We start from the raw sequence: 72089 nt of genomic DNA, 5'->3' as shown, positions 1-72089 counted from the left end.
ATAAATGAGGGAAAGTTTGTCCGGGCAGTGGTGCTATACCCTACTCTTATATCGAATTCCAGCTGCCAAGGGATCTTTTACTGAACCTCGCTTTTTCGTCTCATCCGATTGACTAGACTCGATCATCATTACTAAAGTAGGTCCGATAAAAACGTCTCGATTATCCATTTTTTTTTTTTATTTAATCATCAATGAGCGTTCAGCAGCAGATCGGTTTCAAATCCAATAAATATCACAGGCTAGCGATGACATCGAGAGTTGATTATGGTCTGGATAAGTTAATTAATGTCTAATTAATAATTAAGATAACATTTCAGGCCTAAAGACCTGCAATAGGCAGATTTAGCTGGGGATCACGTGGCTAAGTGGGTCAGACGCTGGCTCGCTATCCTGGAGGTCGGGTGTTCGATCCCTGCATTGGCCAAGAAAGTTCATCCAGATTTTCCAGCATGGTTTCCCCTTGATGCAGGACAATGGTCTAGTCGTTCGGATGGGACGAAAAAACGGAGGTCCTGTGTACACATTGACGTGCACTAAAAGATCCCTTGGCAGTTGGAATTTGATATAAGAGTAAGCCGTAGTGACGCTGCCCGGGCAAAATTTCCCTCATAGCGCACTGTATGACGCATGCCTGTCTTCATTAGCCCAGTTTAGGAGTAGGACGTTAAACCCCATTTCATTTCATTGCAGATTTAGCTCATGCATAATGTATGTTTAACTTTACTTTGTATCTGGTTATTTCAGGAACATCAAATTGGGCAAGATATGACCAATAATACACCAAAGAAAAGGATGAATGAGTGCAACCTTATTATTTCAGGACCATCAAATTAAGCAAGTTATGTCCAATAATACACCAATAAATACAGGATGAATGAGTGCAACTGTAGTGATATGGAAACCCACGCCAGAATGGGAATGCAACTGTAGTGATGTGGAAACCCACGCTAGAATGGGAGTAACTTTTAAAAGGTGGACAATTTTCTAAAAATAAAAAAATAAAATCTAAAATTTAATTCTTTCAAAAGGACAAATCCAGCTGATTTCAACTAATAACAGATACAGACCATGTATATTCCTTCGCCCATAGTCAACATTTTTTAAGTTCCAATTTTGATTAGTATATTACTTTAATAAATAATATAAAAATTATATTAGCCTGGTATCTAAATCCACATAAAAATACCAATGTGACGTTATCCTTTGATGTTGGCGTGGTACAATCTTCATATAGTGCTGAAATTAAATAAAATGGGGGTTGAATATCCTGTTGTGCTCCCACTGGGCTAATGAAGACGGGCATGCTATGAGGGAAATTTTGCCCGGGCAGCAGCGCTATGGCCTACTCTTAAATTGAATTCCGACTGTCAAGTAATGTGTAACGTGAATTCCGACTGTCAAGTAATGTTTAACGGGCAGGCCAATGTGTACACTGGACTTCCGGTTTTTCGTCCGAACGACTAGACAGCTGTCCTTGTCAGGCCCTCCGTCCTGCACCACTGACAAGGGGGAACCACGCCGGAAAATCTGGATGAACTTTCTCGGCCAATGCAGGGATCGAACATGCGACCTCCAGGCTAGTGAGCCAGCGAATTGCCCACCGTGGCCCCCTCATATAATGCTAATCGGCTATTATTTATACAAGGTGGCAATTTCATAGAAATGCAGTACGTGTTGGATACTCAATGTCCATTCGTGTGTGGATATAAGGACTCGGGCAAGACTTTGCGTTGTATATAGATACAAAAATCAGGCTGACGTAGTCGTGTAGTACTAATATGTTAATGTCTCTCTCGATCACATCTTAAACACCCAAAATGATTATACTATACTTTTCTTTCTTTGGGGGGGGGGGGGGGATGTCCGAATAGTTAGCAATTGCGCGCTGCGCTTATCATACGGTCCGTCATTGAGTCAACTGGCGGGGTTTCGATTCCCCGGTTGTACGTGACAAGGAGTAGGGTCGCCTGTCCAACCTCGTAGGTTTTCTCCTTGTCCTCCGGTTTCCTCCCACTACTAAAGACCCCTACGCGCAAGCGAATAATTGAAATAAAATGGAACCATGTGTTAGTCCCGAAATGACCTAGTTTGTGTCGTGTGGACGTTAGGTGTCTTTAGCAGTGGGAGGAAGCCGGAGGACCCGGAGAAAACCCACGAGGTTGGACAGGCTACCCTACTCCTTGTCCACGTACAACCGAGGAATCGAAACCCCGCCAGTTGACTGTTACCTGTTGTGTAAATTATCCATTACATCCTATTTTACTTGTCCAGAGGGTTCGAAAATATTTTTAAATCGAAGTTTCATTTGAAAAGGTTTACGTTAGACGTTTCAAACCATTATGTTGAATTTTTCAAAATTTTTAAATAAGGTGTGTTAAGATGAAATTTGTATCATCAATTAATTGAAATATTCTAAAATAGTACAATTTGCTGACCAGAATAAAGATTGGGACATATTATTCTGTTACAACAAGAGTGGTATTGAGCCTTTAAACACGTGGTTTTAGGATTGTATATTTAATAGCTGACACTTTACAACAAATTTATAACAAAGTCTTTTTTAATTATAAAGAATTTGTAATGATGACATTCGCGACTTACGATTATTATTATTATTTTCATACAACAATTAAGAAACACAGATAAGCGAATATTTCAAGAATTAAATGGAGAGAAGATATGTCTTTAAATAACATTTAAAATTTACGCCTTCTCGTATTATCAGAACATAGCATTTCTTCGGTCCGTTATGAATTATCCGGTAGATCTAATTTTTTTACAGCAGAAAATACGCTGGCAATATAAAGGCATTCTGATCATCAAGTCTCATTATCCCTAGTTTTTGGCATTCACCGTTTTGGGAGAATCACAGATACTGATTCAACTCTACTCGGGAAATATATTGCAACAGTTACACAGGTAAATATGACGTTTTATCAAGTCGAAAAGTTAATAGTAAGTGCAGGAGGACCACACTACACGCAAAACAAAAATCTACAAGATAAACGTGCGGACAAGACAGAAAATAGACATTGCACCAAATAAACAAATATCAAATCAAGTGAATAGATTTGGGGGCCAGCTGTTATCGTCCAGAGTCCATAGGTCCCATAGATGAATTTTCATATTAAAGAGGTGGTAATGTTTTAGAAAATGATGAACGACTCGAGAATTTCGATCTCAGAGATTCCTTTAAATTGCGCGCTTAAAAGAGTTTCCTGTAAATCATCAAATCGGCTGTTTTCGAATGAACTTCTGATTGCAAATGGGGGCGGAGTTTAGGAACCGATTTTACACTGATTAATGGCCGGAGAGTTTTACCAGAGATCAACCGAGGGTTACATCATCTCTGGAAGACTGACGACCGGACTGGGTGTATAAAAGAGGTACCTAGAAAATGATTAACGACCGAACTAGGTAACAACTATAGCAGTGAGTGTATGATGAGTTATGTAAGCTTTGTGACTACTATAATTGTGAACGCGGGCGTTAAATACAGTTAAAATACAGATGTGACGTCACCCTTTGATGTTGGCGTAACATTATTTCAAATAATCGTACGGGCAACTTGCCAATAGTACTTTATTCATACCAGTGAGATATTGGACTAGTGTGACGAAAAAGCTCGTGCGGAGTGTCAGTATTTTAAGATGTTTAATGGTCTCGAGCTTACGACATTGCGTAATATATTGTAAAAACATTCGGGCCTACGGCCCTCATGTTGTTACAATATATTACTTAATGTCTCGCTCTCGACCATTAAACAATACATATTCCACGCCACTATATTAAAGTCACGTATGAAACTGATTCTTGGTGACGCTGAACAGTTGTGTTTTTCAAGTTACCATATACAACAGAATCTCCCAGTGTTTCGTTTGTATTTGGGTCATTCGTCTTTTGTTTCCGCCTGTCTTGGATACCGAGATGTCCCAATGTTTCGTTTGAATTACGGGCATTCATTTTCTTTGTCTTGTTCTTCCTGCATTCTCTAATGATGGCTGCTAGTATAGCAATCAGGAGGAGGATACAAGCTACAATCCCAACCACCATCACAATCGTTGAAGTAGAATATCCTGTTACTGAAACAAAACATAACACATCAATGTAAAACAAATTTGATTGCCACTGTCGAATAATGTAGTTTTGTCTAGGGTAATTTGAAAGTAAAATGACCATGCAAAGAATGAAAGCCTAATCTTATAGTTTACGACCACAGGCATGCCATTTTCTGCATATAGAGGAGGGGCCATTTTCTTGGGACTTTGCGGTCCGATGTTCACGAAATTTGACCTCAGCTATGATTATGGCTTAACGCCGATATACTCACGGTTTTCAAAATCGAATGACAATTGCGACCCCTGGAGAGTTCACAAACTGAAAACGCGATTTGTTGCACATTCAGGGATCATATCCATGAACTTATCTGAAATCTTTGCATATAAACATACATTTTAATTTTCCCCCAAAATTCCAAAATTGGAAGCAAATTCTGCCCTCTAGAGTGTCCATAATCAAATCGGAACGGACGTCCGAACAGACATGGGCGACAACATGATAAATCATATGAAAATGGGAGCGTATAATAAAAATTGTGACCCCTTGACGACCCACAAGTTAAAATCTCAACCCTTTCGTGTATGCAAAAATCGAACAAACCCGAGATCTTTGGGATATAAAGATATATTTTAATCGTATAAACATTGCGAACTCTGGAGTGTCCACAGACAATTTTTGAACGGACATCCCGACGGATAGGGACGGCGAATTAATACGTCCACATGGACATGATGTCTGCATACAGTAGAAAGACAATCGTTATCATACCCGTGGGTTGAGAGAGTTGACTCTTTTCTTTAGGCCATAGACACACACTATACCAAACTTCTTCTTGCGGCGACATACGAATCAGCTTTCGGGTAGTATTGGTTTTTAAATTCAGCCGAAAGATTCTGTAATGTAAAAATATATATTAATAATAATGATAATTAATTTATATAGCGTCAACAATTCAACTCAGCGAGCTGCTTTAAATAAGTACAACTTATATAAAATTACAACAATCACAACACAATAATCCATAAAAAAACCCCAGAGAACATTATTTAGTACACATGGTAAAAGTCTGACACAAACACAGCTAGAACCGTATTCAATCAGTTGTATTTTTGATTAAAAAGTTCGGTTTTGAGATACTTTTTAAAACCTTTAATAGAATTTGTGCTTTTGGTTTCGTTTGATATTGAATTCCATAACTTCGGAGCACCGGAGTTGGTTTTTGAAAAAGGCTTAATTAAGTGGTTGTCTGATTGTGATCGAAGGGCTCTGCAAGGTTTATTGGTGTTGAGAAGGTATCTGTTTAAATAGTTGCATTAAAGATACATTATGTAATATATTAATATTTTTACTATAATAGTTCGAAAATAGATAATGTAAAATGAATAATTTGAAAATTTCATTCAAATTACTCTATTGCAAGGGAATATATTAGCCTTTGAAGGTTGGACAGGGCGTGTGCAATAATTTCAACCACCGTACTGGTTGTTCGAAGCTAAGTGTCGCTCCTCCATTTTTAGCTTAAATCAAAATATGGCTGAAATGTTCTAATTATTTCATATCGGAGAAATCCGATGCCATCGAGAGTTGATTATGGCCTGGATATGTTAATTATTTTCTCATTAATAATTTAGAAAACATTTCAGTCTTAAAGAAAGACCTGCAATAGGTAGATTTAGCTCTTGCATAATGCATGTTTAACATAAAATATCGAAATTGAAAGAATGGCATTATTGGAGATTAGATAAAGAGTTGTTTTCCAATATGGTGGGTAGCATTGCGATCATTAGACGACGAACCATTAGGCGGTATACGACATACCGATTATAGCTAATAGATTTGCAAATTTCATTCAATCACGTTTACAGCAAAAATGAGCCTAATCGGTTTCACGTAACCGTCGTATTTACCACACACAACGCTTTACCAATTTGATTGTGCAAATCTTTCAAATTGACGATTCGATTTCCGATTTTCTTTTGAATTTCACATTAAAATACAAATATTATGGACATTCCTGATACGAATATGGGATATTTGGGAACAGTCAACTGGTACAACTTCTGTTTTTTATCTTTGGGCGGTGTCCACGAAGAAAACAAACACAAGAGAAGAAGTCCGATAGTACTACAATAGGTTCGTCTGTTTTAAAATCAATAAAACGATGAAAAGATAAATTAGATGAATATAATAACTACTAACTGTTTCGGTTCTTCACAAAAGATATATATATTTCCATCAACATGTAAAATGTGATAGGTATAACAAGAAGGACGAAAGTCGTTTAGTATCGATGATGTAATAGGTGTATTGGGTAGCGATTTAGTCTTTACACCGTCCAGTCCTGCCAGATACAACTGGTCATGGATGTCCAAACACACCATACCTTTATCTGTTGAATTAAATACAATGATACGTCTAACAAATATTGTAGATATGTCTTTAAGTTAACTATTGGAATTTATATTATAATACAAATATAAATGAAATGAAATGAGACTTCGTTTCACTTTCCCCGCAAAACACGGGCTATAGGGGGAGGGGGGGGGGAGGTACAAATCTAACTTACTGGTCAAGCATAATGAATGCAAAATTTTTTTTAAAAAATCCCTTCATGCTCAAAGCCATACGATTCATCCAGACTAACATTTGACGAATCAAATTACAACCAAATTCATGGTACAGTGATGTGTACCTACGCGAAACCACAATTGTGTAATTTAACAATGGGATTTCTAGAAATGGCGAATGGTTAGCACGTGCGCGCTCTATCATAAGGCCTGTCATTGAGTCAACTGGCGTGGTTTCGAATCCCCGGTTGTACGTGACAAGGAGTAGGATCGCCTGTCCAACCTCGTGGGTTTTCTCCGGGTCCTCCGCTTTTTTTCCACTGCTAAAGACCACTACGCGCAAGCGAATTATTGAAATAAAATTAAACCATATGTTAGTCCCGAAATAACCTAGTTTTTGTCGAGTGGGCGTTAAACCCCATCTCTCTCTCTCTCTCTCTCTCTCTTTCTCTCTCAACACTGTCAACTTACCTAAAATAAAAAAACTTATGCAATCTGTTCTCAACTTGGTAAGTTCGGTGGTGTCAGTTTGTGACATGTAAAGTTCGTCATCTAGGTTTGTCCAGTAAACCCTACAATAAATTAAATGTATATTATTTAGATATGTAAATGTATATCAGGTTTGGTCAATCCATTCGCTAGATTTAATATATACGGTCATTTCTTGCAGTATATGCGCAGTTTGTGAAATTGAAATGAAATGAAATGAAATGGGGTTTAACGTCCTACTCCAAACTGGGCTATATAATGAAGACGGGCATACGCCATACAGTGTGCTATGAGGGGAATTTTGTCCGGACAGCGGCACTACGACCTACTCTTACGTCGAATTCCAACTGTCAAGGGATCTTTTATGTGCACACCAATGTGTACACGGTTCCTCGGTTTTTCGTCCCATCCGAATGACTAGACTGCTGTCTTTGGCAGGCCCTCCGTCCTGCATCACTGAAAAGGAGGAATCTGGATGAACCTTCATGGCCAATGCAGGGATTGATCACCCGACCTCCAGGCTAGCGAGTCAGCGTCTTACCCACTTAGCTAGCGCAGTGTGTGTGTCTTGTCCGCTGTAAATGATCATAGTTCCACACGGATGAATTAATTATCAAACCAATATATTATTAATATCAGTATTTAAATATTAACGTTAAAAAGCTGGATGCGATTTTGTGCAGACCAACAACCGTACCGTGTTGGCCGATAAAGTTCATTGGGCTTTTCCGGCGTGGTTTTCCCCCTTGTCAGTGGTACAGGACAGGGAGCCGGACAACGTATCAATCGTTCGGATGTGACGAAAAACCCAGGTCACGTGTACGTGGCAAGGAGTAGGGTCGCCTGTCCAACCTCGTGGGTTTTCTCCGGGTCCTCCGGTTTCCTCCCACTGCTAAAGACCCCTACGCGCAAGCGAATTATGTAAATAAAATTAAACCATATGTTAGTCCCGAAATGACCTAGTTTGTGTCGAGTGGACGTTAAACCCCATTTCTCTCTCTCCCAGGTCACGTGTACACCATGGTATGCACTGTAAAAGAAACGTTACAGTTAGAATTCGATATCCCCCATTAAGTAATGCCCATGCCCGTCTTTATTAGCCAAGTAAAGGCAGAACAATAGAACGTTATACCTCATTTCATTTTGTTTACAAGATGACGTAATAATTACACCATATGATATTACCTTTTATTAGACGCGTTGCCATGGAATCCAACATCAAAAACGATACCCATCTTGTTAGTAGAAATAACTGTTTTGTTATAGTTCTTTGAATAAGAAAAATATCCAATTCCTTCTCTTGAAAAATAGTATAAGTTTCCAGTTTCTTGGTCAACAGCAATATACCGAGTTAAAGGATCGACTGATATGAAAGACAAGGAATCCGCTGATAGTGTAATACAAATATCACTGTAGGGTTGACTGATATGAAACACAAAAGGAATCCGTTGCCAGGCATGATACGTCCACACTTTGCAAGGGATTGTCAAATATGCACTAGTATAGGATAAACACTGTTACTTCTAGAGGGTCCACAACCTTGGTATTACATTCTTTTACACTATTTGCGTTCAAGCAGCGGCCAGTTTGTCAGACAATATCGATACGATTTTTACGAAATTCAAACTTAATCATCATTAGGGTGTAACGATGAAATGCGTACACGATTTTTTAAAACAGATACAAATTGCGACCTCTAGAGGGACCACGCGCTAAAAACGCGATTTTTCGTACAATCAGGGGCCATAATCCAGGAAGTTATAAACTAATATGCGCGAATATCGACAGACACAGAGATCTATGGGTTATAAACATATACTTCAAGTTTCAGCACAATCGGATAACATAATTATGAATTAGATCAGGGTCCATACTCCATGACGTCACGGTCCGATACATACCAATATCGAACGGAACCGAGATCTTTGGGATATAAACCTATATTCTAAGTTTCGTCAAAATCAGAAAAAGAGTTTCCTGTAGAATATCCACAAATTGTGGACAGACGGGTGGACAGCGGTGACGAAAATATACGTCCACCTACCAAGAGATATTTTACGTACACGCCAATGTGTACACGGGACCTCGGTATTTCGTCCCATCCGAACGACTAGACAGCTGTCCTTGTCAGCCCCCCCCCCCCGTCCTGCATCACTGCATTATATAAGAACTAAATCTGCATTGTAGGTCTTTCTTTTGGGCCTTAAATGTTATATCAACTATTAATTAGACATTTATTAACATGATACGGCGATTATCAATTCTCGCAGTGCCATCGGATGGCTCCGATTTTAGTGGTAGGCCGTAGTGCTGCTGTCCAGGCAAAATTGTCACTCGTAGGCCCCTCTTCATTAGCCCAGTTCGGAGCAGAACAGTAGGACGTTAAACCCCATTTCATTTCATTTACTTATATAATTAATATTTAAACATTATATCTACCTTTATCTGATATGATTTTCCTATCTCCACCATCTTTGTTCATGCAAAAGAGCTTGTTGTTTCTTTTATCTTTCAGTGTGTAGTAAACCAATTTTCTGTCATAATCACATGTCATTGCACTAACTGTAAATATAGTTAAGTATGTAACAATTTCGGGAATCTGGAGTCTTTATGTCTAATCACGCCCCCCCCCCCCCCTTAAACCACGACCACGGTTTATACCGGTTATACCATGTACCTGTATATAGATGGACAGGCAACGGCTCCCATTGGTTGGATTCTCTGCCGCTCGCGCGAGACACGACGAGATCTCAATGTCAACGATAAACCAAGCCACGTGATATTTGAGAGAGAGAGAGAGAAATGGGGTTTAACGTCCACTCGACACAAACCAGGTCATTTCGGGACTAACATATGGTTTAATTTTATTTCAATAATTCGCTTGCGCGTAGGGGTCTTTAGCAGTGGGAGGACCCGGAGAAAACCCACGAGGTTGGATAGGTGACCCTACTCCTTGCCACGTACAACCGGGGATTCGAAACCACGCCAGTTGACTCAATGACAGGCTTTATGATACAGCGCGCACGTGCTAACCATTCGGCCATCTACCCCCCCCCCCCCCCCACGTGATATTTGACATTGTGGGATTATATAGGGATTCACTTCTCGATCTCCTCCTTAAAGTTTAAGGTATTCTTATAGCTACACGGTAATTTTCAACCCGTTAAGTATTTCCATCCGGTAGTGACAAATTTCTCCAGTTTAGAACTTTGAAATTTCCAAATGCAGTAGTTGAAAATTGTGAAATGATCGATTTCAATATTTTCGTAGTTTATGTAAGCATTTTGGTAAGGATTTTAAAATTATGAAAATAAAGTTCAGGTATAATAATGTCCGTAATGATGATTAATTGTACAGAAGTAAAAGAGTGTTTTGGCAGGTTTGTTTTAAATGAAAACTCGACATGGTTTTTTTTTTTCGGATTCACATGGGCGTGTCTGAAGTAAACAAAGACGTTGTTTTGATAGATTTACACCCCAATTATCAGTAGTCTATCTTGGTATAGGTTGAAAAAAAGAGTAGCAAGATTAATAAAAATATTATGAATTGATTTCTGTTTCTTTTCTTTTAAACTTAATACTGGTAATTGGTTCCTGTTCCAACGCATGCGCTGGCCGAGAAAGTTCATCAGGACTTCCCGACGTGGTTTCACCTTGTCAGTGTGACAGGATAGAAGGCCTGGCAATGGACCTAGTATAGTCGTTCGGATGGGAAAAAAATCGGAGGTCCCGTTTACACATTGTTGTGAACGTAAGCGATCCCTTGACAGCTGGAATTCGTTTTAAGAGTTGTCGCTGTCCGGGCAAAATTTCCCTTATAGTACATTGCATGGCATTTCATACCAAATCCACTTTTAAACTCATCAATAGTTTCATAAAAAGAAACGCGAGTGACATTATTTGTATGTAATAATTATATCTGGAATCAAAATCAATTAGGTATCCGTTTTGTTTAATAGTAAACGAACGTGCGACAGAACAAGAAGTTATTGACATGTACCTCCTTTAAAGATTTTTTCTCTAGCTTGTTGTTGGTCGTGTTATAACTATAGATGTTATCTAGGACACTAAGCACAGTCAGTTCTTCTCCTGGAATATAACGGTACACACTAAAAAATATTATGTCAAGTGAGGCGGTATATCTACTGATGTGTGGCCTGAATTAACCGATAAGCAAAATAAGCTCTTATACCAGCGGTAGGGGACGCCGGGTTTTTACATTGACTTACTAACTATGGGGAAAATAGTACGACTGCAGAAGGTTTCAATGAAACTGCGCCCCGTAATACGTGGGATAGTAACAAGGCCAGCGGGTGATCTTACTCGAACCCCGGGGGTAGTAACAAGGCCAGTAGGTGATCTAACTCGAACCTCGGTGGAAAGTAAAAAGGCCAGTAGGTGATCTTACTCGAACCCCGGGGGATAGTAACAAGGCGAGCGGGTGATCTTAACACCGTTTTGTGATAAGATTACAGAAGCAGTTCTTCACCTGAAATGAAATTTGGCCATTGTAGTAGCCAAAAGGCACCACGTCAGGAATCCGTTGTTGTGTGCAGAAAGTTTCCCAAGATCTAATTTTATGCAGAATAAATATAACGTGTCACAAAACTGTAAATAGCAATGAAACTGGTGGGTTTTAAAAATTGTTTCGGAAACAAAATGCAGGAGATCGATGGAGAGGCTGACAGACAAGTCGATCAGACCAGACATCATGTGCAGCGAGATGTTATTTTTTTTAATATGATGTCTATGCCTTGACCAGCTTCAAAATGTATTCTTATTAATCATAAAAAAATAAGATATATTGTTCCTTACTTTCTCGGCCAATGCAGTAATCGAACACTCGACCTCCAGGCTAGCGAGCCAGCGTCTTATCCACTTAACCACCGTGATCCCCTATATAAGTATGCAAAGTTTCAAGATAATCCATTAAGAATTGACCCCTGTAAGCGACCCATAAACACAAAAACAGACACGATCGACGGCATAATGTGTACGTGTGAAAATAAGACAATATTGTTCCTTACCATTTCCCAGTATTGCATTAATAACACACAAAAACAGTATCCATATAAACAACTCCATTTGTAGAAAACGAATGACGATTTTGTTTTATCGCCAGCAAATATTAATTAAATCATTCAACAGAGGATTGATGATTGGAGCGACAATAAACGAAAACGATTTGAATTACAACCCAAAAAAAAAAATTAATTCGAATCATATTTGTAATAATAATTTTGTAGTGTTAGATAACCACCGTTTAATTATAGTGAGTTATTTTATGGCACGTCAGCTCCAACCCGGCTATATTGCGCCAACAATGATGGTTATCTTTTTGAGACAAAATAAATGAAATCACAGAACTATATTTATATCCATAACAACAAACAAATATCACAGATAATATATAAAATTAAAAATAAATATCAAATACAGCGCGGTTTCCTCCCACTGCTAAAGACCGCTACGCGCAAGTGAATTATTGAAATAAAATTGAACCATGTGTTTGTCCCGAAATGACCTAGTTTGTGTCGAGTGGACTTTAAACCCCATTTCTCTCTCTCTCGCGACTATAAAGACAAGAATCGTCCATGGTCTGATGACCAGTAATTGTGATTGTGGTCTTCACAGAGATTTTAGATTGGCACGGAAAATGACACATCCAGTGAGCCCTTTTCATGTTTATTTTTAGAACGACCTTTCCCGTCGCGGATACATTCTCCCCCCCCCCCCCCACCCCCCCCAAAAAAAAATAATTTCTTTCTTCTTTTGACTTTCTTATTTCTATATTCTTGATTCGTTTTCTGGATGGTCTATTAGTATTAGTGCCCTCATTTATATTTTTTCGTTTGTGAATCATATCGCATTGTCTTCTGAGACATCACAAACACGCTCGTAGCCATTACCATAGACTATGATAGGGTGCCCCACCATAAATAAATATCTCCAAATATCTCGATAATTACACCAAAATATCTATATATACACACCGAGCCTTAAATCAGTTTCAAACATTTATAGTCATTAAATAAACGGCCATGTTGTACTTAATAAGCTATGACCATTTAAATTCCATAAATAATACACTGAAAGATGGTTCCGAGTGTCGGCCATAACATCCGAGCACATGTGAGTAAAAAATAGGTTATGTGCCCTTGTTTTGAAAGTAGTCTCGCTTAACCCGTCTATCGACCATTCTATGTTTGATTAACAGGCTGGGATAATCATGACTACTTTTTTACGAAACATAACAGGAAGCTGGAACAATCAATTGAATTTAGAAATACGCACGTTGGGCAACTCAACAATTGTTTTAAGAACCCTGTAAAAGTAAAATGAAACTAATGCTAGTATCATGTTCTTGCCCAACGCAAGTATTTCAGAGATATTATTTGTACTAAACCAAACGATGCCACTCCTAATGGTACAGTTAATGATAAAACAGTTTAAAAAATAAAACGAACGTAATTTTTAAAGCTGCTGTAACAACCAATAAGCTAAATATTACTGCTATTCAGAATCGTCAACAATAGATTTTTTTACGGCTGTAATAGTTGATAGATGTGTAGGGAATTGCACGTGCGATGGCTATTTATAGTATCATAGACTCTACCCCGGAGTATTATCATAGTGAGTAGTAAGCAAGAAAATCACTTCGAGATACGCCACTGAAGCGTGTACATTCGCCGTTTCGAGACCAACTTTCTGTACGGAAAATTTTGGGTGCACGGGTCACACTACCAAAGACTAAAAAGTGTGTCGGTCGTTTGCTTTATCCTTTATCATCAGATGGTGGGACGAGATGGGAACTCAAAGCGCGAGATAATGATATAAACATTATGTGATATCACAATTAATGCTTTGCATCAATGAAATTGAATCAGAATGTCATCGTATTAATTCATACCAAAAAATGACGTCAAACAGGATGTTGGATTTCTCTGTTTAAAAAACTCAATGTGTATGTATATACGCCTAAAAGACGATAGAAACCATGTATTTCTCAATGAATTTCAATGACGCGGAGGGGGGCGGGGTGGAGATATATTGCCTCAGGAACCTGGCAAACCCCCTCCTGCTCCTGATATTTTGGGTGCACGGGTCACCCTACCAAAGACTAAAAAGTGTCTCGGTCGTTTGCTTTATCCTTTATCGTCAAATGGTTGGGACGAGATGGGAACTCAAAGCGCGAGATAATGATATAAACATTATGTGATATCACAATTAATGCTTTGCATCAATGAAATTGAATCAGAATGTCATCGTATTAATTCATACCAAAAAATGACGTCAAACAGGATGTTGCATTTCTCTGTTTAAAAAACTCAATGTGTATGTATAACGCCTAAAAGACGATAGAAACCATGTATTTCTCAATGAATTTCAATGACGCGGAGGGGGGGGGGGGGCGGGGTGGGGATATATTGTCTCAGGAACCTGGCAAACCCCCTCCTGCTCGTGATATGACGCTAATGCATTACTCATCTTCAAACTATATTAGTTTTAGAACACAGATCCTAGTTTTAGAACACAGATCCTAGTTTTAGAACACAGATCCTAGTTTGAACACAGATCCTAGTTTTAGAACACAGATCCTAGTTTTAGAACACAGATCCTATTTCGTTTCGTTTTTTATATTTCAAAATTTCGTTTTACTTGTCTTTACTACACTAGGATCTGGAAGAGGTGTTATCATTGACGTGTTCTGGATGGTGTTAGGGATTAGCCAATGAAACGGTTTGACGTCATAGGGTCAAAAGCCACTCGTATGACCTCTGACGTGACCTATCGCAACAACAGGTCAGATCTTCATGTAGTGTAGGCCATCGAAAGTATAAAAAACGAAACGAAATATAGATCTGTATTTTAATCAGATTGTTTTAGAAGAAAATAATCAATAATTTTGTTCCAACCAGATCGTATGTCAACAACTTCATTTCTAGACGTCAAATATCACTTTTGTTTATTTCCAACAAATACTTATTAAAACGACAATAAAAGAACACGATTTTAATTACGAATAGATAGATATATTAATTCCAACTATATTCATAATTATAACACCAGGACAGAAGCAAAAATACATTTTAACAAAAAATTCATAAGACAGAACCAAGACACGATATTTGACCGGCGATTTCTTACTGAAAATATCAAATTTGCCACGTCTTAATCCATACTGAAAGGATTTTGGAAATGAAAAATTAAATTATGTCTGACAATAGCATTAATTATACCAGTAATTATAGGCCGTGACACGGGTCTCATATGATCATTACTTATTTAAATGGAAATTAAAACTACTATCAGATTCTAATCATTATTAACAAGTCATGACATTTATACGATGTATTTATGTTCTCTATCCATAGGGGTCGTAGCCCAGTCGGGGCAGAGCAATATGACGTTAAACCTCGTTGCATTTCCATAGGTGCCGAAAGTGGGACAAATGCTCCCAAAATAAGTCGGATAAGCTCAATTGCGAAAATAAAAAATAGTCTATACCAACAATACGATTCTTATTTGTTTGGGATCTTGTCATTACATTCAGTCTGCCTCAGAGAATTCACCATATGTCTGGCGCAATAGAGCCCGGTTGGTGCTGACGTGCCATAAAACAACATTTCATTTCATTTAATTGTTTGAGAAGCCATGAAGTATTTGAAAATGATTAACCACGGTCTACCCTCAAACCACTAACAGGTGTAGCAATATTGGCGTTGCGACATTGTTTTCAATTTATAGGCAAGGAATAGAGAAATAAGATGGCATTATATTGTATTAATTAATGATTTGGCAAGTTAGTAGATTCAAACATATTCACATATATGTACTAAAAATACTTAAATCCAAATGAGTGAACGAATGACATATTGTTATTTAAAAAAGAGTTATAGAACCAAAACATAGCTGGTTCTATATGTCAACCACGTGATAACAGATATCTCATACGAAGTTTCTCCAGTAAATTTCCATTTAACCATATAAGGGTGGGTTTCGACGTCATGTGACTTAATTAACCAATAGCTATAATTATTTACATTATATTTGACCAATTAGATAATTGAACGTCCAAAACCCACAGCTACAAAACTATCATACTTGTGAGAATTCGTTGGACAGCAGCTTGATTCCAGAATTCCAAAAGGGGAAAGATGTAGCAATTTCTTTATCAGCAGACTCGCCCATATCGAGTCTGGCTGGCTAGGGTTTGAGAATGACTTTGGTATTCTAATCTATACTATGTTTGTATCTATGTATCCGGCTATGCTATATAAAATGTAAAAACGAACTGTTGCATTGTTATAACTACGGAGAAAACAAACGTCTTAAGAAACCCGTAAGAAGTGAATACACAACGTGAAGCAGAAGCAAAGACAGCTAGAGACTAATTCTACACGATCACAAGGCTACTAAGATATGTAGTAACAAAAGATGCATGGATGATACGTAGGAAAACCCCCGCTCTCCACGTCAGACAGAAAGGCCCGTGGTGTTACACAGGTTGCAATATCCATACATTTAACTGCTTGGATATCTGTCGCACACACCCTACGAAGAAAGGGTTTTACCTAGACAAAGGAAAGATTTAACATTTTACTCTATCCAGTTAACCGAATCCGCTGCTTTAGAGTAGGAATTTAGGACAAAATGGTATGGAATTTACAGATGTATGGGAAAGATGCACCTTCTCATCGGCTAACAACGACCAAGGTCGATTGATCAGAGAGAGCCAATCGTTTCTCCAGTCTAAGTAAATTGTGGGCCGAAGCGAATCAATGTGTTTACCAGAAAAGGCTAGCCTATTAAATATCGAAACATAAAATTGCCAAAAGTCTGAAGATAGACAACGTTTCAAAATACATTTTTCAGTGTTTCAAAAGTACACTTGTTAAACTCCAGCCTGCAGGCCGCGTGGATTTCCTGGAATCCCAATCTGGGAAAACCGACGTTAATCTATGACCGGAAAACACGTATCTGACGACGAGATTAAAAGTTTGCAAATTTTTTATGAGTTTTCATGAATTTCGCCGGAACATGGACACAGATAAAACAGACAGATGCATTGTACATAGTAGATCACGGGATATATATATATGTGTCGTATTGGTAAATGTTACCAGGGAAAGTTTGGTAGGCTTTGTGACGCGGCTTGCAGGCTGGGGTCCAACCATGAAACTATTCAATTGTTGTTTCAGACAACTAGTATCATTATGTATAGCATTCGTTGTAAAACTAATTCGGAGAGGTGTTGATTTGACAGTTTGTACGTATTTTTGAAACAGGTTTCGAGATGTTTTGGTTCGGTTATACAAGATCCTTTTCGACGTTCCAAAGTAAAAGTTCAATGCTAAGACCACCTAAATATAAATTTTAAATGTTCCTATTATTAATTAGAACAGGTTTCGCTTTGGTTTTTGTATTTTACGCTTCCTGTGCATTACTCGGCTGTTCCTACCTATAAAACCAGATCGTATGTCAACAACTTCATTTCTAGACGCCACATGACACTTTTGTTTATTTCCAACAAATACTAGTTAAAACGAGAACGAGATTTGAATTACGAATAGATATATATGATAAATATGAATTCTAACCCCATTCATAATTAAACGGTTTATGATTAAAAATGTTCTATAACAAATATTTAATGAAATAAACTTTATTAAAATAAAATAAAACCAATTGTACGAACAATCCAAACCATTAGATAAAATTCGAAGTTCTAAAAAATGGTATAGGCAAACTACATGTAGTGTAATCAGAGATAGAGAGAGAAAGAAATGTGGTTAACGTCTACTCGCCAAAACTATGTCATTTCGGGACTTACAAGTGGTTAAAATTCATTTCAATAAGGGTTTTTTTTTGCAATGGGAGGAAACCGGAGAAAACCCACGAGGTTGGACAGGCGACCCTACGCTAGTGAAATAAGCAAATGGACTGTTCGCGGTGTACAAAATACACAACATACAGTGGTAAAAGGTGTCCGGAAGAGTAAGCTTACCCTGCCTGACGCCACACCCGCCATAGCTACATCACAACCATTAGACGAAATCTTGGTAAAATATCATAATTGGCAAATGGACTATCCGTTTGCAAAATGCACATGATGAACATTGTTAACAGATGTTGTAGACATAATCAGGAAGATAGTATACGCGTCAATTAGATATATCTAGAATAATAGCCGAAAGAGACATGTTATATTTACTAATCAAGTCAATATGGCGTCCATAAAACTTTTTACAGGTTTTGTAAGTTTAGTGGGCAAGTATCCCTGTAGTTGAAGCTTAGTTGACAAATGCCTCGATCTACTTAAAAAAAATCAAAAGGAACAAGCTCTCGCGTATCGATCTAGCTGAGATACATTCACTCCTTAAGCTGGTGATACTAGAATGTTACTGTTAATTAATGGAAAGTTAACAATCCGAAAATCAAAGTCATCACGTTTATCGTACAATTTAACACTCATTTTAATCAATTGTCAAAATCGAGACGCAGATCCAAGTAGGACGCGTAATTGTCACTGACAGTAGTATTTTTAATTTCGAGCTCATCAGGATATATGAATTCTACATAATCACTAAATTTGGGATTATTCAGTAATAGAACATCATCGATATATCGATAAGTGAAATTAAAACGTCTGAGGAATCGTTTATTTGTTTTTACGAGTGCCTGTATATAATCGGTTTCGTACGAATATAGAAACAAATCAGCAAGCTAAGGTGCACAGTTGGTGCCCATGGGAATACCTAACACTTGCTGATATATTTATAAACAAATCTTCTGTGTAACTTAAAAATAAGATTACTCTAATATGTGGTTTTGGCTTCTACAGTGACAGTAAGTCATTTAGGTTTGTAAATGTTTGCCATCGAATTTATATAACACGCATTTGAAAATCCAATTACGTGTTTCGAACCTTTGGTCGAAACACGTATTGTTTCTGTAACTAATTTTATTACCTATTTCGGGCCTTCTGTCGAAACAAGTATTGTTTTCGTAAGAGTTTTATTATTACGTATTTTTTGGGAGGGGAGGGGGGTAGTCAGAAACATTCTGCAAACGTAGATGTGGTTGACCTCCGTGGATCTATTTATTAAATATAAATTAAGTCATTTTTCACAAACAGAAAATGTTTTACGATAATTAAATTGTCGTTATAGAACACTTCCAATTTTTAATTAGGAATATGATTCGAATTCAGTTTTACCTGACTGTAATTAAACATTTTGTAATTTAAATCCCCGTCGTGTATTATCGCTCCTATATTTCTCTCACGCACGATTTAATTAATATTAACTGGCGATAAAATAAAATCGTCATTCGTTTTCTAGAAATGGAGTTGTTTATATGGATACTGTTTTTGTGTGTTTTTAATGCAATGTTGGGAAATGGTAGGGACAATATTGTTTTATTTTCATACGTACATATTATGCCGTCGCCCGTGTCTGTTTTTGTGTTTGTGGATGGCTTACAGAAGGCAATTCTTAATGGATTATCTTATGCCTTATACTTTTGGATGATCCCTATACGTACACATTATGCCGTCGCCAGTGTCTGTTTTTGTGTTTGTGGGTCGCTTACAGACGGCAATTCTTAATGGATTGTCTTGAAACTTTGCATACTTATGCTTTATACCTTTGGATGATCCCTATTGCTTGCCGACACCCAGGGACAGAGCCGCGCCCAAATTTTATATTTGTCGCTTACAGGTGTCAATTCGAAATGGATCGTCTTCAAACTTTTTATAGATATTCCTTATACCCTAAGGATGACCTGTATGATAGTTTGTGTATGCTTGTCCCGCTGGGACAGAGTCACGCCCATTTTTGTATGCGTCTTGTTTGCCGTTTACAGACTTGGCAGATCGTATTGAAACTTTGCATACCTATTCCTTGTTCACTGAGAGTCCTCCCTATTGCCCAACCCCCACAGACAGAGCCCCGCCCATTTGTCTTTTTGTGTGTCCGTGTCGCCTACCTTCCGCAATTCTTAATGGATTATCTTGATGACTTTTCATACTTGTTCCTTGTACCCTAAGAATGATCCCTATTGTTTTTGATGAATGTCCCATCCCCAAGGCCAGAGCCACGCCCATTTTTCTTTGTTGCCTACAGGCCGCCTTTTGTAATGGATCGTCTTGGAATCTGGCATATGTATTCCTTATAGTCTAACAACGGTAACTGTTGATTTTGGTGCATGTCAGGACCCCAAGGAAAAGAGTCTCGCTCATTTTTTTGTTTGTCATATACAGGCCGCAATTCTGAAGGATCACCTTGGAACCTGGCATATGTATTCCTTATAGTCTAACAACGGTAACTATTGATTTTGGTGCATGTCAGGACCCCAAGGAACTGTAAATACTCAAAAGGTTGCATTAATAACACATGTTCTTCCATTTCGGTATGATCTATCATAGGGTTTTACCTATTTATACTGGTCCATGTCCAGTACCCAGGGGTAGAGTCAGGCCATTTTTTGTGTTTTTGTCTACAGGCTGGAATTCTGAATGGACCATCTTGGAAATTGGCAAATTTATTCTTTATACCGTAAGGTCAGCAACTATTTATTTTCGTGCATGCACCAAACTCCAGGGGCGGTATCACACCCATATTTTATTTAATAATTACTCATTCTCTTCATTTTAAAAAAGTACCATATCAATCAAAGCAGGAAAGTGGACGTATGTTTTAGCGGTAGCGATGTTCTTGTTTCTGATTAATAAGAATACATTTTGAAGCTGGTTAAGGCATAGACATCATATTAAGTAAGTCACATCTCGCTGCATATGATGACTGATCGACTTGGCTGTCGATCGATCTGCTGCATTTTGTTTCCGAAGCAATTTTGAAAACTCACCAGTCTCAATTTACAGTTTTGTGACACGTTATATCTTTTCTGCATAAAATTAGATTTTGCGAAATTTTATACACACAACAAGAGATTTCCGACGTCGTGCCCTTTCAACAAAGGTTCGAGTAATAACCCGCTGGCCTTGTTAATATCCCCCGAGGTTCGAGTAGGAACAAGAGGCCCTACGCACTGAAAATGTTACATATTGTTAATCGCAAAATCCTAAAAATTTTTACGTATTACGGAGCGCAGTTTCATTGTGCAGTCGTACTATTTTCTCCATACCGCTGGTGTAACACTTTCTTAGTGATAACAGAGGTTAGTTTAATAAACATATGGTTTATTTACAACGGGAACAGAATATCAAACATCTACATAATTACAACAGCAATACAGGTCCTAAAACTATACAAGAACTAGTCTACGACAGGAACACATCTAACAATCTTGAATCAACCATTCCACCCCTCTGCCAAGGCAGCGGCTGAACTCGGGTGAGTCCATACACTCGTCCAAGCCTTTCTTCTCCGCCCGGCTCCTCTCTCTTAGCTGTCAGTGAACTCCTAAATATATACCCTTGCACACATGGTCATACATGCAATTGTCTCTTTTATCTCGTCACGGCATGCCTACATGACCAATACATATTCCTTTGAAGTAAAGCGGAGCGTGCAAAGACCACTGGTGCAAGGGCTTATTTTGCTTATCGGTTAATGCAGGCCACACATCAGTAGATATCAACCGTCTCATTTGACATAATATTATTTAGTGTGTATGGTTCTATTCCAGGTGAAGAACTAATTGTATTTACTGTATTAGATAACATCTATCGGTATAACACGACCAACAACAAGCTAGAGAAAATCTTTCAGAAAGGTACATGTAAATAACTTATTGTTCTGTTGTATGTTCGTTTACTATTAAAAAAGAAACGGATACTGAATTGATTTTGATTATTGGTATAATTATTGCATTACTAGTGAACCGGCGGACTAGTAAATCCGCGGACTAGTGAACCCAGATTCTCGAAATTGGTACATACTTAACTATATTTACAGCTGGTACAATGGCATGTGATTATGACAGAAAATTGGTTTACTACATACTGAAACGTAAAAGAAACAAGCTCTTTTCCATGAATAAAGATGGTGGAGATAGGAAAATCATATCCGATAAAGGTAGATGTAATGTTAAACAGGCATCATGTATGAACTAAATCTGCATATTGCAGTTCTTTCTTTTGGGCCTTAAATAATATATAAATTATTAATTAGACATTTATTAACATGACGAGACAATTATCAACTCTCGATGCCATCGGATGGCTCCGATTTTAAGTAGATTAGAACAGTTCGGTCATTTAATAATTTAATTTAAAAATGGAGAGGCGAGGCTATGCCATGAATGACTATGGGTGGTTACGATCAACACAAACATCTTGTTAACACTGCAACCGTTGATAACTTCGCGCTAAGTAAATTAATTTGAATGAAATGTTTCATTATCTTTGGTTTTTTTGAAAATATTATAGCGAGAAAGACTAGCTCTTTATTTAAATCTTACATAATGCCCCTTTAGTCAATAATGTTTAATATCGGATACTCGGAGCGGCAGGATTATTGAATTCATTTGATGCATAATGAGTTATGCCTAATACGTCAAGGGAAACATTACATGCCCCTTGTCCTTTCATACTTCACTATCTGTTAAAATTAAAAATACCCACATGCTCATGTTTTTATGTGCAGTGTGATTGGAGACATGACGTACCCATCACTTTGACCCAATAATTTTAGGTCGCATTGACCCAATAAATTTGGGTCGTAATGACCTAAAATTATTGGGTCAAAGCGACCCAAATTATTGGGTTGGTCATGTCTGTAAGTAGTACTTAATCATTCAATATTCCATTATTTTGAAAATAAAAACCACACAAAAAAATGTTAAGGAAGCAAATTTCTGAGCGTTAATATCCCCGTGAATAATATTATCTAAAATACTAAATCATTCGAGTTACCGTATATCCCCAAAACCTGTAAGAAATAAATTTGTTAATTTTCATCCTAGTTTATACATGCAATGTGTTCATTTTATTGTATTTCATACTTGGTCATTTTTGAGAGTAAATAGCAGTTTTATCAATAATTTTCTCAAATTGCATCAATCACACACCAAACATCAATTGTGATTAGCTTATCAAACGGGGGAAATTTGTTGCAATAAGAAATACCTATATTCGGACATTGAGGAGAATTCATAATTTCATTGAGTGGACTAGATAAATAGTCTCTATCCCTAGTACATTTTCGAAATATTCAGTTATAGAAAAAATTCACAATAATCCAATGATTTCATTCATTATATTTATTGAAATTATTTCCAAAAAAATAGAAATGTGTAACAGAAAGTGTATAATGTACAGTTGATAGTTACATGTAAGTGTACTCCAATTCTTCACAAGAAAAATATTTCAAAGTCTTTTAGGCACTCGCATAAAAGCCTGCTTTTCATTCAGTGCAACAACTGTTTTAAAGTTAGGATTTAGGGATGAATCAACACTCAGTGTCGGTGGTTATTTAGGCATTATATTTTATTGTCCTTCTTCCATGTTAGAAATTCCGTATGCACATCAAATGAAAGTTCTTCATAAAATTAAATACAATGGCTTTTGTATTATTGGTCTGAAAAAAAAAATACATATTAATTATTATTAGTAGTATGTTTGAACAATAAAATAGAGTTTCTTCAGGGATTTCTGTGTCTACAAATAATTTTTACAGTTGAATAAAGAGAAATGCAGTTTTAGTTATAATAATATAATTTATGCATAAATTAAAAAGGCAGTTGACGTCAGATTTTACAGGTTGGTTTATATTCAAATCAGACTCAATACCAATAAAGTATGACCGAGTTCAGGTAATGCCATGGGTATTGGCACAAGAAACACTTTCTTCAACCAGCATTATTCACTTGACACCTCTTTTAATTTTACCCAAACAAGGCCTTAATTTATATATAAATTCACTCCTTCAATGACACAAATCTGATATCCTTTTCTTCGTGATTACCATGTGAATTTTCTCACAAAGAAATAATATTCAAAAGGAAAATTCCACTGAGGGATATTCTGCTTAGTTGTACATTTTTCTTTGAATTAGATCAAATAATTTAATTTTAAAAACAAAATACCAGTATTCATTATTTTGAAATTTTTATTTTATTAGTTCCCCAACATTGTTAAATTAGAAGTATAGTTGTGCTCACTGAAATATATTACTTGAACAACTTTTTGAAATTCATTCACATTCGTGACATTGTTTAGCGGAATAGGCCTATAAGTATAGTGGCTATAGGCTATAGTAAACAAAAGGATTTGGTACGTAATTCCGCCCCGGCTTAAACCAGTCAATCGCATCATTTGTTTTCTCAAATAAACGATGACTTGATTGTATGAATTTTAGGCCTAATGGATTTTCAACATACCTGTTTATAAAGACAGAGCGCAGTTTACGTAGGCTACTGACGTACTGGCAGTGCTGGCAATCAGTCGTCGCTTCTTCGTCATTTTGACATGATATTTGTGGGTCAAAATGGTTGACCCAAAATTTCTGACCGGAAATTTTTGGGTCGGGTGTCCAAAAATTCTGATCACCAAGATTTTAACCCAGAGATTTGGTCGCGTAGCCCCCCCAAAAAGTGGCGACATGATATTTTTGGGTCAAAACGGTTGACTCAAAATTTCTGACAAGTATATTTTAGGTCGGATGCCATTGACCAAATATTTTTGGGTTAAAAATGGTTGACCCGAAATTTCTGACTTATATACTTTGGGTCGGATGCCTTTGCCCCAATATCATTGAGATTTCCGGTGCGTTTCATCCTTTATAAAGAGACAAAGCCTGTAATGCGATAAATATAAATAATTGTGTGGTCCACAGTTTTCTTTTATCTTGTAATTTATCCATCTCTTGCAAAATGTGGGCGTATCTTGTCTGGCAACCACTGGTTTTGGCTTTAATATTAGTCGACCCCACAGTGAATGGTATTTTGTTCGACATATTTGTAGTACACTAAACGTGGATACCTTTTGAAAGTAAAACTGATCCTTTTGTCTTTCATATCAGTCGATCCCTTAACTGATAAAATTAGCGTTGACCAAGAAACTGGAAACTTATACTATTCTTCAGAAGACGGATTTGGATATTTTTCTTTCAAACAGAACTATAGAAAAACAGTTATTTCTACTAGCAGTATGATGGATGTTCATGATTTTGGATTCCATGGCAACGGGTCTAATAAAAGGTAATACCATTTGATGTAATTGTCCTATTGTTCTGCCTTTACAGGGCTAATAAAGACGGGTTTACGCCTTGCATTGTGATATGGGGGTGGGGGTATTGTGTCCGGGCAGCGCACAGCCGGAGCAGAACAGTAGGACGTTAAACCCCATTTCATTTGATTTTGTAAGAGTGCAGAAGTACCACCCTACACGCTAACGAAACCCAGATAAACAAACTACACGACAAGTTCTGCAAGCAATGACCGTATATATTAAATCTGGCGAATGGATTGACCAAACCTGATATACATTTACATATCTAAATAATATACATTTAATCTATTGTAGGTTTTACTGGTCTAACACATATAACGAACTTTACATGTCACAAACTAACACCACCGAACTTACCAAGTTGAGGAAAGATTGTTTGAGTTTTATTATTTTAGGTAAGCTCACAGTGTTGGGAAGAATCTAGCATATATAACCAGTGCTGGTATCAGCATGTGTTAGCATACCTTTAAATCTAGCATATTATATAACCAGTGTTGGTATCAGCATGTGTTGGTATACCTTTAAATCTAATGTATATTTTTTCTAGAAATCCCATGGTTTAGTTACTTAATTGTGGTGCCGCCTAGGTACGGTATCCAGACAACCCGTACCAAAGTCCACTCGGAACAAAAAAAAGACCAGTCTGACCAACACAGAAACCACTCGGACCAACCCAAAAGCCTTCTCGGACCAATTCATATTGTAAGACCACTGAGATCAATATTTATTTTTGCTACTCGGACCAACCCAAAGGACCGAGTAGTCTTTTTGTATGGTCCGAGTAGTCTTTTTGTTTTGTCCGAGTGGTCTATCAGTTGGTCCGACAGGTCTTGGTCCGAGTGGCCATGGATTCCTAGGTACACATGAATTTGTACCATGAATTTGCTTGTAATTTGATTCGTCAAATGAACCTACAATATTTGTTAGACGTATCATTGTATTTAATTAAACAGATAAAGGTATGGTGTGTATGGACTTTAATAATTACAAGTTTTATTTGGCAAACCTGAACGGCGTAAAGACTACATCGCTACCCAATACACCTATTACATCATCAAGACTAAACGACAATCGTTGTTCTGGTTATCCAACTCACATTAAACAAGTTGATGGAAATATATATATCTTTTGTGAAGAACCGAAACAGTTAGTAGTTATTATATTCATTCTAATTTATCTTTTCGTCGTTTTATTGATTTTAAAACTGACGCACCTGCTAGTACTATCGGACTTCTTTTCTTGTTGTGTGTGTTTTCTTCGTGAACGTAATAACATGGTTCTTACAATTTTATTGCTAAGCTGTAATGGCTTTGAAGGTTCCTCGTTCTCAATAATAAAATCTGTTTGAAATATCTGGGTGAGCTCTAATCAATCTCGCTCTACACCCTGTTTTATAACCCCCTAATTTCTGCACGTCGTATATAGCCTTGACGTTAATTTCCATCCCAAATATGGAATAAACCTCTTTATGTCACAAGAATAAAGGAGGAAACATTACCTTATTTGGTCTACCAACCACAGGTCAATTAACGGATAGAATTTGATGGATATTTTGACAATGGTTATGATTTTACCCAGATATCACTGTTTTTTATGTATAACTATATATTCACGTTCATTAAATACGTGTGATTTGACTCTATAGACAGAGTGAAGCAACAAATTTTCAAAGAACCAATATTGTCTTAAGGACCAAAGTGCTTCAATATTAGTATTCAAGATAACCCTGGAATTGAATCTCCGGAACCTAAAATATTTCTAGAGGCATTTTTTATATGAAAACAAATCGGTGTCGATTACCTATCTCATTTTGTATATAACGTAGGTCTCGAGTTGGTAGGGGGGTTGGATGGCCGAATGGTTAGCACGTGCGTGCTGTATCATAAAGCCTGTCATTGAGTCAACTGGCGTGGTTTCGAATCCCCGGTTGTACGTGACAAGGATTAGGGTCGCCTGTCCAACCTCGTGGGTTTTCTCCGGGTCCTCCGGTTTCCTCCCACTGCTAAAGACCCCTACGCGCAAGCGAATATTGAAATAAAATTGAACCATTTGTTAGTCCCGAAATGACCTAGTTTGTGTCGAGTGGACGTTAAACCCCATTTCTCTCTCTCTCTCTCTCTCTCTCTCTCGAGTTGGTTGCCCTACAAGATGGCTGAAGATTCAATGATTGAGGAAAATATTAAAAAAATAATTTTTCTTTATTCTGTTCTTGACGACACCGCCTAAAAATAAAAACCAGAAGATGTACCAGTTGACTGTTCCCAAATATGTCATATTCGTATCAGGAATGTCGATAGTATTTGTATTTTAACGTGAAATTCGAAAGAAAATAAACTAACGTCATTGCATGCACGTAGTGTTGTTTGTGGGGGACGCCACCAAAATGGAAAAAATAAAAACCATGTGTTAAGGGTGATTCTGGATTGAACGTTCCGGATGGGCAAATACCTTCCGGTGAAGCATTATTCAATAACTGGAAGTTTGTATTAAGACGCGTATTTTGATTTTTAAATACCCCCCCCCCACCTCAGACGATCCAAATTATATGTGCTTTAATAAAATGAATATGTCAGAAAATATTTTACAATTTTGAAAATGTATTCGGACCTTTTTAATTATATGCATCCAGATATCGTGTAGTTTGTGTTATGGCCCGTATTTTGACGTTAAATACCCCCCACCCTTCCCCGTCCTCATTTAATACCTGTTAGTGCCATTTCAAAGTTGTTCTTTTTTCAAGGTATGTAAATTCAAATGTGCAAGAAAATAATTTACATTTTGTAGCAAACAATGAACATACTTTCCAGCTGTATATAAACATATATCGAGATCGTTTTTTTTATTGACTTTAAATATCCCTCCCCTCCCCTCACTTAATAAATGAATGAAATGGGGTTTAACGTCCTACTATTCTGCCCCAATACTGGGCTAACGAAGACGGACATACGTCATGCAGCGTGCAGTGAGGGAAATTTTGCCCGGGCAGCGGCACTATGGCCTACTCTTATATCGAATTTCAACTGCCAAAGATCTTTTACGTGCACGCCAATGTATACATGGGTCCTCGGTTTTCCGTCCCATCCGAAAAACTAGACAGCTGTCCTTGTCAGGCCAGGCCCTCTTTTCTGCACCATTGACAAGGGGAAACCACGGCGGAAAATCCCAATGTTCTTTCTCGGCCAATGCAGGGATCGAACACGCGACCTCCAGTCTAGCGAGCCAGCGTCTAACCCACTTAGCCACCGTGCACACCCCACACCCACACCTAATAAAGTTGAGTACCGTGGAACTTTCATCTTTTTTCAAGGTATGTAAATATAATTGTGCCAGAAAATAACTTGAAAAGTTGTACGCTATTAAACTCTTTTAATTGATTGGGAGGGGTGGGTGGGGTCTTAAATGTCAAAATACGGGCGATACTACGACATTCCAGATATCACACAGAATACCACGGAAAAGAAGTTTCATTTACCTTTTCAGAAATGTAAATTACATTCTGTCACATTTAAATTTACATAGATTGAAAAGGGTGACGCTAAATACTACTAAATGGTGGTGGTGGTGGGGTGTTGGTATTTAAAAGTTAAAATACGTCTTATCGTGTATTGCATGAGCGGAGAGTATTTATTTCTTTATCCCTCTTTCAATATTACTTATTCCCTGGCACATTCATGACTTAGAAGAGATAAAACGCCCTTTCGTTTGAGCAAATAAATATGTCACTATATGACAAAACCTAATTTATGAAAATAGACTACTTTCAATTTATTTTATTTCTCTAAGGCCCGGTCCGATTAGCCATACTATGCACGTGGTTTCACTCGAGTCGCGGTCATGGAGCGATTTTTCTAATTGTATATATGTTTGCTCAATTATCCTGTGTTGTATGGTGACTTATTGTATGCCAGGTTGACTTCCGCTCATGTCGTCATAATGTGCCGGTTCGATGAGTTTCGAGAAATGTTTTTGGAGAAATGTTATTGAAGAAATGTTTTTGGAGAAACGTTTTGCAAGATTTGTATTTGGAGATTTGTATTTAGAAATTTGTTGTTCCAGATTTGTGTTTCGTTATATTTCTCTGATGAAATGTTAATGTAGGCAAATTTTTGATTTTCTAAAATGAAATTTATATTTATATTGAAATACAATTAAAATACATTTTACAAATCTGATATGACAAATGTCTGATTTGTACAACAAATATTGATTTTAAGATACAAATGTTAATTTTGGTATACACATGTGGAAATCTGACAAGAATTGAAGAAATAAGAATTAAGGACTATGAATTAAGAAATAAGAATTAAGACCACTGAATAAAGAGCCGTTTGCTCTTCCATACACGTCAAGGTGTACAATAATCTTATTCGATATCGCTAAGGCCTGCTTTCCATGTACATGTTTCCCAGTGCGATTTTTCGTACCTCCATGTGTACAGAAGAATGACATCATAAGTGACGATTAGTCTGAACAGTGTGGAGCCAGACACTGTTTGCCTTCAGTCTAATTATGTCCTAAAAATCTGCCATCTTCAAGCTGAATTCGCATCAACAAGAACGCGGTTGATTGACTTAGTAGAAGAGAACCCGAATTTACACGCCAGAAAGAAAACATTGGGTAACCCATGTGCACACTTCACACCTGAAAACACGCTGCGAAAAAAGTCGCTCAACCGCAACATTTTTTCCGGGCGCTGAAACGCTTACATGAAAACGGTCCCGTTACATTTGCATGAGACCGACCTTTCGGCGGCGGAATTCGTACAGAGCGGGACTAAGACTTGTGTTAATGAAAAATGCCGTATTTTTTAAAATATAAAAGAAAAGCCCCCACCCCTTCCCCTCATTTTATTTACTACTTTTTTTTTAATGTAATGCAACTATTTAAACAGATATATTTTTTACAATACAGAATCTTAAGGCTGAATTTAAAAACCAATACTACCCGAAAGCTGATTCGTAAGTCGCCGCAAGAAGAAATTTGGTATAGTGTGTGTCTATGGCCGGAAGAGAAGAGTCGACTATCTCAGTCCACAGGTATGATAACGATTGTCTTTCTATACAGACATCATGTCCTTGTGGACGTATTAATTCGCCGTCCCTATCCGTCGGGATGTCCGTTCAAAATTGTTTGTGCACACTCCAGGGTTCGTAATGTTTATCCGATTAAGATATATCTTTATATCCCAAAGATCGTGGTTTGGTTCGATTTTGGCATATACCAAAATTTGAGGTCACAATTTTTATTATACGCCTCCATGTTCATGTGAATTGATCATGTCGTCGCCCATGTCTGTCTGATATCCATTCAATTTGGATTGTTTTTCAATTTTGGGGTAAATTAAAATATAAGTTTTTATCCAAATGAGTTCATATTTCATGAACTTCGCGTCGCAAAGTCCCGATAAAATAGCCCCTCCCCTATATTCAGAAAATAGCATGACTCTGTGGCCGTAGACTATAAGGTCAGGGTTTCTATATTTCATTCTTTGAATAACTATTTTACTTTAAAGGTCGTATGACTTTATTTTTTGGAACCGTGAAATAGACAAAGATGTAATATGAATATATGTAAAGTGATTTATATTTAATATTTAAAACAATATTGTAATTTTTAATCAATTATGTTCGGTGAACTACGTGATCAGTTTAAATAGAACGACAGTCGTTAACGCCTGCTTGTTGCATTCTACACGATTTTTAAATTATTATTTTGTCGTTTGCGAATCAGCCTTTACTAATTACTTCCAAATTGTGTTGTAGGTTATGTTTTTATTTGTTCATTACAAAATGGCACCCAAAACTGGTGTACTGATTATAAAATGTTAATTGTGTCTTAAATATTTGATACAGGGTCATATAGTTTCACAACAAGATAACAACATTAATATGGACTGAAATAGGTCAATATTGAATTCTAATTCGTGTTTTTAATTTCGAATATTATGGAAAAAATATTGAGTTAGATACATAGCTCCTTTAAAATTACCCTAGACAAAAACTACATTATTCGACTGTAGCCATCAAATTTGTTTTACATTGATGTGTTATGTTTTGTTTCAGTAACAGGATATTCTACTTCAACGATTGTGATGGTGGTTGGGATTGTAGCTTGTATCCTCCTCCTGATTGCTATACTAGCAGCCATCATTAGAGAATGCAGGAAGAACGAGACAAAGAAAAGGAATGCCCGTAATTCAAATGAAACATTGGAACATCCCGGTACCCAAGACAAGCGCAAACAGTGGAAGACGAATGACCAAAATCGAAATGAAACACTGGGAGATTCTGTGGTATATGATTATGTCGTGGAAAACACAGCTGTTCAGCGTCAACAAGAACCAGTTTCATACGTGACTTTAATATAGTGCGCGGCATATCTGTATTTAACGCCCGCGTTCACAATTACGCGATATCGTAGTCACAAAGTTTACACAACGCTTTATACACTCACTGCTATGTTATAATCTAGTTCGGTCGTTAATCATTGCAAGCGTATTTAAAGACATATCTTCTCTCCACTTAATTCTTTAAATATTCGCTTATCTGTGTTTGCTTTTTTTATTGTATTAAAATAATCATCGTCTGTTGCAAATGTCATCATTACAAATTCTTTATAATTAAATTTGTTGTAAAGTGTCAGCTATTAAATATATAATCCTAAAACCACGTGTTTAATCCTAAAATGTTTCATGTACTCTGCCAGAACTGTTAGCGATAACCTGTATATCTTTGATTTTGTACATTCAGGGACATCAAATCTATAAGCAAGATCCCGGTTCATAAGACCTAGTTTTAGTTTCATAAGCACTATCAGAAGATGATCTTCATATGATAATGAGGAATGGCACAGTTTCACATCATCTTTAATTAAATCAAAGTAGCCAGTCAAACACTGCACTAGTTGGGACTCCAGTATAAAAACTCACAGTTTTATCAGTGTCTTTGATTTTGTTATAACCAAATCGATTCTTTGACTTTTCTTCCATTAGCATTTCATTTTCTTTTGGAACGTAGGCGCGAGTATCTCAGCCAATCACAGTACATGAAATATACTCTGGTGAGAACGTCTAATGCCGGAGTTAATGAATGCAGCTTTGAAGGACACCCAGGGCCCTTATTCACGAAAACTTAAACTAAGATACAATCGAAATTTTAAGAAATACTGCAATTCGATTGACTGACCAGTAAAATCAATTTGCATATTGGTCAGCCAATCGAATTGCAGTATTTCTTAAAATTTCGATTGTATCTTAGTTTAAGTTTTCGTGAATAAGGGCCCAGAATGCATAAAAACTAGGACTTATATTTAATTGGTAAGGTATTCTGAATATCCATACATCATCTCGTCCTTGTGGTGAGGTATAAAAATACGGCTTCCTGGTTCGAATTCGGGCGTTCTACGCGATTGACTCTCGGGTTTTCCAACTCGCGAGTTACGAGAGTTGATTACCCGAACGCTCTCGAGTCACTCGGGACTCGAGTTGATCGTACGAACGTTCTCGAGTAAATTTCCAATTCCAAAATGACAGCGCCAATAGACGGATTTGCAATTTATGCTTTTCTGGAAGAAATATTGAATGAAAATGATGACTATGAAGACAGTGACATAGCTCCAATGATTCCTGCATTAATTTCCAAAAGACCAAGTGTGCCAAAAGTGGAGGGTTTCACTGAGCTTGTGATTAATTTGAATGAAGAAGATTTTAGGTATCATTGCCGACTAAATAAAGAAACATTCATGCTACTTTTGGGAGAAGTAGAAGCATATCTGGTACCAGATGTTAATTACGTTGGTGGAGGTTATGATTCAGTTCCGCCTAAGAAGCAACTACTCGTGTTTGTGTGGTATTTGAGCAACCAATGCAGCATGAGAAATATAGCCTTCAACTTTAAGTTGTCAAAATCTACTGTACATAGTATTGTTCATCACGTAGCAGGAGTTATATCAGCTTTATCATATAAGTTTATTCAATGGCCGAATAATCAAAGGAGAAGAGAGATAAAAGGAAAATTTACGAAAATACCTGGCGTCATTGGTGTTATCGATGGAACACATAAGAATAACGAACCCAGTTGGCAATGACCGGTCTTACTTGAACCGAAAAAAATTCTGCTCAGTAGTGTTACAAGTTGTGGTTGGTGATATATTAATGATGTTTTTGTCGGTTATCCAGGGTCAGCACATGATGCCCGTGTTCTTCGGAATAGTCCCATTTATGAAAAGGCGCAGGACCATCGCATCTTCGAAGATGATGACCACTTGCTCGGTGACTCCGCTTACCCTGTGAAAAACTGGCTAATACCCCCATTCAAGGACAATGGACAGTTGACACCCCATCAGAGAAATTTCAACTACAATCTCTCTAGTGATCGACAAGTGGTTGAAAGGGCAATCGGCCACCTTAAAGGGCGATTTAGAAAACTCCGAGACATTCCATTCACAGATCAGTGTGGAGATAGGAGCAGGCTGATGCAACATATCTGTGAATTCATCATTTCGGCTTGTGTACTCCACAATATGTGTGTGTTGGCTCATGATGACCTAGATCAATACATCGATTTAGAAGTACTGGGTGATGAACCAGGACACCAACCAAACGTCCTCATCAATGCGGCTGCTGGATATCAGAAGAGAAACCGTTTAGTCGCCATCGTAAATCGTTGATCCTGTATTGAAATTTGCTCCGAAAATACAGGCCTTATAAAGAGCTTCACAATAAACTTGTTTGGAATTTATTTAAAACATTTATTTTTAACTTTTGTAATAAATCCGATATTACAATAAAATATACATTGAATAAAAAAGCTAAACTAGCAAAAATGTGAATTTTTCATCCACGCACTAAGATACGAAATACAATTATGTGGCCTAACTGGAACATCAACTAATTCAGAAACACCGTCAACGAATCACTGTTCAACTGACATGAACAATGTTTTTCAACAAATCTTTGAACATGATAATTATGAAAATTAAAATATGAATAAAACAATTATACAATGTTCTCAACGTATCTTTGAACATGATAATTATGTACATTAAAATATGGATAAAAGAATTATACAGTGTTTTTCAACGAATCTTTGAACATATGACCATTAAATAAAATATGAATAAAACAGTTATAGTTTTTGTTATGTATCGTTTTACGTGTACGACGAATATCGCAACAAATTGTGTTCATTCCTTATCCTTTTTTTTTTTTTTTTTTTTTTTTTTTTTTTTTTTTATTCCATACAAAAGTACATTATATCAATATATCATCAAACTGCAATATGCAAATCTCACAATATTCTATTCTTTACCTAATCTCAGACAGCTTAGCACTATTCTATTCTTTGCATACTCTATTATTTACATGTCATCAAACAGCTTAGCAATCATGTTCCATTTTCTATTAAAGATATGCATGTTTCCATTTTTCTTATATATGTACTTTTCAATTCTGTAATAAAAATGAATAAATTTCAATAAGGCTTGGAAATTAAGGGAGTTACCTGTTATACTACTTCTGAAAATGTAGTATTTACTACATATGATAATAAAATTGACAACAGGGGATGTCTCCTGTTTTCCAAGCATTATATCATTACATGTGAAATGAGTATCACACATTCCGTATTTTTCAAGAACATTAGACATATTCGTCCAAATATTTTGAGTTTCAGGGCATTCGTAGTACAAATGTTCAAGAGTTTCATCTTTTTCCCCACAGATTGAGCACTGTTTCTCATTGCTTAATTTGATAGTGTAAAGATATTTTTTTGTGGTAACAATTCTGTGTAGAAATTTGAATTGAAACTCTATTAACTTTGTGTCCAATGTCACTTTTTTCGGTATAGCATATATTTTTCTCCACTGTTCTGGAGACAAATTTAGGTTAAGTATATTCATCCATTTTATTTCATTTTTGCATTCTTTTTCCTTTGATTCATTTTTGATTAAGAACTTATATATATGTTTACAGCCTTTAGCTTCGCTTAGTACGATCTGGATGGGTCTTGGTATGTATGGTTTTTGTAAATGAGAATGTACATTGTCTGATATCACATTTTTCCACCTTTTAGGGAGAGATGTTATCAATCCGTTATAGTGAAGAAATGTGCCTTTCAGTCCAAATTCACTTTTCATATTGTCAAATGTTTTGAGCTTACCTCTATCATTTATGAGGTCATTAATAGTTCTGACTCCCTTTTGGAACCAGTCCTTAATAAACCTAAATCTGAATATTTTATTGTACCAGATGGGTTGTAATAAAATATTTTCCATGTTCATATCTTTGTTATCCTTTTCAAGTACATTCCCAACAAACTCAACCCATGCTGTATAGGTGTCCCTCCAGAATGGGTTTTCTATCACCCCAAGTATTTTGGAATTTAAATCAGAACCTACTGCTGAGATTTCAAAGGGGAGTATTTTCAAATAATGGTCCACAAATGGACTCCAATTACTGTTTTGAACATGTAATCTTCTGATCCAAGATATTTTCATACTCTTATTAAATGCATTGATATCAGTAAAATTTAGACCACCATTTTCAATTGATTTTATGACTCTTGAGCGTTTAATTCGGTCATTCCCATGGTTCCATATAAATCTGAAACATATTTGTTCAAGCCTTTTGAGGTCAGAACATTCTGGGTTGGGTAGTGCCGAGAACAAGTGATTGATTTTAGGTAAGATTAAACTCTTAAGAATGGTGACTCTTCCAATTAGAGTCAGTTTACGTTTACTCCAGATATGTGTTAATTTCTCAAGATCATCCAATTTCACATTAAAGTTGAGATCTATAATTTCGTCTAAATTTATACTGAAATTAATGCCAAGAGATGTAAACTGATTTTCAGGCCAATTAAATTTAAATTCATTACAAATTTTTGTTTTTGAACCTGCATATCGGCCCATCCAGATAGCGTTTGTTTTATCTATATTCACTCTTAATCCGGACATTTTAAAGAATAATTCCAGAGTATTCATAGTTTCTCGCAGTGATTCCTCTGAACCATCCAAGAAAAGTGATGTGTCATCCGCATATTGTGCTATTTTAAATTGCCTATCAAATATATATACACCTTTAATTCTATCGTTTTTCCTAATCATTGACCCAAGAACATCTGCGCATAGTAGAAATATATACGGCGAGAGCGGGTCGCCTTGTCTACAGCCTCTTTCCAGCTTAAAGAATTTCGACAGATGACCATTTTGTGTAACACATGACTGCGCATTTTTGTAAAGTATTTTTATCCAGTTTTGCATGGAGGGCCCGAAATTGAATGCGCGGACAACATTTTCGATAAATTTCCATGACACACTGTCAAACGCTTTTTCAAAGTCTATAAGTAGTAGCATGGCCGGGACATCCTGTCTCTTTGTTTCAAACAGGTTCATTCCTTATCCTTATTGCAAAAAAGTGAGAGGAGCTTATCAAATCGCTCCAACTTATCCTGATGTTGTTTTTCAGCTCGGTCTTCCCGTTGTTTGAATTGCTCTTTTTGATCTTCTTGGTAATTGGAAAGCCATTTCAGAACAGCAGTGGGTTGGCCTCTAATCCGCTTTTTTCGCCCTGGAACATCTTCACCCTCATCATCCTTCTCTAGTTCAATACTGGTATCGGCGTCCTCTGTATCTGCATTATTTTTACCCTGATTCTTAGCCATACACTTGAACTTTTTGGGGGCTGGGGGTTCTCGCTTTTCATTCGCCAAAGTAAACAGGGGTTTTGCACTGTCAGAGGTACCGAACACTTCATCAAACTCATCGTAAAATTTACAGGTTATTGGATCATTACCGGTTTTGCTGTTATGATCAACACATTGGACATACTGCTTTTTTATTGCCTTGAACTTGTTAACACATTGCGTTTCTGTAGCTTCAAAATCCGAGTCTTGTTTTTTCACTGCCTGAACAACTTTTTTCGAAAGCACTGGATGGGCGCGGGCTTTCAGAAACTCTTTATTCATCGATAAACGCATGTTAAGCATGGCTTTAGTTGCCGACTCGCTCCAAAAATGCTGTTCTATCCCACTTGTACTCTGCACTGGTGCCTTACTCGCTTTCTCATTACCATTTATTGGAGCTTTACAGCTGTGGTTCTGGATTTCATCTAGCGTGTCTGTGATAAGCCACTACCGGGGTTTATTTTTTATGATTTGTTAAATACCAGCTGATGAAGGGCTGGAAACCTGAAATGCGTACTGGAATATAATTTTTATTAACCAATACACTGTTGTGACGTTTGTTGCCGGGGATACTCCTATATGGCTGTGTCCTAAATTACAGTTTTGCCCTAATTGTCTGCCATCTTATTTAATTCTTCATTAAATTAGCACATGACTGGAAGCAGTTTGAACTATTATTGTTGGAACAAGTATTCAACACGGGTAGTCCTGGACTCCCACGATGAGTTACAATCGAGTCAGGGGACACATCGGACAGGGCAGATGACGAAGATGAGACTGTTCTAAGTCTCTTGCGACTTATGCGAATCGGTGACGCAAACAGTGGTTTAGGTATGGTACTGGTAGTAGGCTTCTAAGAAGATTACAGAGGCAGGACTTATGTTACAGATGTCGCTCTCGTCTCTCAGACCCAGATCGAGCCGGTCGCTTAAATGTTTTAATATCGACTCTCATGTTTGCAACAAAATCCTTACACACTGCCTTCTCTTTCTCCCCATACCTCATATTGGCTCTTTCCACACGCTCCATGTTGGCACGGGGGCAACTGGAGTGTTTTATGGCGGTACGGTTGGTAACGTTTTTGCACTGGCTACATTTATATCCGAATCCAGAGTGACTGCTCATAATATGACTCGAGCAATGAGCGACCCGTAATTACTCTCGGCTATCACTGCATATACTACAACTAGCAGGATACCCGGCTTCGCTCGGGGGTCATAACTCCGAAACCGGAAGTGGCCTATGTTACTCCCCGGTCTGAGCTACCCCTATACCCCAAAATTCAGACTCGGGGCAGACCTAGTGTAGCCGCCAACCCCGAACAGACAGACAGACAAACGACAGTCACAAATATTAGTATAGATTATATCGTATCACCAGAAATATATAATGAAACGACTCTCTTTATTTATTAAGAGATTGATACCCAGGTTTTTTTATTTAGTCATTTTTTCTCACTGGGGCATTATTACCCACATTTGGTTTTAACAACTTGTGATGAACAACTTTAGGTTTTGATGAAAACGACTTTTGAATTTCATATAGCACGTCGTTTATATGGTTTCAATACCACTCAAATCCACACAACGTTCTTATTCAGTACCGCGTCGACCCATTTAGTAAAATAATCTGCATTACTAAATTAAATTTGTTTCCGTTTTCAGTTACGGTTAATTGTCCAATGACATCTAGTTTCCAACGTTTAATTGGAATGCCAATATTATATATTTTTAATTGGACTTTTCTGGTTTTAGTTTTCGAGCAGAACAGTAATTCCATGCTTAAATTCAATCCTTGATGTCACTTCCTACTTTGTTACACACAAATCTCTCCTTTATTTTGGGCAGTTTTCTTTCTAACTAAATGTGCACCACAAACCCCAGTGTGAAGGTTTTCTAGGACTAATTTTCTAAAGCTACCTGGTAAAACTATCGGAAACTGGGGTTGTCTCCCCTTACCTGTTATTGTCCTTAAATATCAAAACGCATCCATTATTACAGGATATCTTTCTCTGTCTTTTATTTTGCTTAACCCGGTATCTTACTATTTTCATAATTGGGTCTTTTTCATGAAAATTGTCCATCCATTGCCCCCTTCGATTCCTCGGTTGTGGGTGACAAGGAGTAGCGTCGTTTCTCCAACCTCTGGTTTCCGCCCACATTTAAAGACCCCTACGCGCAAGCGAATTATTGAAATAAATTTGAACCATGTGTTAACCCCGAAATGACCTAGTTTGTGTCGAGTAGATGTTAAGCCCCTTTTCTCTCTCTCTCTTATGGAGATATTCTGTTTTAAATATGATAACTCAAACCATTACCGCCCGCTTTCCACCGGGGAAATGTCACAGACAATTTGAAATTAGTTTTACCAGATACACTCGTGCATTGTTAAAACCAATGAAATTGCTGCATATCGGTCACGTGACCCCCATGTGGAACGCGCCTTAAGGTCGTCTGCTCTCCGGATTTCACGAAGTCAAAAGCAGAGTGTTATGATTTTGAAATTGTTAGGGCTTTCAATATTAGCCTACACAAATTATAAAATCAAATGATTAACAATTATTAATTTTAAGATTACTAGACGCAAATTAACAATAACGTACTGGCACAATGTACTTCAAGACTACGCAGTTGTCTCTGTGGCGCAATCGGTTAGCGCGTTCGGCTGTTAACCGAAAGGTTGGTGGTTCGAGCCCACCCAGGGACGAAATGTTTTCTTTTTTTCAAAAACATATACCCAAGTCATTCTGTTGATCGACAAGAGAGACCTTACATGCAATCTGTTTTCTTTCAAGATTAAATACTAGAAAAAAAAAAAAAATTTATTAGCAGAGCGTGGTTTCGATCCACGGACCTCTGGGTTATGGGCCCAGCACGCTTCCACTGCGCCACTCTGCTGATGAAAAAATTACGGAATATAATATTATTATGGGTTATTTACAAACTCGCGTTTAACCCGGGCAACAGGTGATTTCCATTAAATAATGTAAATCTAATGGTTTATGGATGTATGTGTAGTATGTGTGCACAGAAATTGATGCAATCATGAAAGTGATTACTCTTAAAAATGATATAATTAAGTGGTCATTCGGAAACAGCTGAATTTAGATTTTAAGTATGTAAAACACATTAGTGAAAGCTAAATACAGATTTATAGTAACAGATATCTGGGCTAATGGCCAAATGTGTAGTTCTAGTGTTTTAAAGAAAAGAAGAATGAAACTGAAACAAATGGTAACGCAACTTGATAAAAATCTGTAAAATGTAGTCTGATCCCATGTAGAGCTGTTTAAGATTTGTCTCCCTTGACCATTGATCGTTTGCTATAGTCTCGTTTACCAGGCTTGCGATGATTTTAATGAGTTAATAAAAATTGGGTTTCAGTTTTCAACCGGGGAAATGGAGGCGGGTAATTATTTATTTAAACTATTTTAGATTTAATTGTTCAATTGTGTTATCTATTAAAACGAGTTGGACAATTGGCCTTGCGCAAGGTGGTACAACCGAAGTCTTATTCAACCGAGACTACGATTTATGTGCAAAACGTGACAATGCAACGAAGCTAATGCAAACTAAAACGAAAGGGTTATTCCGTATGCGATTCATTCCAAATATAACCGGGTACTAAAAGTGAAAAATAAATCTTGATATATTATTATGCAGGGGTGTGAAAATAAGGAAAAAAAATTGGAGATGCCGGGTATCGATCCCGGTACCTCTCACATGCTAAGCGAGCGCTCTACCATTTGAGCTACACCCCCGTGGTATAGGGGAAGAAAATAATGGATAAAGATCTTCTCACATGCGCAGTGGACGTTTACGCGTTTCACATTCATCAATCAATTTGGTTTTAGATTTTAGGTTAACTGAAAAGTTTACTATACTAATTGTTAACAAATTTAAAAACAAAGTATGGAAAATTACAAGCAATTAGCGTTTGACAATTTGTAATCTTTTAACATGTATATCATATCTTAATATGATAATATACTCCCAATACCATGGACCTTTTTAAATAAATTAATACATCGCCATTACAATCCCATGCATAAGCAAAAGTATTACTCAATATTTACTGGCTTGTTATTCTTAATTGTATGAAAAAGGATGGCAGATTATTAGTACTACAACTTGTAGTATATAATAATTAGTATGCAGGGCAGGTCTTCGTTTTGGTCCGGTCTGTGCAAAAAAGTATAAAGTTGTTAAACCCTATTTTATTAACTGATTGATTGATTGTGGGTGATATTACTAAGTATTATTGTTTTAATAATTAGTTTATTATGCAGCAGTCAGCACTCAGCTGTGTTAATTAACACATTGTCTTTGGGTTCAGCTTTGAAGTTCTATGTCGAAGTTTCTTCCTGCGGCAATATCGATATCCGTCAATAAAACAAAAAAAATTATGAGGTTTCGGCGAGGATCGAACTCGCGACCTTCTGCGTGTAAAGCAGACGTGATAACCACTACACCACGAAACCACCTGGTCATCCTGAGGTTAAATATGAACACGAAGCCAATGGATAATAATATGGTTTACGATGTAGTTTACAGCGAGGCATTAGAGCTCCTTGACCAAGTTTATTTTTTAAATAATTTAATAATGAAAATTTATCTAAATCCGACGATTTCTTGATTTTTAAGCTCCAGTCAAACATTTAATCTCAATTTTCGCGCAAAAATGTCAATTTGTTGAATTTTGGTGATAGGCATTTCTTACTTTCGGCCCCTAATGTATTTCAACTATTTGTAATATTAATAATTAATAGTCACTAGGCTAATACTAATAATACTAATAGGCCTAGCTTACCTGAGATTTATTAGACCGTCATAGAACTCATAGTACGCGGTCAGTAATAATGGCAAACGAGTTGTTAATACACTAGTAACTAGTAAACTACACAGAAATATTTAACAGTATAATAAAATAATCAAATTTAGTAAATTTAATTGTAAACCATGTGAATGTGATGTGTCGTAGGAATACGTCACGTGATAGTGATACTTCATTACTTGTCACCGGCTCATAGATAATTACCTACCGTGAGTTAGAAAAATTAGATACATGGTATTGATTTCTACATTTTGGACCATTATCTGTTAATTTTAAAAGTAAAATTGCATGAATTCCGCATAAAAATATTTCGCCCAACGTGGGGCTCGAACCCACGACCCCGAGATTAAGAGTCTCGTGCTCTACCGACTGAGCTAGCCAGGCACAGAAGACATAGTTGATTTGGCGACATTGATTTTTTAAGGTGTTCTTATTCTTTAACTTTTTTTCTGAAATTAATGACGAAACAAGTGGGTTAACCCTATAAAAACCTACTTCAAAATGTACTTCGTGATATCCAGTGGTCAGAAATTACAAAAACGAACAAAGAAATCACAAGGCACATAATAGAATTATCTATACCTTTAATACTCCGGCGTCACCATACGCGGGCTTGTGGCGCAATGGATAACGCGTCTGACTACGGATCAGAAGATTCCAGGTTCGAATCCTGGCAAGCTCGTACTTTTTTCATATTTTCTTCTTTTTACCTAACGGATTTATATGTAATTCTGATTTAGAACCACCACACGTTAATTGCAACGTGTATTAATCATTCAGTCGATCGATGAAAAGGCGTACAATTAGAGTTAACACGATTGTCACCAGTAGGCCTACTTACTTATGTAGTGAACAGAGTAGGCCTATTATTAATTCTAATTTATATATATTATAATATATATATTGTATGATGTAAATTACTTTAATTACTTACGGAATACGTTCCTTTTCTTGACTTCGGTACCGTACACATATCTGGTTCCCAGGCAACAGTAATTATGAAGTAGTCATAAATATGATATTGATAGTATTTGTAGAGAAATGAAAAAAAAAAAAAAAATAAATGAAAAATAGTTGACATGCCATATTTGTCAAATTTTTATTTTGTTGGGCTGACCTTAAAAATATCTTTGTTTCGCCTAACGCGACCGACTAACTAAAACCACCCCCGACTTAAATTATTTTATTGCACTTTTCCGCGATCTTTTTATTTTATTTTGTGTGTCAACCTGAAATATATCACGAGAGTTATTTCCCTTTACTATGGCTATGGTTTGATTCATTATTGAAACTGGTTGATCAAGACGAAAACGTCATAGGTGTCGCTTCTCAACAAAATGGTTGCAGACGAAAGCACGTCCATCCCCACGAAATGATTCTGCCTCTATGTCTGTGTGGCGTCGTTTTAAACATGACGAAGATATTTTCAATATCTGTTTTCGAGAAAAATGAAGGCACGATCGTTAAAAACGTGTTGAAGGGGTTTCACACTTAAGAGTTCGTGGCAAATCGTGTGCGAGTCTCGGAGTCGTGCATCACGAAAAATCCCATACTCATTGATTTGTTTGACAATAAAAAAAGACGAATGTTTCCCCCCAGAAAATTATCAAGCTGTCAAATTAGCTCTTTAAAAAAAAATCTGAAAAAAACCCGACCTACCGACCCTTCTCCTCGATTGTGGGTCGGGTTTGGCGAAACAAAGATATTTTTAAGGTCAGCCTTGTTGGTTTTTGTTGTTTTTTTTTTTTTTTGGGGGGGGGGGGTCATTACAAATATCAATTCATACTCGGTGGAATAAATTGATTGTTTTCCTTTCAAATTAATTTAAAGCTAGAAAACGTAATAATTTTTAACAAAAACAAAAACAAAAAAAATAAAATAAAGGCGGCATCGACAGATTACCTCCCTTTGTATTATATAACGTTGAGTCAGTACGTCATGTATAACACTGGCGGCATTTTGTTTCAAAGAAATGAATTGGGTGAGGAGTTACATTGTACGATAGACAATGACTAAACAATTAATCTTAGAACATTTACCTGGGCATTGTTTAATTGTGTATAATCTCAATCTATCTGAAAGTAAAGACACATATCTTATCTTTTAATTAAAAATAAATTAATAAATCTAAACTGATATTTATTTAGGCTTACATGTATAATAAAAATTAAACAATTGCAAATCAACGATGTTGTGAAAGCTGAAACTTTGAGTCTGAATGAAAAAAAAAAGTCCAAAAATGATTCAATTCCGTTAAGTGTTTGTCAACAAGCGCACCACCCACTGTAGATGATCAATTACAATATATATCATATAGCCAATGATCAATATAGCCCACAAAAGCCCGTCTCTGAGAAAAAATTGCATTTTTCAGAAATATTCCACGGTATGATCCACGCTCAAAATTCAAATGTACTCAAGTTAACAATGTAACATTAATTAATTATTAAAGAAACCAAAATTGGGCAAAATCAAAATATTAACGGTGTCGGTAGATAATCCTCCCGCTTGGATTCAATCGGATTAAAACAGTCAATTCTTTATAGGTTATTCTGTTTGAATGGACAAGTGTGATATTATTTGATATTTAATTCTATTTCACAGTAAAGACATACGGAAGAGAAAGAAAATTATGAGGTTTCAGCGAGGCTCGAACTCGCGACCTTCTGCGTGTTAAGCAGACGTGATAACCACTACACCATGAAACCGCCATGTTGTAACTACAGCCATTTTCTGATTTGTTCGGATTGCGGGCCGCCATAGCGGTTACATTGTTGTTGTACAGTTCTGTGCGTAATTGCTTTTAAAATCTATTACATTTTTACACGTTCTTTCAAAACAAGGAAAAGTCACAAATTGGCAGTATCTAGTAGTAGTAATCGGATCCATTCGCCTAATCGAACACAACATTGCCTTACATCAATAACCCAACTAAGCTAACCGAGACTACGTTTGTTACGCCGTCGGACTAATGTCATACTTGGCTAATCAATCTAGACTATGTTTTACGTTTATGGAGTTACACCACTAATTAAATCATAGACCGCTGACCTTGATGTTTATTTCCTACCGTATCTCTGACACAACAACCTAAAGAGTCGTATCTTTAACACAGTCAATCATCTTACAAGTTGCAATTACGTCTTAAAATATTTCAGGCGAAAAAATCAACCCGATATCACGCTGAAGGAAGTCAAATAAGGCCCCTGGTAAAATTTCATTTTCCGGAGGGTATTTCCCCTTATCTATTCTGTTTTAATATCAGGAGAAAGATAGTAATAATTTTTAATTTCTTCTAATTTATATTTTTAAGAACGATATCTATTTTTTTCACTTTTTACTCATATTTAACATTTAAACATGCATTACGCAAGAGTTAAATCTGACTATTGCAGGTCTTTCTTTAGGTCTGAAATGTTATATGAACTATTAATTAGACATTTATTAACACGAAGACCATAATCAACTCTCGATGCCATCTTATTTGTTCGGGCGGGAGCGGGGGGGGGGGGTGGTGCTCGTTTGGCCGAATGGTTAGCACGTGCGTGCTGTATCATACGGCCTGTCATTGAGCCAACTGGCGGCGTTTCGATTCCTCGGTTGTACGTGACAAGGAGTAGGGTCGCCTGTCCAACCTCGTGGGTTTTCTCCGGGTCCTCCGGTTTCCTCCCACTGCTAAAGACCCCTATGCGCAAGCGAATTATTGAAATAAAATTGAACAATGTGTTAGTCCCGAAATGACCTAGTTTGTGTCAGGTGGACGTTACCCCCTCCCCCGCTCTCTCTCTCTTCTCACGACAACGAATTTTAAAACTTTGTTTTAAAGTGACATTTCGCATGTTGTTACCGCCCGTTTTCTATTACTACTACATAATACGCAAATAACTTAATATCATATGTATTTGAAATTAAAAGCATAATACGCAAGGGAGGGGTGGGGTGGGGTGGGGTGGATGGCCGAATAGTTAGCAAGTGCGCGCTGTATCATAAAAAGGCCTGTCATTGAATCAACTGGCGTGGTTTTGAATCCCCGGTTGTACGTGGTTCTCCAGGTCCTCCGGTTTCCTCCCACTGCTAAAGACCCCTGCGCGCATGCGCGAATTATTGAAATAAAAAAATTAAACCATATGTTATTACCGAAATGACCTAGTTTGTGTCGAATGGACGTTAAACCACATTTCTCTCTCTCTCTCCATAATATGTACGCAATATCACCAACAAATTTTATATGCAACAACCTTTTTATGTTTTTACCCATTTTCGGTATCTTACTCCTTCATGATATGTAAACAATCTTAATTAACCCAACCTGTCCATCATATGTAAATAAACTTAATTAACCCACCCTGTCAATCATATCATGTATAATGTATCGGACGTTAAATTTGTAATAAACAACAACACGATTTTAAACAAGGCCTGCATCATTCAACGGAAGTTAGTTAACCCGTCCACACGCAAACTCGTCGACAGTTAAACTACTTATTTAAATTCATCGGAACATGGGCCTATCATTATACGCCTACCAGAAGTAAAGTCACAGTTATATGAAACCCGTCCGGCCTTTCCTTCACATCTGAATTTTGATAGGGTGCTTATCAGTGCTCCCACGAACTCTTCAACCAGTTTTGACCCCTTTAATTGTTACCTCATGAGCTACCTAATGGTGTGAAATATTTTAGCAATAAAACCTTATACATGTATAATGTTAACTCGAAATACATACAATTTGTACAACATACATTTGTAAATATCTATTGAACTATTGTCATCCACTGGAGCTAATCACACTCAACAGCTTCATCCAATGCACGTGAAAATAAAGAATTTCATATAATAAAGACGTTTGTAAATGTATTATTCATACGGGGTCAATAATATGCCTTACAAGCTGAGCCACCGCAAGGAATTGTTATTTTTACTTCATTTCACTTGCTTCAGTGATTCTCAATTAACCAGTATGCCGCTAAATTGTAAAAGGCTCACTAAGAAAAATGCGAAAAACCACGTGATCTCATTTGAGCATTCACTGCTGTCTGCTGTTAAGTTCATAGCTGTGTTTTTCTTCATTTAGTTTGAGTCATTCTACATGTCTATGACTAGTAGGTATCTACGATCCTATGCCGTATATGACTTACCATGTTTTTACTTTGTAAAATTCATATATTTTTCATATATATTTAGCCAGGTGTGCCACTATTTTCTCCTATGTTCCAAGGTGTGCCGTTGGCAAAAAAGGTTGAGAACCACTGACTTACTTTAATAAGATTTTTAAATACCTATCTACTGGCCTGTTCAGCCTCTGCTCCTCTTTCAATCGTGTTGCCGCCCCCCTCTCATTTCATATTATATAAGATCATTAAACTCTGTGAATATCATATCATTGGTGAACGCTGGATCTCTCAGAACATTAGACCAAAATGGTTGAATTCCGTTCTGTAGTTACACAGCTATTGTCAATACTAGGCATCCTCTTCAAGCGAGATATAAACGAGTAATGACGGGGAGTTATCGCCGACTTTTAATCTTCACTCGAATCTATTGAGTTTCTTTTAAAGCTGGCCGAACCCAAGCCGGAAGATTGTCGACCATTAATGAGCTGCTTTGAGGCCTTCTGAACCCAAGCCGGGAGATTATCTACTATTGTTTTATTAAATGGTAATTGAGTACATTTTATCAATAATGACAAAGGGAGAAGATGACCCGCCCTGTCTTCTCACGACAGCGAATTTATAAGTGTGTTTTAAGGAACTTTTGATATCCGAGGACTTTTTTGTTTAGTGTTTTTAACCATTTTTGAAGTGTAAATAATTTAATTAAATCAATATGTCCTTAATATCATATTTATGGACGTTAAATATGTAATAAAGAACATTTTATCATTGTTGTCTACGATATCACCTGGGGGTTAGATGGCTGAATGGTTAGCACGTGCGCGCTGTATCATAAAGTCTGTCGTTGAGTCAACTGGCGTGTCTTCGTTTCCCCGGTTGTACGTGACAAGGAGTTGGGTCTAACCTCGTGGGTTTTCTCCGGGTCCTCCGGTTTTCTCCCACTGTTAAAGACCCCTGAGCGCAAGCAAATTATGGAAATAATATTGAACCATGTGTTAGTCTCGAAATGACCTAGTTTGTGTCGAGTGGACGTTAAACCCCATTTCTTTCACGATATCACCCTTGGTGGAAGTGGGCGTAAAACCCCAGAAACGAAGGAACGATTTATCATGTGCTAGGCAATGAAAAATTATTTGGTGTCCTGAAAACGCAAATGACGACCAAAGACCGTAAACATTTAAAAAAACAAACAGTTTTTGTGGCTATACTTTCCAACTGTTTCTCAAAATAAACCAATGTCATAATTGAAACACCGCTACCCACAGTGGGTTTTCTACACCTTTAAAATTATATTAAACTAAATCCTAAAACATTTCCGGCCGCTCCTTTTAACCGTTTCTAATAACCCCAAAACATTACAGGTAGCACCCAGAACGTACAAATGAAAAAGAAGTGTATAGTCGTAAGAGACGTGACTGCGGAGGACCCAAGGTCCCGTGGACACGTTGCGTGCATATAAAACAACACTCAACAGTTGGAATTCGGTGAAATAAAATGGGGTTTGACGTCCTACCGTTCTGCCCCGACTGGGCTAATGAAGACGGGCATACATCATACAGTGTGCCATGAACTCAATTTTTCTACGACTTGCTCTTATGCCAAGGAATATTTTACGTGCACGCCAATGTGTACACGGACCTCGGTTTTTGGTCCCACCCGAATGACAATACACAGCCGTTCTTGTCAGGCCCTTCGTCTGCACCACTGACAAGGGGAAATCACGCTTGAAACTCCCGATATAAACTTTATCGACTAACACCGGGATCGAACCCGCGACCTCCAAGATAGTGAACCAGCGTCTTACTCACTTAACCACCGTGTCTCCCCTTTGTATTTGGAAGTACTTGGGTAAGAGTACAAAAGTACATGATAATATCAAAATGTCGACGTGCAATCAATTGCCATATTTCCCTCGAATTCACAATGACCCATAGCGAACACCAATGCCACTAAACGAATCTAAGGCGGATTTAGCGTCCGTAACCCACGGTGAAAATTCAACGCGAATACATATTATTGCACCCTTCCATCTCTGTCCATCAGAATGGAACCAACTGTATTTTTAGAGAAAGGAGTATGTTTTAAATTTGTGTAATATTAAACTCCATGACTAGTCTCTGTTAATACATTAATTATGTATGTGTGCAAGTAGAAACGGCGGGTAGTATAAATAATAGTACTATAATTATGTGATAGAGTATGACCTTGACCTCTACATCATTTTATTAGTAAATACTGGATAACCGCATCACATATAGACATAAACCCAGAAGACAAACCCGCGGACATAACACACCACACGAACATTACAAGCAATAAATAACAAACGTTCTACCAAACCAAGTGACTGGACCACAAGAACTAAACCCGTTACATTGTGTATTATAATTAATAGTACTATCTCGTTTCCAACAGAATATGGGGGTACCCGATTGAACGTTCTGGAATTGAAAACTCTCAATCTCCAAAAATAGTGACAATCGAGTGAAAAGGTGGATTTCGGGCTACAACGCATGCGTCGACGGAGTAAGTAAATATCTCAACCAACCATACAGTCGAAACATATTCGTTGTGTTTAATTACGTCACGATTCTACTCACACTGACAAAACTGTGACAGAACTGAATTCCGCGTTACTCGATTGCAATTCTGTTATTTCGGGACGTTCTGGACTAGGAATCGAGCATCTCCTATGTGATTGAGTATGACCTTGACCTCTAAGACTTTCATTAGTAACCGCATTACCCATAAACAGAATCAGACATACAAGGCACACAACACACGAACACTGCAGAAAAAAATCAAGAATAGTACTATCTCGTTTCCAACAGAATATGTGATTAAGCATGGCCTTGACCTCTAAGACTTTCATAAGTAAGGAGAACCACAATGCACATAAACAGAATTCGACATATAAGGAACACAGCACACTAACATTGCAAGTCAAGTGAGTAAATCCAGTAAGTGAGTAAATTTAACACCCGTTAAATATTACTGGATCTTCCTGGAGAAAGAGGACCGACGTGGCCATGTTTTCTCATAGGTCCGCCATCAGACGTAAACACCGGAAAACATCGGCCCATTTCAGATCGAGATAAACTATAGTCATTGGTTCTTGGAGTGAAACTTGGTAATTTATCATCCGGGCGAATTGTCTCGGAGATGCGGGAAAACTCGTCATAACACGTAGTATCAATGATATTGGTGTTAATCCTCGAAGCCATGTATTTATCCGAATGGCAATATTGTGTAGGCCTTCCCGATACCCCGGAAGTTCTAGGATCCGTCATGTCGTAACCATGTTTAGCTAAAACACAGCCCAGAGTTTTTATCGGTTTTATTTTAGAGGAAGGTCCAAAGCACTTATGCGTATGTTCAGGATAAAGTTGCGGCGGACGATTTTCACTCGTTCCCAATCCCGGAAGAACTTGATCTGCATATTTATGAGAAAAACTTGGAGTACTACTTTCATTTTGTAATCCGGGCGGCCATTTTGGTCGTTTTCGTCTCGGTCGTAGCGTTGGAGTTGATAGTTGACCATTGATCACGACCTGGTCTGTAATCTGTGACCACTGAAAGGAATCGCCGGAAGCGCTGTCATTCCGTAAGAAATTATTTCGGCTCATTCTATGATACTTTGTTCTTTTTGCGTATGTGGAAGAAGAAGAGGTTTCAGGGGCCTTGGCTGTTCCCGTTGGCGTATTGTCCTGGTTCCTGGTTTGAAGTCGAAAGGGCATAGCCTTGTTCAGATCCTGTTTTATTTTGTGTATTTGGTTTATGGTTTTGATTTCGTTCTCTCTTCCATAACATCGATAGTTTTCCTGGATAAAAACCCCAAACAGATGTAAGTTAGTAAGTTAAAAAAATAAATGGATGGATGGATGGATGGATGAATAAATGAATGAATGAATGAAATGGAGTTTTATGGCAAGTCAAGCCCATATGGTGAAAAGTGGGACAGGCTCAAATATATAACAAAACTATATGCATATAAAAACAAACATCAAATTGAAAAATAGATATAACTAACTACGCATATAAACATTTGAAATGAAAAGATGAAAATTATATATATACAATTAAATTTACAATAAAAAGTCTAGTATTTAACGATATAGGCCCGGTTAGGTGTAATGATTGACAATGGTAAAAATCCCAACTAACATCCTTGAGATGCTTGCACTCAATCACAAATTCTGGTTGAGGGTCTCGCTTCAAGATGATCATATCAGTTATAAAAAAGTATGATCTATGCGCGAGTGACACAAAACAACCGTATCCCGCTATTGGACAAATGGGAGGTTGGCCAGTCGCCCACGAGAGGCTTAATGTGATGAACTTGTTCACCTACTATTGGAATGGCGGCGCTTTTTCGATCATTAACAGGGGCTGATCGATAACACGTGTACTATACTATTCAAAAAAGTAGGGGATATTTGATTTTTAAGTGTTATTAAAGTCACCTAATGAAACTGACGAAGAAACAAATGACAAAATGAAATAAAGTTCACATTCATCGATTTATTCCAAATGATCGTTAGACTAAGTAAGGCACAGACTGACCATTATAAGGGTAAAATGATACCCGGGGTCAAACAGCAAAGTTACCACAGCATCACAACCAAGTCAGTAACGGGTAAATCCTCCTCTGTTTGCCAAACAAGCATTGATCCGACGTGGCATACTCCTAATGAGACGTCTAAGGTCATTTTGGTCCAGATTGTCCCATTCCTGTTGCAACGCAGCAGCAAGTTCTTGGACATTGGCAGGACGTTGTTGACGTTGACGTAACCTCTGTCCAAGCATGTCCCAGACATGCTCGATGGGGGAGAGGTCGGGACTCAGTGCTGGCCAAGGTAATGTGGTGATGTTCTGTTGTTGGAGGTAACCTGTAACGATCCTGGCCCTGTGACATCTTGCGTTGTCATCCTGGAAGATGAAACGGCGGCCATGACGTCGTGCGAATGGCACAACATGGACTGCCAAGATGTTGTCCCGGTAGTACTGGCCTGTAACACGCCCTGCAACAACATGTAAAGCCGTTCTTCCAGCAACAGTGATGCCTCCCCACACCATAACAGAACCACCCCCAAATCGATCATGTCTGATGACGTTAACGTCTTGGAAGCGCTCGTTTCGACGACGCCACACCCTCCTACGTCTGTCCAAAAAATCAACAGTGAACCATGACTCATCTGAAAACATCACATTGCTCCAGCGTCGATTATCCCAGTGTTGACGATCCCTACACCAACGACGTCTTGCCTGAATGTGATGATCTCTCAAACAAGGGATCACGCGAGGACGTCGGGCGCGAAGGTGACCCCTATGCAGTCGATTCCGAATCGTCTGGCCACTCACTCTCACACCAGTGTCTGTTTGAAGACGAGCGCTGATCTGATTTGCTGTGATGACACGATTTCTCAAGGCCAAGGAACGGATAAATCGATCCTGGGCTTGAGTTGTCGCCCTTGGTCGACCTGAGCGTGGTCTGTCCTGTACAGATTGTGTATCACGGTATCTGGACCATAGCCTGCTTATGACAGACTGAGAAACATTCATCGTCCGCGCCACAACCGCCTGTGTTGTGCCGATATGTAGCATGCCAAGGGCACGTAACCTTTCATTTTGGGTAAGCCGACGCATATCAAAATTTGTTTTCTGGTCACTAAAACAATTAAACTGATGTTTCCACCCTGGAATTCAATGCCACAATGACTGTAACATTCAAAGTCAGAGTCGTGCAAATCTTGGGTTGGACCCCCATGATGATCCCATACATCACCTGCATTCCATGCGGTAGCTATTGGTGCGTTTGGGCGTCACATGTAACTGGAAATGTTTCTTCTGTTAGGTTCTATAGTGACTTTTTTCGTAGTCATTTGCATATTTTAGTATTATGCCCCCAAAATCAAATATCCCCTACTTTTTTTGAATAGTATATAATCGGCCACATAATTATATCCTATAGATTGAAAGAGAAAACACGTGATCAGCCACAGAAATCAAATATTTCTTAATCCAGTTTTCGTGGGAGGGGGTGGGGGTGAGGCTGTGTTGCTTTATGATCGAATGGTCTAACGGGTGGGATTTAGATCCGACGCTATTTGGGACATATTAAAGAGACACTATTAAATCCCCCTATCTCTCTCTCTCTCTCTCTCTCTCTCTCCCTTATTTCGTTTTATATTTTACGCGACCCAATTTTGAGTAAGTAATCTAACCAGAACCACAAAAATGAAACGAAATTAGACTGATTTTGTCTTGTTACGTCCTTATGGTTTTCTTACTTGGAATAATCTAACATCTTCTCTGTGAGTTTGAAGTTGATCAATCGCTGGTGTCTCGATCATCAAGGTCGATTCTGTATAATCTGATCTACATCCGGTATCATTAGAAGTTAAATTAGGCAATTTGAGAAGAGGCGATGTTTTCTTTGTCCCGGTCATACTCACGTATGGAACAATACACCATATTCTGAAATAGAAAGATATCATTGTATATTTTCATAGTTTTCACATTCGTTGTTCGAAATGAGATGGGGTTCACGGTGGCTAAGTGGGTAAGATGCTGGCTCGCTAGTCTGGCGGTCGGGTGTTCGAGCCCTGCATTGGCCGAGACCGTTCATCCAGATTTCCCTTCGTGGTTCTCCCTTGTCAGTGATGCAGGACGGAGGGTCTGACAAGGACAGCTGTTTAAAGGCTCAATACCACTCTTGTTGTAACTGAATAATATGTCCCAATCTTTATTCTGGTCAACAAATTGCACTATTTTACAATATTCCAATTAATTGATGATACAAATTTCATCTTAACACACCTAATATAAACAAATTGGAAACATTCGACTAAATGATTTGAAAAGCCTAACGTAAACCTTTTCAAATGTAACTTGGATTTAAAAATATTTTCGAACCCTCTGGATTTAATGGATAATTTACACAACAGGTAGGACACTTAAACATCTAATACTTAGAATAAGGCTATTTTTTATTTTCTGGGGCTATCAAGCCAGCAAGAGTGTTATTGTCCCTTTAATCATTCGGATGGAACGCAAAAACGTTCATTCGTGTGCACGTAAAAGATCCCTTGACTATTGAAATTCGACATAAGAGTAGGCCGTAGTGCCGCTGTCCGGGCAAAATTACCCTCATAGCACACTATATGGCGTATGCCCGTCTTCATTATCACAGTAGGACGTTAAACCCCATTTCATTTCATTTCGAAATGAGATAGTCCTGGTAGTTAGATAATATTCCAAAGTAGTTAATTAGAGGTAACTCTTAATAGCCTTTTAGTTCCTCGCTCTTACATTAAGACTACCAGAACTTCGTCAAGCTGTGAAATCATTTCTTAACGTGATGCACCAACATCAATATAATATGGGGATAGGGCATTTATGCACAGCGCACCTAAGACTTGGAAAGAATTACCTGTTAAAATTAGAAATATTAAATCATCGTTAAAAACTTTTTTTTTTTGTTTAAAGGGATTACAATCAATTACAATGCTTAGAAATGTTGATATAATTTACTTCAACTTCTATCCACAACATTATAAAGCGCGTTGAGATATATAATTTGTATAATATTGTAATGCGCTATATAAGAATAAATTATTATTATTATAATATACCATCTGCGTCTGTATTCGAAACAACAGAGAGCGAGAGTTGTCTTAGAATCCGTACGCAATCACACCAAATCTTATCTCTTTTTATACGCCAACATTTTTAATGATCAGCATAAATCTGTGAATTAATTGGTTAAAATACAACTCGGATCCTCTGATAGTGGGAAATCGGCAAGGGTGTGCTGTTGCGCCACTGTCAGTGCCATATTTCCCTCGTTACACACTGTGTGCTGTATGCCCGTCTCTATTAGCCCAGTTGGTGCAGAAAAGTAGGACGTTAAACACCATTTCATTCCCCTTTCTTTTGCTACGTCATTCTAATCCGTGTTTTTAAATTTGAATATTATGAAAAATATTGAGTTTTCTTAAAAGAGGTTTAGCTCCTTTAAGTCAACACATTTCAAATTCAGTACTATTTTTGTGATATATCGGCGACACAGATATTTGCTCTTTAAACAATCTTAAAGGGACCATCCCGGTTTTATCAGAGTCTCGGAAATTTGAACACCAAAACCGTTTATCCGGACACGTAACCCTTTCAAGATTTTGGGTCAATTTTTTCGTTGGATGACCTGATAATCTATTATCGTTCCTTTAGAGGTCAAAACGGTGCTTGAAGCATGCGCTGTACTTGATAACGAACGGTAATTTTAACCTACATGTTCTTTTGTATGAAATAAAAGTCTGATTTTATCCAGACACCGTATAATAGAGCTTGGGGCACCGGTCTCCATTTTCCGATAAAGACTGATGGGTTTAAGTTGTTTGAAAACGTTTCCGTATATTGACGTAGTTGCTCGGCCCTAAGGTAAATTGTTTCAATGGCATTTAGTAATTGAACCGGAGTATATACGTCCAAAATCTATGGAATACAATTACTACTTATTACTGATCGACGTTGCCTGATAATGACTAGAGAGGCCTAGTTGAAACGTCGCTCAGTAACAAGCAGTAATTGTATTCCATAGAATTGTGGCCTGTAGGCCCTAAGGTAGAGGCTTTTAATGACTTTATTTACACAAAATTAAAGGAGCTAAATCGCTAACATTTTGGGACCTAGAAATTCAGAAAGGTGGGTCGCAACGCATATAATACTGTAATATGAATGTATATAAACTGATTTACATTTAATGGTTTCCGTTTTTACTCCAATTTCAAATCAGTTATGTTCGGCGAAATAAGTCAGCAATCTCAATCGAGTGCAAATTTCTGGCGTCTAGTTATTCTAGTCTACATAACTTCATTTGATTTGGTGCAATGTGTCTAGCCTCGTCCCTCGAGTCTCTCAATACAACTGGGGCTGAAGCGCATTATGGTACACGATTCGTGTACCAATGTTAAAAAAATTATTTTATCTTAAATATCGGATATCAGAAGCTCATCTTTTCCCGGTAAGTTTACATCATCAATGTTGATTTAAATTGACCAATAATTCGTGTTTTCGATGTCGAAGATTTTGGAGGATTTTGAGTTACGGACTTAGGTCCTTTAAGTAGTTTTATTCTCCCAAATATAATCAAGATTGGCCCTTTAAATATTTAACAGTGTTAATAAATAGAGAAGAGTAGAACCGATCATTCACACCTCACTAATTATAGACCATATCAATATAGAAGTATTAGCGCGTGACATCACCATATTTAAACATACAAAACACTTTAGTAACATATATTACTATAAACAAGTTAGATAATAAATTGGTTGGTTTAGGGGGACATATAAAAGGAATGACACGTGGAATTTAGTAGATTACAAAACCAGTATGACAGGCAAGCTTATTCAAGGCGACGATGATCAGTTCGTCTTTATTAAGCAAATATTATCTATAGAACGGTTTCTTGTAATGACTGTGTCAAATTGAGTTTACACAGTGTTATGGGACGTGCGACTGTTACAGTGTGGTAGAGATTTCAAGATTTTATTAATAAAAGATTCAAGTTTTCGGTAGTAAACATTAGTTAGAAATTATCAACTTTGTAAACCCCCCTCATACACTGAAAGTATAATCCTTCAGCATATAACGATTTGGGCGCATTAAAAACACAACACAATTTATATGGAAAACAATCACTGGTTTATACACATATAGCACGACGTTTCGACCCGGAGAAAACCCACGAGGTTGGAAGTCGACCCTACTCCTTGTCTCGTACAGCCGGGGAATCGAAACCACGCCAGTTGACTCAATGCCAGACCTTATGATGCAGCGCGCACGCATTAACCATTCAGCCATCCAACCCCCCAATTCAGATAACCGGTAGAAACTGTGATATGTATTTAAAAAATCTCCCCACAATCTCATTGTAGTTGTAGTATCTTAATCGTTTAATATCATTGTACAAGTGGCTATTGTACATAGAAATTACCGTATGTTAGTCCCAAAATAATCTAGGAGAACCCCCTTCCTCCCTGATTTAGATTTAGTATAAGGGCACCTAGAAACTACGATGAGTAATCTTGTTACATTTAACTAGAGATATTTAGTATACGGGCACCTGTAAACTCGATTAACTTCAACTAGAAATTCAGTAAGATATTTAGTCAACGGATGATTTGTAAGCTTGTTAACTTTAATTAGGAATTCAGAAGGATAATTAGTATACGGGCACCTGTAAACTCGATTAACTTCAACTAGAAATTCAGTAAGATATTTAGTCAACGGGCATCTACAAACTACGATTTGTAAGCTCGTTAACTTTAATTAGGAATTCAGTAAGAAAATTAGTATACGGGCACCTGCAAACTGCGATTGAACACCTTGTGAAACTTTTACTAGGAATGCAGTAAGGTATTTAGTATAAGAGTACCTACAAACTACGATTGGTAAGGTTTTAGGAATTCAGTAAGGTATTTAGTACATGTATACGGGCACCTGCAAACTACGATTGGTAAGGTTTTAGGAATTCACTAAGGTATTTAGTATAAGGGCTCCAGCAAACTACGGTTGGTCACCTTGTTAAACTGTAACTAGGAATGCAGTAAGCTATTTAGTATAAGAGTACCTACAAACTACGATTGGTAAAGTTGTTTAATTTAATTAGGAATCCAGTAAGATACATTGTATATACAAAACAGGCACCTGCAAATTACGATTAATAGAATTAACCAGGAATTCAATAAGATCGACAAGCTTGTTAAATTTAACTAGGAATTCAATAAAATATATTATAGCAAACGGGCACCTAAAATTACCATTAGTAAACTTGACCAGGAATTCAGTAAGATCGACAAGCTTGTTAAATTTAACTAGGAATTCAGTAAGATATTTACCTGTGAGTAGATTATCTTGTCGTCCTACCTGTCAGGTGTGTTGATATATGTATAGAGTGTATGTATGTTACCTGGGGTGTATATAATGGGTAGTGTCAATATAAACAATAGATCTACTACTATATCTATATATTTGACAGATCGGGTTACATATACACTCTAATAACACAAGGTATTAAAATTAACATCTTATTGAATGCTATTTATACAGTTTAAATTATATGTCATATTGAACACATGGATGGAATTGGGTTTAACGCCCTACTTATATACGTGTCATATTGAATATTTTCAATTTGGACTGCTGTTGAAATTAACATCAATATAACATACATAATTATTCAATTATCATCATGTCATATTGAACAGATTCAAATTATGCTGTTTATATTAACATGATGTCATATTGAACTGTTCATTCTAGACATCATATATAATATATCATAATATATCATATTCAATTTAGTCTGTTTATATTAATATCATATCATATTGAACAGTTTCGTTATATTCCGTTCAAATTAAAGGCTCAATACCACTCTTGTTGTAACTGAATAATATGTCCCAATCTTTATTCTGGTCAACAAATTGTACTTTTTTTTACAATATTCCAATTAATTGATGATACAAATTTCATCTTAACACACCTAATTTAAAAAATTGGAAAAATTCAACTAAATGGTTTGAAAAGCCTAACGTAAACCTTTTCAAATGTAACTTGGATTTAAAAATATTTTTGAATCCTCTGGACACGTAAAATAGGATGTAATGGATAATTTACACAACAGGTAGGACAGTTAAACATCTAGTACTTAGAATAAGGCTATTATTTATTTTCTGGAGCTGTCAAGCCAGCAAGAGTGTTATTGTCCCTTTAACATGATGTCATATTCAACAGATTCAATTTATGCTGTTTAAATAAATTAATATGATGCCATATTGAACTATTCATTCTAGGCTATTGAATTTAGGGCCATTTCCGTCTCTTCAACGCCGATAGCACGGCCATTTAGAGACTATGGCCATTGTTAGAACAACGACGTGTCCATATATTTATATTGGAATTTCAACATTTACATGTCATTCAATGCATGCTGGCAATGTCACAGAAGCTACACTACTCCCTGAATCGTGTAGAATCTAGTTGACAGTCTTACCATGTAGCCTGTTATATCGGTGATATTGGCGGCCAAACGAATATTTACTGGTGATCAGTTAGGCAGTTTGCATGTTTATATATATATTGGCCGTTTACATTGTCTATCAAGGATAGATGACAAACTCGGCGATATCAAACTATACCACTCATATAACCATAGAAATTATGTAATATCTATACCACTGACATCGAGAGAGAAAGAGAGAGAGAGAGAGAGAGACTCGACACAAACTCGGTCATTTCGGGACTAACACAGGGTTCAATTTTCAATAATTCGCTTGCGTGTAAGGGTCTTTAGCAGTGGGAGGAAACCGAAGGACGCAGAGAAAACCCCAAAGATTGGAAGGCGACCCTTCTCCTTGTCATGTACAACCAGGGAATCGAAACCCCGCAAGTTGACTCAATGACAGACCTTATGATACAGCTAACCATTTGACCATCCACCCCCTCCCCCCAAACATCTAGAAATGTCTTAATATACACTATACAACTCATGTATTCATATATACATTCCTAAATTAATACCATCTATGCTACTCTTACCTGGATATGTCTAACTACATAAAATATAAACAGTCCTAAATTAATATCATTTAAGCCACTCATACCTGGAAATGTCTAAATATATACATCTCATATTCATATAAATTCTTAAATACAAACTAAAACAACGCATATATTCCTAAAAATATAAAACTATACCATTCATATCTAGAAATGTCTAAATAATTGAATGTTATTTGATAAAATATAACAACTGTAGGCCATATTACCTTTCTCTACCTGTATTCGCATGTGACGTCATTGCAAGGTGTCAATACAAAGAACATTACAGGTGTATTAAAGGTAAGGATACATGTTTCATTAGTTATAAGACTTATCGTTTTATTACATTATCTATTTATCTGCGCACACGAACCAATTCAAGGTGAGGTCAAAGCGATAGTGGGGGTTGCTGAACCTATAATAAAAATCCCAAACATTAACCAGTGAGGGGGTATCCGGGATGGAGAAAGTGGGCGGGCCTGGGATTTTAAAACGTATGAGGAAACCGAAGCACCCGGAGAAAACCCACGAGGTTGAAATAGAATATAAAATGAACGCGATCCTGTCAGCAAATCTGGTATCTGATATTCTGGAAGGAGACAGCATACACTGCTTCTTGTACGGTATTACAGGAAGTCACGGTGGCTAAGCATACACTGCTTCTTGTACGGTATTACAGGAAGTCACGGTGGCTAAGCGGGCAAGGCGCTGCCTTGCTAACATGGATTTTCCGATGCGGTTTCCCCTTGTTAGTGGTGCAAACAGCTGTCTAGTCTTTCGGATGGGACGAAAAACCGAGGTCCCGTGTATTTATTTGCATGCACGTAAAAGATCCCTTGGCAGTTGGAATTCGATATAAGAGTAGGTCATAGTGTCGCTGCCCGGGCACAAACCCCCTCATATCAGACTGTAGGGCGTATGCCCGTCTGCATTAGGCCAGTGAGAGCAGGGCAGGAGGACATTAAACCCCATTTCATTTCATTTCAGTTATTACAAGACCCAGTTCCTTGAATACTGTAAATATTGATTATGTATTTCCGACCAAGGCATGATTGAACCACGATTGATAATAAATATAGGATTGAATATTGATTATATATTTCTATTTAAAACATATTCCAACTGCACGCCATATTATATTGATGGTGTCAAATCACCGTTATAGAAGATTAATTGTATAACGTTAATTAAATGTAGGATTAACGAATTTCCTTGCTTGTACATGGTGGTGGGTTGGGTGGCCGAATGGTTTGTACGTGGGCGCTGTATCATTAGGTCTGTCATTGAGTCAACCGGTGTGGTTTCGATTCCCCGGTTGTACGTGACAAGGAGTAGGATCGCCTGTCCAACCTCATGAGTTTTCTCCCGGTCCTGCGGCTTTCTCCTACTGCTAAAGACCCCTATGCGCAAGCGAATTATTGAAATAAATGTGTTAGTCCCGGAATGACCTAGTTTATGTCGAGTGGACTTTAATCCCAATTTCTCTATCCCTCTCTCTTTGCATGTACATGGTCATATAGAGCCACATTTATATACATTTGGTTTAACCAATTACACAATTATATAACCTCGGTCACCCAGAACCTCCTAGTCTTCAAAGTACGGAGGGTCTGGGTTGGATAACAAACCTCATCTCTCAGCCCTCCGTGTTTCGAGATAAGAGTTGGCCCTATTAACTTCAACGTAGCAAATGCGGGAGCGATTCGCATCCGGCATTAGTAAACAAAATTGACAATATTTTTCATCAAAACAATGATTGATTATTGTTATTTATAATATTTCTGCCACACCCAACTACAATTAAGCATATAATCCCACCTGGCACGGGTACAAATCCCCCTTTGTTTAAAATCAAAGCGACAGTAGATTGCTTTTCCGACATTTTAAATTTACGTCTGTAACACATAAAGGCGGGGTCTCGTGTGCAATAGCCAATCAAAGTACTAATCTGATCAGAGTTGAGCAGTAGTAATACGCCGTAATTATGAACGTCCGAATCAATTTTGATAAAAACAACGCTTGATTTACTTTATTGTCAATATTTGATGATAAATGAATGTTGTTTCAGTAGATTGGACTGCGTATGTGTAATAAGTACTAATAGTATAAAATTAACTTATATTTAAGATGGTACATGCATTAATAAAGAAATTGAGTTTGCCATTGGGAACTAAAGGCATCCAATCGTATCTAAAATCAAGCACATCAGTATATCTCCGCGTTTTTAGTTACGTTCTCGTAGCTAGGTCTGGGTCTGTTGTCAATATTTGACAAAAAGTTCCATCCCGACGAAATAAATCTTTATAAACAAACATAAATCGTGACGAGGAATCAGGATTAATCAAAAAACATAGACATTGTCCATGAAGAGAGAAATTGTAACAAAAACACAAAAAAAAATACAAAAAATAAATAAATAAAAAAATAAGTGTGTTGGATATTGAACTGACAATGCAAATGAATTTATTTTCTGAAATGGCAATTCTTAATTAAATTAAATAGGGGTCAACATCTTGTTTTAGGGCTAGATACCTCCCTTAGACTTTGTTCATGATAATATTGAAGACTGGATAATCTAGCCAATGACCTATTATTGTCAAATATTGACAACTCACCAAGACTAATATTCGTAGAATATTTGTCTGAATGATAGAGACTAATAATTCTACCGCAACCTCTTGAGAGAGAGAGAGAGAGAGATGGGGTTTAACCATTCGGCCATCCCCCTCCCCCCTTGAAATGGATTCGAGCATTACCCTGGTTTGTCGACCACCCCTTGATTTCATTGTGTTTAGTCCTAAAAAAGTTTTTTTTTTATTAAAGCTTAGATGGGTATGAAACGTTTACACTCGGGATGCTCTACTGTGAGACCTGAACGTTCCGAATTGACTGAATCGCAATCGACTACCGCGGAATTCAGTCCTCTTACATTCTGTCAGCCTCGTCGACGCAGGTGGTGTGAGTAGAATCATGATGTGATTAAACACAACGAATGTGTTGCAGCTGTCATGGTTGGTTGAGATATTTTCTCATGCAATCGGAGCATACGTTCTAGCCCAACATTCCCATGGTCACTCGATTGTCCGTATTTTTTGGTTTGGCAGAATTTCAATTCCGGAACGTTCAAACGATCATCCCCAATGTGTTGGATATCAAGAACGAAGTCACGATCTTTCACAGGAACTATTAACCTGTTTGCACGGAGATTATAAAATATCATTTGATTCAACTAGATCTACATTCCAGTTTCAATAGTCTTCAACGTACGGAGGGTCTGGGTCTGTTGTCAACATTTGACAACAAGTTCCATTGGCCATGAGTAACCTGGAGTTTGGTTGTTTATGTGGCTGATTATCCAGTAAATTTCGCCATGTCAAGTAAGAGTCCAGCCCTTCCCGAAATAAATAATTATAAACAAACATGAATCGTGACGACGAATTAGGATTAATTAAAAATATAGATATTGTCAATGAAGAGAGAAATTGTAAAATAATAAAAAAAAACAATAAAGGTGTTAGATATGAACTGGCAATGGAAATGAATTTTCTGAAATAGCAATTTTTTAATTAATTTCACGGGCTATCGAAATCTTGTTTCGGGCTAGTTAACTCCCTTGGACTTTGTTCATGATAATATTAAAGGTCGGATAATCTAGGCAATGACCTATTATTCCCAAATATTGACAACCCATCCATACTAATATTCGTAGAATATTTGCCTGAATGACAGAGACTTATAATTATGTCGAGAGCGAGAGCATTAAGTAATATATTGTAACAACAAGAGGCCCGTAGGCCCAAGTTTTTTACGCAATGTGTTAAGATCGAGATCAAACGACTTAAAATACAGACACTCCGCACGTGCTTTTACAGTGAAATACGTCACGCGAGTCCAATATTTCACTAGTCTAAATACTGTACGATTGGCAAGTTGCCCGTACGATTATTTGAAATAAGGATGACGTCACATCTGTATTTTAAATGGCCATAAAATTCAGGGACAAATGTACTCCTTTCTATCGCAACCGCTTGAAATGGAGGCGCACATTATCCGCTGTCTGACTTCTGGTTTGTCGACCACTCCTTGATTTCATTGTGTTTAGTCCTAAAAAAGTTATTTTTTTATTAAAGCTTAGATGGGTATGAAACATTTACACTGGGGATGCTCTATTCTGAGACCTGACCGTTCCGAATTGACGGAACATTTCGGTCAGCCCTGTCGACACAGGTGGTGTGAGTAGAATCATGACGTAATTAAACACAACGAATGTGTTGCAGCTGTCATGGTTGGTTGAGATATTTTCTCATGCAGTCGGAGCATACGTTCTAGCCCAGCCTCGCTATTCCCAGTTGTTTCATTCCGTTCTACTCCACTAACCCCTTGGTTAATCTATGGGGGAGACACATTTTCAAATTATTCACCCTTCGCGCAATTTCAACGGTCAAGTTTTATTTCCTGTACGCTGTAGGACCTTCGAGCGACTATGCGCTGCTCCTTGCCAGGCCCCACCTCCTGCACCATAGACACCGTGAAACCACACTGGAAAACCAGAAAGACCTTTCCCAAGCATTAAATGGATCGAACCCGGACCCCACTGGTTAGTGAGCATGCGCCTCATTGACGGGCCGACAAAGAGCTAATTAGATAGTGTATGGACATTAGGTTGGGGTGGTCGAATGGTTAACGCGTGGGCTTTGTATCATAAGGTCTGTCATTGGGTGAAGTGGCGTGGGTTCAATTCCCCGCTTGTACACGATAAGGAGTAGGATCGCCTGTCCTACCTCGTGGGATTTCTTCAGGTTTCCTGGGTTCCTCCGACTGCTAAAGACCGTACGCGCAAGCGAATTAATGAAATAAAATTGAACCGTATGTTAGTCCCGAAAAAAAACAGTTTGTGTCGAGTGGACGTTAGACTCTGACTCTCTCTCTCTCTCTCTCTCTCTCTAGTTTGTGTCGCGTGGACGTTAAAGACCATTTCTTTATCTCTCTTTCTGACAGTGTGTTAATTTAACATATCGGAAAGGTATTGAAAATAATAATACTGTATTTCTTACAATGTAGCAGTTCAAACAAACAACAACTATAAGTATGTGACGCACACTAATGCTACAATGTTTGGTATTTTCTAATAATACTTCAATTTTGTTTTCACTTTTATGTTTTTCGTGACTGCACGAGGGACACGTTGACATTCTATCTGTGAAATTCTCACCCGGTTAAAACACGCACCTGTTAAAGATGTCAGTATTCTCGTTATCCTCCACTCTCAATCTGTCAACAATAATTATATTATACCCAATAGTGAAAAAAATAACAATAAATATCGTATTTATATAATAGGTCAATAGATAGAGAATCTCCCACGAGGCTTTGGCGAGTTTATTTTACTTTATCGACAAGTGTTGATATTTTTTGATATCAAAAAAGACGAGTATGAGATTTTATTTATCACCCAATCCATTCTTACATGCCCAAATAAATAAATATAATTCTTTGCTATAGATTTCACTTTTACTGAACCTGATTGCATTACGGCGTAGTGATACATTATTTTTTGCAAGCAATTCAACCATTGCAAAGTCCTGTATATTGACCCAGTGTTTCCATCAACGTCAATTAAATAAAAATAATTCCATTTTAATAAAAAGAATAGAAAGTTACTTTAAAAAAAATAAATTGTTTTTTGAAAATGAAAAAATGTAGTCCCTTTTTAATTGACCAACCAAATTCACGTAAAGCGATATCTCCTAAGGAAATATCGCAGTACATTATGAAATTTAACACACAAGCGATATCTATTGTAGAATGTGTTAGTGAGTGATAATTAAAAATAATAATACCCCGAGGCTAAGTAGTTGGTCTAATGTTCTCCATTCATTTACATATACGGGCGTTACAAAATTTCCGCCTGTCCAACCTCGTGGGTTTTCTCCGGGTCCTCCGTTTTTTTCTCATTGCTAATGACCCCTACACGCAAGCAAATTATTGAAATAAAATTAAAAACCATATGTTAGTCCCGAAATGACCTAGTTTGTTTAGAGTGGACGTTAAATCACATTTCTCTCTCTCGTTACTAAATTTCAAGTCGTCGATCGGAACCCGCTTCTTAATCGTTCAATAAATACTGAAGGCCAGAAACAAAAGTTATATATCATGTCTGTTTTGTCTAATATCAACCTCGTCTGACCAATACATATTAACTGTTCTCTAGACGCATTGGTTTTGTTTTTTTTTAAAAAAGACAGTTTTCATCACAAAAATACGAAAAAGTAATTCGAAGGATCTAGCTGAAATGGCGTATATTTACCTTTCACGTAGAAAGGTGAGGTCAAAGGCCGCGACTTGGACATTCTGTCTACGGCCCTACATTCTGTCTACGGGTCAAAAACACCCATAATTCGCAATAGTGTTTGACAATCAAGTCTACGAATTTCATGAAAGTATGATAGACTCGATTGTCAAACAATCAAGATACGAAGACATGAACATTACATCCGATTGACGGAACGTAGAACACTCACATTTTACGGAGAAAACAAAAATCCTTTCTCGTCTCTTTTCTCGACTCCAACTTTTCCCAAAATATTCGTTGGGCTGAACGCTTTTCACTATATACAGCGAAACGCAGAGGCGCAACGACTTGAAAAACACAAGAATGTGCATATAATATCTTGTTAGAGAATCTTTAAGATGCATTTAGTAACTGGATAGGGCAATAAACTATAACACATACTTATGGAAAAACAGCTACTTATTTATTTGAGCGACGTTTCGAAGAGTATTAAACAACAAAATCAACAACAAATGGGACAAGGGGGCTGGTGTGTGTGTATGTATGCGCGTAGGAAACCCAAGGCAAATCCTAATCATTTCTGTTTGTGAAGATGACAGATAGTTTAAAGGTTACGGGATAAAGTTCAGGTGGTAAATGCAATATATAAAGGGTCCGTTCATGCATTACGTGAAATAACTTAGAAGTCGTTCAAAATGATTTGGTGGATATTAACTGCGTTATTGTTAGCAGGTAAGATGAAACACTATTTTCGATGACTATAATATATGGCTCTGTCTGTGACTAGGGCGGGGCATGAAAGCAAGGAGAGAACCTGTTAAAGGTGTCTGTATTCTTGTTATCCTCCACTCTCATTTCATTGTATCATAAGGTATGTCATTGAGTCAAGTGACGTGGTTTCGATTCCTCGATTGTACGTGACAAGGAGTAGGTTCGCCTGTGCAACCTCGTGGGTTTTCTCAGGGTCCTCCGGTTTCTTCCCACTGCTAAAGACCCCTACGCACAAGCGATTATTGAAATAAAACCGAACTATGTGTTAGTCTCGAAATGGGAAATATCTTTGATCCAGAAACACAAAAAATGCACATAGTTTCTTTTCGGTGTATTGATACACAAAACTTTGCACGTAGTTTCTTATTGATGTATTTGATACATTAAAACAAACAACAAAAGTTTTATAAAGGGCTCTATTTTAGTCAAAATAAGGTGAACAATTTTGAGTAAATTCTTAAGTTTGAGAGTGCTTAAGAATTTACTCAACTTTCAATCATTGTTTATAAGAAATATCTTTGATCCAGAAACACAAACATTTGGCACATAGTTTCTTTTCGTTTTGGTGTATTGATACATTAAAGGCGTCCCCCCACCCCCTTGTCAGTGATGCAGGACGGAGGGCCTGACAAGGACAGTTGCCTAGTTGTACGGATGAGAGAAAAACCGAGGTCCCGTGTACTTATTGGCTTGTACGTACAAGATCCCTTGGCAGTTAGAATTCGATATCAGAGTAGGCCGTAGCGCCGCCGTCCTGGCAAAATTTCCCTCATAGCACTTTGCGCGATGTATGCCCGTTTGCTTTAGCCAAGTTCGGAGCAGAACAGTAGGACGTTAAACCCCATTCCACTTCGTTTTCATTTTGATACATTAAAGCAACAAAAGTTTTATTGTTCGCCCTATTGAAACTAAAATATAGTCCTTTATAAAACTTTTTTAATTTGAATGTATCAAACACATCAATAAGAAACTACGTGCAAAGTGTTGTGTTTCTGGATCAAAGATATTTCTCAAAAACAGTGATTGAAAGTTAAGTAAATTCTTAACTTAAGTCTGAGAATGCATAGCGTGCACCAGTCTTCATTTGCTCGGTTGGTGCTGAAAAGTAGAAATCAAATGAAATGAAATGGGTTTTAACGTCCTACTCTTCTGCTCTAATGAAGACGGGGATACGCGTTACAGTGTGCTATGAGGGAAATTTTGTCCGGGCAGCGGCACTATGGCCTACTCATATATCGAATTCCAACTGTCAAGGGATCTTTTACGTTAAGGCTAACGTATATACGAGGCCGCCGTTTTTCGTCCCATTCTCATGACTTGACAGCTGTCCTTGTTAGACCCTCCTTCCTGCACCACAGATAAGGGGCGTGAAAAGTAGAACGTTAAACTTCGTTTCAGTTTAGGTCATTTTCTAGACTATAAATGAAATTGCAAGGTTGGTCTTAATCTTAAAGATGAGGATTGGATTCACTGATCTTTAACATGAGCGTAGGGGTGGGGAGTATTTTCGTGGCACAAGGAGTAGGGTCGAATATCAAATGTAATGGGATTTCTCCGGGTCCCCCGGTTTCCTCCCACTGTTAAAGACCCCTACGCGCAAACGAATTATTGAACTAAAATTGAACCATATGATTTAAAACCTCTTGCTATCTTTTTATATATTTTTGCACTATTTCAAATAAGTTAGAATTGGTATCATCTGAAAGATCGGTGTTGCCATATAAAATTAGACCCATTGTAACATTTTGTTTAAGCTGGTGTATATTATTTTGAAGAGATGGGCTTGAGGCAGAGTAGGCTGGACATATGAACAAATAATGGTAATTATCTTCGTCTGTAGAATTACACCTAGGGCACACCTTTGTTTCACTAGGTAAATGGTGGAATAAGTGACTAACTTTATTTCTTAATTGGCAATGGATAATATTCTCTTTCCTATTTCCAGTACTAGAATATAATGTTGGTCTAATTAAAGGATATACACGTAATTTCTAAATGTTCTGAAATGATGAATCATTTTATAATGTTTTATAGGTATGGCCAATGGTCAGAAAAAACCCGACCAGTTTGACTGTTCTGGATTACCCGAGGGCGTGGTCTGGTGGGGTTGCAGAGCGTTTGGTGAATGTAGAGGAGGTACACATATCCAGACAGATTGCCCAGATGGTTACGCCTACAATCAGCAATCGGGTTGTACAGAGTAAGTATATGTAAAGGAGAGAGAGGGAAGAGAGAAAGAGAGATGAAATGCTATGGGGTTTAGCGCCCTACTGTTCTGCTCTGATTGGGTTAATGAAGCCGGGCATGCATCGCGCAGATGGCAGTGAAAGAAATTTTGCCAGGACGGCAGCGCTACCGTCTACTCTGATATCGAATTCCTAAGAGAAAAAGGTCATTTACGTGCACGCCAATGTGGACATGGGACCTCGGTTTTTGTACCATTCGACGACTATATCCTGTATCACTGACAAGGAATAACTATGTTGGAAAATCCAGATGAACCTTCTCGGCCAACGCAGGGATCGAACACACGGGAACCCTCATGAGTATATGTAAAGGAAAGGGTATTAAAAGGGAATGAGAAGAGGTATTATTTTTCGCATGTTCCTCTCATAGGCAGTAGTGTAACTCTACCTTCTAGCGAGTATCTACCTTCCGCTCTCAGTGTAATTTGTTATACACCCATCCGTCCGCCCTTCCTCAATTTTGATGAAACTTGAAATATAGGTTTATGTCCCAAAGATCTCGGCGTTACTGTCCAATCGACAGTGTCTAATTAACCAATCAAAACGCAAGATTCACTCTGAAGCATGTTACCGTAACTTCATGGATTATGGTCGGATTAGAGATCAGATTGTTTATCTGATTTTGATGAAACTTACAATATATTTTTATATCCCAGAACCTTTTGATATTCGTACATATCGGACGATAATATTCTGGTATGTCCACCGATTTTTCTTTGTTTCCTGTCCATCTCTTACAAAATGTGAGCGTATCTTGCATGGCAACCGCTTGCGTTTATATTTTTACCCACATAAAGACATTCTTCCCAAGTCCTGTAGTTCACGAAGAACAGATTATGTATAATTTGTTATTGTTCTTTTGTGTTATCAGGGTAAATAATGCGCCAGCCCCGTGTAATTTTGATAGAACCAACGAATGTCAGAGTCTGGGTGAAATAGTTCTCAGCAAACCGGAACGAGATTCTGGACCTGAACCACCATGTACCTATTTCTACACGTGTAACTATGGTTACTTCGCTGGTCACCAAAAATGTCCTTCAGGTATAGTACTTAAACATACATTATGCAAGAGCTACATCTGTTTATTGCGGGTCTTTCTTTAGGCCTAAAATGTTATCTAAATTATTAATTAGACATTAATTAACTTATCCAGACCATAATCAACTCTTGATGTCAAGGCTAGCCTTCGATATCGACTGGGATCGATAGCCTGCGATATTTATTTGATTAGTTTCCGATTTGCTGTTCGACTTCCATTCATAATTAAATCATGAAATGGATAATCGAGACTATGTTTTTTATCGTTACGACTTTAGTAATGATGATCGAGGCTAGGCCGAAAATAAACAATATATGTACGGACTATTTCTATTTTTCTCTTATCTAATGACATTCAATTACTTTATTGAATTGTCAGGTAACTTTTGGTCTTCGAAGGAATTGTTAGTCAGCAGAAATTCGCCCGTGTATCTGTTATCAGTCAGTTATATAGAGAGATGACTCGTGTTTTCCTTTGGCGTTCGTCACTTCCGATTCAGGAAACCTGTATTACTCAGCTATCGTAGCAATGATCTCTGTGTTAAAATTGTATTTGGAATGTGTTTAACCAGCTCTATCACATATGTGATAATGACTGGCACCAATATTGTCCTTTAATGTACTGTAATAGCTGATTATTATATGTTCGGGGGGGGGGGGGGGTGGATGGCCGAATGGTTAGCACGTGCGCGCTGTATCATAAGGCCTGTCATTGAGTCAACTGGCGTGGTTTCGAATCCCCGGTTGTACGTGACAAGGAGTAGGGTCGCCTGTCCAACCTCGTGGGTTTTCTCCGGGTCCTCCGGTTTCCTCCCACTGCTAAAGACCCCTACGCGCAAGCAAATTATTGAAATAAAATTAAAACCATATGTTAGTCCCGAAATGACCTAGTTTGTGTCGAGTGGACGTTAAAGCCCATTTCTCTCTCTCTCTCTATTATATGTTCTATTTTAAAGGTTTGGTATATTATGAAGAAGAACAGGCATGTAGAGACCCAACAACAATACCAGCACCGTGTGGTACAGCGACTGATTATAATTATAATTAACATGACACCAATTAAGACATGAATTATGAATTAATGAACAAAATATGAATTAATGGACAAAATATGAATTAATGGACGAAATATGAATTAATCGACGAAATATGAGTTCATCGACAAAAAATGAAATAAGATACAAAAATATCAATTACCGGTACTGGACAAAATATCAATTAATCGACAAAATATCAATTAGAAGACATAACATCAATTTAAATAAATAAATAATTAAAACACAGATGGCGTCGTTAATTATCGAGTAAAAAGATTGATAATAATAGACAGTAATATCCTGACTAAAGAAATATCAACACGTATATATTATTTGTATGAGAAATAAATTGATCATCTAGAAAGCTTTTAAGTTCTCTGTACAGATTGTTTTAGGGCATTTACTGAGCTCGGTGTATATCCGTGGTGACTGGAAATACATACCTTGGTCTATTAATATGCATATTTTGTATCTGATTTTTATTGCGTAACTTGTCAAGCTTGGTAGGATTGGCGGTCATGAACTAATATAGATTACCAGTAAGGTGTTGGTTCGCGATCGGTTGCTCGCTTTTATCGAATTAGTACACTGGATTTGATAAACTTTATATACGGCTTTATAGCTGATCTACATCAAGGCACTAAGAAGATACTGGGTGTAGGAGGTCCATGTTGTGGTTCATCGCTAAATTGCAATTTGAAGAATAGTAAGCGGAAACGGCACTGTCCTGGTAACATTTCCTCCATTTCACACCGCTGGCCGCCTAATGTCTCCCCCATAACACACCTAATAGCCAATGTTCTCGTAACGTTTCCCCACATAACACACCGCACTAGTCACTGTCCTCGTAATGTTCCCCCCCCCCACCAACACACCCCATTAGTCACTGTCCTCGTAATATTTCCCCCATAGCACACCCCATTAGTCACTGTCTTCGTAATGTTTCCCCCATAGCACACCCAAATTAGTCACTGTCCTCGTAATGTTTCCCCCATAGCACACCCCATTAGCTACTGTCCTGGTAACGTTTCGCCCATAGCACACCCCATTAGCCACTGCCCTGGTAACGTTTCTCCCATAGCACACCCATTAGCCACTGTTCTGGTAACGTTTCGCCCATAGCACACCCCATTAGCCACTGCCCTGGTAACGTTTCTCCCA

General features: G+C 37.5%; 1 protein-coding gene, 2 long non-coding RNA genes and 6 other non-coding genes across 9 annotated transcripts in view; 4 read left to right on the top strand and 5 right to left on the bottom strand.

The window, feature by feature from the left end:
- LOC126825008 (uncharacterized) overlaps positions 1–1080 on the top strand; it is a 2247-nt gene extending 1167 nt beyond the window's left edge. Inside the window, exon 3 of the long non-coding RNA XR_008788606.1 lies at positions 745–1080. This is a non-coding gene — a long non-coding RNA (uncharacterized LOC126825008). The remainder of the gene's footprint in view (positions 1–744) is intronic.
- A 38543-nt stretch (positions 1081–39623) lies between these two features.
- Trnan-guu (transfer RNA asparagine (anticodon GUU)) lies at positions 39624–39697 on the top strand. The gene has a single exon. It is a non-coding gene; the product is annotated as a tRNA-Asn (tRNA).
- Positions 39698–39816: 119 nt separating this feature from the next.
- Trnam-cau (transfer RNA methionine (anticodon CAU)) lies at positions 39817–39888 on the bottom strand. Its single transcript has one exon. It is a non-coding gene; the product is annotated as a tRNA-Met (tRNA).
- A 790-nt stretch (positions 39889–40678) lies between these two features.
- On the bottom strand, positions 40679–40751 carry Trnaa-agc (transfer RNA alanine (anticodon AGC)). Its single transcript has one exon. It is a non-coding gene; the product is annotated as a tRNA-Ala (tRNA).
- A 647-nt stretch (positions 40752–41398) lies between these two features.
- Positions 41399–41471, bottom strand: Trnav-uac (transfer RNA valine (anticodon UAC)). Its single transcript has one exon. It is a non-coding gene; the product is annotated as a tRNA-Val (tRNA).
- A 664-nt stretch (positions 41472–42135) lies between these two features.
- Positions 42136–42208, bottom strand: Trnak-cuu (transfer RNA lysine (anticodon CUU)). The gene has a single exon. It is a non-coding gene; the product is annotated as a tRNA-Lys (tRNA).
- Positions 42209–42433: 225 nt separating this feature from the next.
- On the top strand, positions 42434–42506 carry Trnar-acg (transfer RNA arginine (anticodon ACG)). Its single transcript has one exon. It is a non-coding gene; the product is annotated as a tRNA-Arg (tRNA).
- A 6675-nt stretch (positions 42507–49181) lies between these two features.
- On the bottom strand, positions 49182–57896 carry LOC126824948 (uncharacterized). The gene is made up of 3 exons (XM_050554408.2): positions 57840–57896; positions 53229–53415; positions 49182–50759 (listed from the first exon to the last, which is right to left on the bottom strand). Exons 2-3 carry the CDS (start codon positions 53385–53387, stop codon positions 49923–49925), a joined length of 996 nt encoding a protein of 331 aa, XP_050410365.1. The 5' UTR covers positions 53388–53415; positions 57840–57896; the 3' UTR covers positions 49182–49922.
- An 8474-nt stretch (positions 57897–66370) lies between these two features.
- Positions 66371–68808, top strand: LOC126824966 (uncharacterized). The gene is made up of 2 exons (XR_008788614.1): positions 66371–66568; positions 68642–68808. It is a non-coding gene; the product is annotated as an uncharacterized LOC126824966 (long non-coding RNA).
- Positions 68809–72089: the final 3281 nt, after the last annotated feature.

This window comes from Patella vulgata, chromosome 6 (assembly GCF_932274485.2).
Source record: "Patella vulgata chromosome 6, xgPatVulg1.2, whole genome shotgun sequence".
NCBI classification, from domain to species: domain Eukaryota; kingdom Metazoa; phylum Mollusca; class Gastropoda; family Patellidae; genus Patella; species Patella vulgata.
Note: the sequence above shows the minus strand (reverse complement) of the source record. Positions and strands in the feature narration are given on the sequence as shown.

Bases quoted from the DNA above. Each gene is read 5' to 3' on its own strand.
- LOC126824948 (XM_050554408.2), bottom strand. From the start codon at position 53,387: ATGACCGGGACAAAGAAAACATCGCCTCTTCTCAAATTGCCTAATTTA. The intron at 50,760-53,228 runs GTAAGAAAACCA...GTTTTTATCCAG, and splicing joins AAGATGTTAGATTATTCCAA to GAAAACTATCGATGTTATGG.